At 48.3% G+C, this 72089-nt stretch overlaps 1 protein-coding gene across 1 annotated transcript; it reads left to right on the top strand.

Moving 5' to 3' along the window:
• Positions 1-35283: 35283 nt before the first annotated feature.
• On the top strand, positions 35284-68816 carry LSM12 (LSM12 homolog). The gene is made up of 5 exons (XM_063959903.1): positions 35284-35552; positions 40370-40503; positions 67160-67269; positions 67737-67863; positions 68097-68816. The coding sequence occupies exons 1-5, from the start codon at positions 35432-35434 to the stop codon at positions 68187-68189; spliced, it is 585 nt and encodes a 194-aa protein (XP_063815973.1). The 5' UTR covers positions 35284-35431; the 3' UTR covers positions 68190-68816.
• The last annotated feature ends 3273 nt before the right edge of the window (positions 68817-72089 follow it).

Genomic DNA, 72089 nt, shown 5'->3' with positions numbered 1-72089 from the left:
TCCAATTGTGTCGGTTGCGATGCCTGACCTTCCCAACACTGGACGGGAAGAGCTTGCGCATTCCACCATTTGCACGTCCCCTGCAAGTGCTGGAAGGAGCACCCGCAGTCCAGTTCCTGATAGTCAAATTGAAGATGTCACTGTTGAAGTACACCAGGATGAGGATATGGGTGTTGCTGGCGCTGGGGAGGAAATTGACAAGGAGGATTCTGATGGTGAGGTGGTTTGTTTAAGTCAGGCACCCGGGGAGACACCTGTTGTCCGTGGGAGGAATATGGCTATTGACATGCCTGGTCAAAATACTAAAAAAATCAGCTCTTCGGTGTGGAATTATTTCAACACAAATGCGGACAACAGGTGTCAAGCCGTGTGTTGCCTTTGTCAAGCTGTAATAAGTAGGGGTAAGGACGTTAACCACCTCGGAACATCCTCCCTTATACGTCACCTGCAGCGCATTCATCACAAGTCAGTGACAAGTTCAAAAACTTTGGGTGACAGCGGAAGCAGTCCACTGACCACTAAATCCCTTCCTCTTGTAACCAAGCTCCTGCAAACCACACCACCAACTCCCTCAGTGTCAATTTCCTCCTTACCCAGGAAAGCCAATAGTCCTGCAGGCCATGTCACTGGCAAGTCTGACGAGTCCTCTCCTGCCTGGGATTCCTCCGATGCATCCTTGAGTGTAACGCCTACTGCTGCTGGCGCTGCTGTTGTTGCTGCTGGGAGTCGATCGTCATCCCAGAGGGGAAGTCGGAAGACCACTTGTACTACTTCCAGTAAGCAATTGACTGTCCAACAGTCCTTTGCGAGGAAGATGAAATATCACAGCAGTCATCCTGCTGCAAAGCGGATAACTGAGGCCTTGGCAGCCTGGGTGGTGAGAAACGTGGTTCCGGTATCCATCATTAATTCAGAGCCAACTAGAGACTTGATTGAGGTACTGTGTCCCCGGTACCAAATACCATCTAGGTTCCATTTCTCTAGGCAGGCGATACCGAAAATGTACACAGACCTCAGAAAAAGACTCACCAGTGTCCTAAAAAATGCAGTTGTACCCAATGTCCACTTAACCACGGACATGTGGACAAGTGGAGCAGGGCAGACTCAGGACTATATGACTGTGACAGCCCACTGGGTAGATGTATTGCCTCCCGCAGCAAGAACAGCAGCGGCGGCACCAGTGGCAGCATCTCGCAAACGCCAACTCGTTCCTAGGCAGGCTACGCTTTGTATCACCGCTTTCCAGAATAGGCACACAGCTGAAAACCTCTTACGGCAACTGAGGAAGATCATCGCAGAATGGCTTACCCCAATTGGACTCTCCTGGGGATTTGTGACATCGGACAACGCCAGCAATATTATGCGTGCATTACATTTGGGCAAATTCCATCACATCCCATGTTTTGCACATACCTTGAATTTGGTGGTGCAGAATTATTTAAAAAACGACAGGGGCGTGCAAGAGATGCTGTCGGTGGCCCGAAGAATTGCGGGACACTTTCGGCATTCATGCACCGCGTACAGAAGACTGGAGCACCACCAAACATTCCTGAACCTGCCCTGCCATCATCTGAAGCAAGAGGTGGTAACGAGGTGGAATTCAACCCTCTATATGCTTCAGAGGATGGAGGAGCAGCAAAAGGCCATTCAAGCCTATACATCTGGCCACGATATAGGCAAAGGAGGTGGAATGCACCTGACTCAAGCGCAGTGGAGAATGATTTCAACGTTGTGCAAGGTTCTGCAACCCTTTGAACTTGCCACACGTGAAGTCAGTTCAGACACTGCCAGCCTGAGTCAGGTCATTCCCCTCATCAGGCTTTTGCAGAAGAAGCTGGAGACATTGAAGGAGGAGCTAAAACAGAGCGATTCCGCTAGGCATGTGGGACTTGTGGATGGAGCCCTTCATTCGCTTAACAAGGATTCACGGGTGGTCAATCTGTTGAAATCAGAGCACTACATTTTGGCCACCGTGCTCGATCCTAGATTTAAAACCTACGTTTCCGGCAGACACAAGTCTGCAGAGGTTCAAAGACCTGCTGGTGAGAAAATTGTCAAGTCAAGCGGAACGTGACCCGTCACCATCTCCTCCTTCACATTCTCCCGCAACTGGGGGTGCGAGGAAAAGGCTAAGAATTCCGAGCCCACCCGCTGGCGGTGATGCAGGGCAGTCTGGAGCGAGTGCTGACATCTGGTCCGGACTGAAGGACCTGGCAACGATTACTGACATGTCGTCTACTGTCACTGCATATGATTCTCTCACCATTGAAAGAATGGTGGAGGATTATATGAGTGACCGCATCCAAGTAGGCACGTCAGACAGTCCGTACGTATACTGGCAGGAAAAAGAGGCAATTTGGAGGCCCTTGCAGAAACTGGCTTTATTCTACCTAAGTTGCCCTCCCTCCAGTGTGTACTCCGAAAGAGTGTTTAGTGCAGCCGCTCACCTTGTCAGCAATCGGCGTACGGGGTTACTTCCAGAAAATGTGGAAAAGATGATGTTCATTAAAATGAATTATAATCAATTCCTCTGTGGAGACATTCACCAGCAGCAATTGCCTCCAGAAAGTACACGGGGACCTGAGATGGTGGATTCCAGTGGGGACGAATTAATAATCTGTGAGGAGGGGGATGTACACAGTGAAAAGGGTGAGGAATCGGAGGATGATGATGAGGTGGACATCTTGCCTCTGTAGAGCCAGTTTGTGCAAGGAGAGATTGATTGCTTCTTTTTTGGTGGGGGCCCAAACCAACCAGTCATTTCAGTCACAGTCGTGTGGCAGACCCTGTCGCTGAAATGATGGGTTCGTTAAAGTGTGCATGTCCTGTTTATACAACATAAGGGTGGGTGGGAGGGCCCAAGGACAATTCCATCTTGCACCTCTTTTTTCTTTCATTTTTCTTTGCATCATGTGCTGTTTGGGGACAATTTTTTTGAAGGGCCATCCTGCCTGACACTGCAGTGCCACTCCTAGATGGGCCAGGTGTTTGTGTCGGCCACTTGTGTCGCTTAGCTTAGTCACACAGCGACCTTGGTGCGCCTCTTTTTTTCTTTGCATCATGTGCTGTTTGGGGAGTATTTTTTTGAAGGGCCATCCTGCCTGACACTGCAGTGCCACTCCTAGATGGGCCAGGTGTTTGTGTCGGCCACTTGTGTCGCTTAGCTTAGTCACACAGCCACCTTGGTGCGCCTCTTTTTTTCTTTGCATCATGTGCTGTTTGGGGACTATTTTTTGGAAGTGCCATCCTGTCTGACACTGCAATGCTACTCCTAGATGGGCCAGGTGTTTGTGTAGGCCACTTGGGTCGCTTAGCTTAGTCACACAGCTAAGTCATTGCGCCTCTTTTTTTCTTTGCATCATGTGCTGTTTGGGGACTATTTTTTTGAAGTGCCATCCTGTCTGACACTGCAGTGCACTCCTAGATGGGCCAGGTGTTTGTGTCGGCCACTTGGGTCGCTTAGCTTAGCCATCCAGTGACCTCAGTGCAAATTTTAGGACTAAAAATAATATTGTGAGGTGTTCAGAATAGACTGAAAATGAGTGGAAATTATGGTTATTGAGGTTAATAATACTATGGGATCAAAATGACCCCCAAATTCTATGATTTAAGCTGTTTTTGAGGGTTTTTTGAAAAAAACACCCGAATCCAAAACACACCCGAATCCGTCAAAAAATTTTCGGTAAGGTTTTGCCAAAACACGGCCGCGGAACCGAACCCAAGACCAAAACACAAAACCCGAAAAATTTCCGGTGCACATCACTAGTTATCACCAATAGGAATACATAATTTGCGATAAGCATCCCAACTAAGGGGTATATTTACTAACATTCGTAATTTTCGGAAAAAGGTCAAAGTTCAATCACGAATGACATCGAAAGTGTAAAACTGCAACTTTTTGAATTTATTACGACTAATTTACTAAGCTGTCGTATTCGGATTTTTCATTTGTTCCGATGTCGATGTCATTCGTGGTTTTTTTACCTTTTTTACGGCAGTGATTAGCAAAACACTGCCGACTTTTTCAAAATGAATCTCGGCTGGATCTGTGTGATCCGTGCTGGGGTTCATTTTTTTTTTTTTTAAATAAACACTGTAAAACGGAGAAAAAAAAATGCGTGGGGTCCCCCCTTCTAAGCATAACCAGCCTCGGGCTCTTTGTGCCGACCCTGGTTGCAGAAATATGGGGAAAAAAATTACAGAGGTTCCCCCATATTTAAGCAACCAGCATCGGGCTCTGCGCCTGGTCCTGGTTCCAAAAATACGGGGGACAAAAAGAGTAGGGGTCCCCCGTATTTCTAAAACCAGCACCGGGCTCCACTAGCTGGACAGATAATGCCACAGCCGGGGGTCACTTTTATATAGTGCCCTGCGGCCGTGGCATCAAAAATCCAACTAGTCACCCCTGGCCGGGGTACCCTGGGGGAGTGGGGACCCCTTCAATCAAGGGGTCCCCCCCCCCCAGCCACCCAAGGGCCAGGGGTGAAGCCCGAGGCTGTCCCCCCCATCCAATTGGCTGCGGATGGGGGGCTGATAGCCTTTTGTGAAAATGAAAAGATATTGTTTTTAGTAGCAGTACTACAAGGCCCAGCAAGCCTACCCCGCATGCTGGTACTTGGAGAACCACAAGTACCAGCATGCGGCGGAAAAACGGGCCCGCTGGTACCTGTAGTACTACTACTAAAAAAATACCCAAAAAAAGACAAGACACACACACACCTTGAAAGTAAAGATTTATTACATACATCCACACAAACATACAAACATACTTACCTATGGCCCCACGCAGGTCGGTCCTCTTCTCCAGTAGAATCCAAGGGGTACCTGTTGAATAAATTATACTCACCAGCTCCAGGGTCCCAGGCTCCTCGTAGCATCCATTTGTAATCCACGTACTTGAATAAAATAAAAAAACGGACACCCGAGCCACGCACTGAAAGGGGACCCATGTTTGAACATGGGTCCCCATTCCCCGACTGCCAGAAACCCACTCTGACTTCTGTCTAAGTGGGTTTCTTCAGCCAATCAGGGAGCGCCACGTTGTAGCACCCTCCTGATCGGCTGTGTGCTCCTGTACTGACTGACAGGCGGCACACGGCAGTGTTACAATGTAGCGCCTATGCGCTCCATTGTAACCTATGGTGGGAACTTTCTGCTCAGCGGTGAGGTCACTTTCGGTCAACCGCAGGGCAGAAAGTTCCCACCATTGGTTACAATGGAGCGCATAGGCGCTACATTGTAACACTGCCGTGTGCCGCCTGTCAGTCAGTACAGGAGCACACAGCCGATCAGGAGGGTGCTACAACGTGGCGCTCCCTGATTGGCTGAAGAAACCCACTTAGGCAGAAGTCAGAGTGGGTTTCTGGCATTCGGGGAAAGGGGACCCATGTGAAAACATGGGTCCCCTTTCAGTGCGTGGCTCGGGTCTCCGTTTTATTTTATTTTAATCAAGTACGTGGATTACAAATGGATTCGCCAAGGAGCCTGGTACCCTGGATCTGGTGAGTATAATTTATTCAACAGGTACCCCATGGATTCTACTGGAGAAGAGGACCGACCTGCGTGTGAACATAAGGTAAGTATGTATGTATGTTTGTGTGGATGTATGTAATAAATCTTTACTTTCAAGGTGTGTGTGTCTTGTCTTTTTTTAGGTATTTTTTTAGTATTAGTACTACAGGTACCAGCGGGCCCGTTTTTCCGCCGCATGCTGGTACTTGTGGTTCTCCAAGTACCAGCATGTGGGGGAGGCTTGCTGGGACTTGTAGTACTGCTACTAAAAACAATATCTTTACATTTTCAACAAAGGCTATCAGCCCCCCATCCGCAGCCCATTGGATGGGGGGGACAGCCTCGGGCTTCACCCCTGGCCCTTGGGTGGCTGGGGGGGGGGGACCCCTTGATTGAAGGGGTCCCCACTCCCCCAGGGTACCCCGGCCAGGGGTGACTAGTTGGATATTTGATGCCACGGCCGCAGGGCACTATATAAAAGTGACCCCCGGCTGTGGCATTATCTGTCCAGCTAGTGGAGCCCGGTGCTGGTTTTAAAAATACGGGGGACCCCTACTCTTTTTGTCCCCCGTATTTTTGGAACCAGGACCAGGCGCAGAGCCCGATGCTGGTTGCTTAAATATGGGGGAACCCCTGTCAATTTTTTCCCCATATTTCTGCAACCAGGATCGGCTCAAAGAGCCCGAGGCTGGTTATGCTTGGGACCCCACGCAATTTTTTTTTTAAAAATAACCACTTTCCCACCCCTTCCCACTGATATACATGCACGGATCTCATGGATCCCTGCATGCCTATACAATCACGGATCAAAAAAGCAGGTCTGTTTTTTTTTAGCACTTTTTTACGAGTTGTAATTTTTCACGGCAGTGTTTTATTTTTTTTTGCTTTGCACTTCTTAGTAAATGACCGAGATTCATACTTAAACAGCCGCGTTTTGACCGATGGTGTATTCATTCGTAATTATTTTCTTGGACTTCCCAAAAAATACGAATGCCCTCATCACTGCCGTGATTTGAGTTTAGTAAATTACCGAGATGACACTTTGAAGAAAAAACGGCATCTCAGTCAAAATCGGGACCTTAGTAAATATACCCCTAAGTGAGTCAAATATTTTTAGAACGTGGAGTTGTTGGGGAGATGGCAGAGAGTCAATATACGGTCCCCACTTCTTGTAGAAACGCAGAGCATTACGGTCAAGGTCTGGGAGAGTAGATTGACGCTCAAAATATAACGTAGTAGTAAGAAAGGACTTGAGGTTAGCAATAGAGGGTGAAGTTCTATATATCCAATGGTTTAAAATCAATTTCTTTCCCAAAGTCAGCAAAACATACAGAAACGGGACATAATAAGCTTGAGAGGGGGGTAAACACCAGGCTGTAGTGTTAAGGCCAAGGAGCGCTGCTGGGTCCAGAGGGAGCACAATCTGGAAAGTAGATCTTACATACCATAGTATCTTATTCCAGAACCTTTTAATCTTTGGACAGTGCCAGAAATTGTGCAAAAAAAGGGCATTCGGTGCTTTACACTTGATACAGTGTCCAGAGTCTGTAGAGACCATATATTTATGCTGTCCTGGGGCAATATAAGCCCGATGTAAGAATTTAAAGTGGATTTCCTGAAGCTGAGCAGAGTGCAGGGCTTTCGGGATAGAGGGGAGGGGGTAAAGGAAGCAGTTCACCTCCAGATCCCGGACCACTCACTTAACCTTTTAGATAACATAGGGGGCCAGAGAACATCAGGCTTGCTAGGTAACATATCCTGGTACAACCAGCTGACTTTGTATGAAAGAGTCGGTAACGTAACCAATAAGTGGGACAGAGGGTCCATCCTCCGCTCGTGCACAGGAGGGATGGGGAGAGATTGTAGAAAATGACGAACCTGGAGAAACATAAAGAAATCAGATGAGGGCACCCCGTATCTCTCGGCTAATTCCGCGAATGACAGCAAAAGTTCACCCGGGTCAAATACGTCACGAATAAGGGCAATGCCCCTAGACTTCCACGCAAGGAATTTGGTGTTGTCAAAAGGTGGAGTGAAACAGGGATTTCCGCAGAAAGGAATAAAAGGGGAATATTCTGGGTTTCGGTGTAGAGCTTTGTTGATGGCTCCCCAAGAGCGGTAAGTATCCCAAAAAAGAATATTAGAACGTGCCAGAGATGGGAGGAGGGGTTTTGGGGTGTGTAGCAGCGCTCTGAGATCGTAGGGATACACAAGATCTTGCTCTACATCATAATTAACGTATGAGGAGGTGCCTAATAGCCAATCTGAGATTTATCTAAAATTCACAGCCCGGAAGAATGTTAAGAGGTCAGGGACAGCCAGCCCACCCTTATAGCGCGAGGGAGCTTAAGCTTAGGAAGGGAGATCCGAGATCTCTTATGGTTCCAAAGGAATTTAGAAAACAGTTTATCATATAACAATAAATCTTTGCTAGGGGGCTGGATAGGGATCATCTGGAGGAGATAAGAGATTTTAGGGAACACAATGCTCTTCAGGATGGCTACTCTCCCTAATAAAGAGACAGGCAGAGAGGACCAGGTGGACAGCAACTGTGACACCCTGTTAAAAACCTCTGTATAGTTGGCTGAATATAAATCTGAGATATTCACTGGAAAATAAATGCCCAAATATTTAAGTTTCTAGTATTCATCTGGAATTGAGCAAGGACAGGTGAGGAGGTGCGCATACAAGCAGCCGGAGTGAGGGGGAAGAGTTCAGACTTGGAAGCATTAACACGATACCCTGCAAAGGTACCAAACTCAGTAATGACTTGCATAATTGGTGGGATAGAAGTTTCAGGATTTGAAATAAAGAGGAGCATATCATCCACGAATAAACTCACACGAAGCTCATGGTCACGGACCAGAACTCCAGAGTATCCGGGAAGGTGGCGCAACTTAATAGCCAGGGGTTCTATGGCGATGGCAAATAAGAGTGGGGAGAGGGGGCAGCCCTGTCTGGTGCCCCTGTGAAGGGGAATGGGTGCAGATAAGTAGCCATTACACATAATACGGGAAGAGGAGGGGGAATATAAATTTCGGAGCATGCCGATCAGTTCCAGCGGAAACCCAAACCTCTCCAGCGTGGTATGCAGGTGATCCCAAGTAACTAGGTCAAACGCCTTCTCCGCGTCCAATGAAAGCACGTATTGGGGGTCCGGGTCTCCGCTGGAATGCAACCAGCTAGCCGCTGCAAGAACTTTACGAATATTATTAGTGGAATGCCTACCCGAGATGAAACCGGTTTGATCCGGGTGAATAATTGAGGGAAGCACTCCCTTTAATCTGTCAGCAATAATTTTTGTAAAAAGTTTATAGTCAACATTGAGGAGAGATATATGGCGGTAGGAGCCGGGGAGATGGGGATCTCTCCCGGGCTTGGGAAGAAGACGGATCAGAGCATCATTAAAGTATAAAGGGAGGGAGTGAGAGGTTAGGATTGCATTAAACACCAGAACCAAAATATCCAGCAGTTTAGGCTGGAGCATTTTATAGAATTCGCCAGAGAACCCATCAGGTCCAGGGGCTTTTAAAAAGTTTTAAATGTTTGATAGCAGCCTCCACCTCCCGAGCAGTAATTGAGGAGCAAAAGCCCTCAGCAACCGAAGGCGGGATTTGGGGGAGGGAGACAGAATGCCAGAAAGAAGTTTTAGTGGGGACATCAACAGGAGAATGGGCATAAATGTCCGTGTAAACTTCTGAGAGGAGTTGCCCCATGTCTACAGACTTAGTAGCCAACGAGCCATCACCGCGTTTAAGCGACTGGATCACCGAGGAAGGCACAGATCCCCGCAGAAGATTAGAAAGGAGATGGCCTGTTTTATTGCCAAATCTGTAAAAACTGTGGTTTTTGTGAAAGGTATGGCGATCTCCCATTAGTGCTAATACAGTGTTAAATTGGGATTTACATTCTAGGTATGTTTTCTTTGAGGCAGGGGAGGCGGACTGTTTAAATTGTTGGTAAGCATCCGTTAAGCATCGCTGAGATGTTTTAAATTCAGAAAGAAACTGCTTCTTTCTTGAGGAAACATATTCCACAAGCCTACCACGGAGAACCGCCTTGGCGGTCTGCCAAAACAGTAAAGGATTAGTCTCAAAAGTGCTTGCATTATCCAGTCTGAACTCCTCCCAAAATGCCTCCAACCTATTTCGAAACTGCAATGAGGAGGTGAAGGAAGTCGGGAAACGCCAACACTTAAAAGAGCCGCGATCTAGTGAAGTAGTTAAGCTAACCCAGACCAAGGCATGATCAGAAAGGGATATCGTTTCCATCTGAGCCTCACTACTTTGAGGGATCAGGGAATCCGACAGCAACAAAAAAATCAATTCTGGACAAGGTGCCATGGGCAGCCGAGAGACACGAGTACTCCCTATCAGTAGGGTGAAGGAATCTCCAAGCGTCAGTCAAATGTAATTGCTGAGCAAAGAAGGGGACTCCTAGGGCAGGGGGAGGGCGTGCACGAGCGGAGGAATTCGAGTCCATATAAGCAGAGACCACAACATTGAAGTCTCCGCCCACAATCATTGGGAGAGACATAAATGGGCATAATTTAGCAATGAGACTCTTGAAAAATACCTTCGAATAAGAATTTGGGGCATAAACAGTACATAAAACATATTTGGTGTTATGAAGTAAAATCTCAAGAATAAGGAATCTACCAGCAGGATCACACAAAGAGGTGAGAACCTCTATATGCAGGTTGCGTTTAGCAAGGATAAGTACACCCCTCGCCTTAGAGGAGTAGGGAGCATCAGAAAGCACCTGCCAACCGAGGACACCCAGCTTTTGGGCCTCCGGGGAAAGAAGGTGCGTTTCCTGCAAAAACATGAGATCCATATGCATTTTATTTAAATAAAGCAGTATTTTCTTCCGTTTGATGGGAGAGTGATACCCCCCACGTTCCACGTACCCACTTTAATGGCAGACATAAGACATATGACTGGGGGCAATCACAAATGAAAACATACTACAATCCCACAGGTAATGTTGCGTTTCCAGCTACGCAACATTGCTCGTATCAGGCCATATCTCTCCCAGAGTGCAACTAAACTCATCATCCACTCACTGGTCATCTCACGACTTGATTACTGCAATGTCCTCCTCACTGGCCTCGCTTGCTCCCATCTTGCTCCCCTCCAATCTGTCCTGAACTCCGCAGCTAGGCTTATTTTCCTCTCCCGCCGCACCACATCTGCCACTCCCCTTCAACAAAATCTACACTGGCTCCCATTCCCCTACAGAATCCTCTTCAAACTCCTCACCCTCACATACAAGGCCATCTCTTATTCCATTGCTCCCTACATCTCCAACCTCCTTCCCCTTCATACTCCCTCCCGCCCCCTACGGTCGACTAATGACCGTCGCCTCTCCACCGCCCTGGTCACTGCTTCCCATGCACGAGTTCAGGATTTTGCCCGTGCTGCACCCCTTCAGTGGAACGCACTCCCCCGCTCCATTAGACTCTCCCCAACCTTGCAAAGCTTCAAACGGGCACTAAAAACCCACCTATTCATCAAAGCATACCCTCCCGATGCATAACCCAGTGCTGAAGCCGCGCCTCCACCCCCTGCCTCATGCCGTGAACATCTCGGCTTTGCTTGCATACTGCCATCAGGCTACCTCCCACTTGCCTGCACCTCTTGTCATCTGTCTGTCGCCCCTCCCCAATAGATTGTTAGCTCTTCAGAGCAGGGCCCTCTTTCCTCTTGTTATCTAAGCCCTCGTCTCAACACATTTCACTCACAGCTCTCCCCTACTCAACGACCATCTTTATCCTGCTAGTAAAGGCTCATCTCTATCTATGGCCATCAGCCTCTAGTAGTACGATGAGCACTCCATCAATACTTACATCTTAGCTGTATTATGTCTTGAGAATGTGTGGTGCTCTGTTACCTGTACTCTATTTCTGTTATTTATTTACTGTAATGCAATGTTTTGTCCCCTGTACTGTCCTTTGTACGGCGCTGCGAAACACATGTGGCGCCTTATAAATAAAATGTAATAATAATGGAGAGGAGAGAAAGACACAGGAGGGAGGGAGGGAGGGAGGGAGGGAGGGAAGGGGTAGACAAAAAGACAATATAGACATAGAAACGAGAAAAAGAAACAAGACCCACCGGGGGGTCCCGCAATAACAATGCGAATGTGACTTCACGGTAAGTCCACTGGGGTAGTAACCGTATACAGCGAGGAGGACATTGCTCCTAGCCAATACCACTATATCGAGCAGCATAGGGGAGGGGGGGGGGGAGGGGATGGGAGGAGAAGGGAGGGGGAAATGAGGGCATGGAGGTGAGGGCCCAGATAATATCCAACAGGTGGAGGTTGAACCCAAAACAGGTAGCATGGACATATAACTTCACAAGAACAAACATGTACACCTGGGAGCGTATAACAGAGAATGCACTTATATTACTCCAGAGGTACATATACATCACCTATAGGTGTGATGAGCAAGTCCAAATAAACCAACAGACGATCACATAGGGGGTCATTCCGAGTTGTTCGCTCGCAAGCTGCTTTTAGCAGCTTTGCACACGCTAAGCCGCCGCCTACTGGGAGTGAATCTTAGCTTATCAAAATTGCGAACGAAAGATTAGCAGAATTGCGAATAGACACTTCATAGCAGTTTCTGAGTAGCTCCAGACTTACTCGGCATCTGCGATCAGTTCAGTCAGTTTCGTTCCTGGTTTGACGTCACAAACACACCCAGCGTTCGCCCAGACACTCCTCCGTTTCTCTAGCCACTCCCGCGTTTTTCCCAGAAACGGTAGCGTTTTTACGCACACACCCATAAAACGGCCAGTTTCCGCCCAGAAACACCCACTTCCCGTCAATCACATTACGATCACCAGAACGAAGAAAAAAACCTCGTAATGCTGTGAGTAAAATACCTAACTGCATAGCAAATTTACTTGGCGCAGTCGCACTGCGGACATTGCGCATGCGCATTAGCGACTAATCGCTCCGTTGCGAGAAAAAAATAACGAGCTAACAACTCGGAATGACCCCCATAGTCCACAAGATTAGGGAAAGAAAAAATAAGAATTTACTTACCGATAATTCTATTTCTCGTAGTCCGTAGTGGATGCTGGGGACTCCGTCAGGACCATGGGGATTAGCGGCTCCGCAGGAGACAGGGCACAAAAGTAAAAGCTTTAGGATCAGGTGGTGTGCACTGGCTCCTCCCCCCATGACCCTCCTCCAAGCCTCAGTTAGGATACTGTGCCCGGACGAGCGTACACAATAAGGAAGGATTTTGAATCCCAGGTAAGACTCATACCAGCCACACCAATCACACTGTACAACCTGTGATCTGAACCCAGTTAACAGCATGATAACAGCGGAGCCTCTGAAAAGATGGCTCACAACAATAATAACCCGATTTTTGTAACAATAACTATGTACAAGTATTGCAGACAATCCGCACTTGGGATGGGCGCCCAGCATCCACTACGGACTACGAGAAATAGAATTATCGGTAAGTAAATTCTTATTTTCTCTGACGTCCTAAGTGGATGCTGGGGACTCCGTCAGGACCATGGGGATTATACCAAAGCTCCCAAACGGGCGGGAGAGTGCGGATGACTCTGCAGCACCGAATGAGAGAACTCCAGGTCCTCCTCAGTCAGGGTGTGCCCCTGACCAAGTAGCTGCTCGGCAAAGTTGTAAAGCCGAGACCCCTCGGGCAGCCGCCCAAGATGAGCCCACCTTCCTTGTGGAATGGGCATTTACATATTTTGGCTGTGGCAGGCCTGCCACAGCATGTGCAAGCTGAATTGTACTACACATCCAACTAGCAATCGTCTGCTTAGAAGCAAGAGCACCCAGTTTATTGGGTGCATACAGGATAACAGCAAGTCAGTTTTCCTGACTCCAGCCGTCCTGGAAACTATATTTTCAGGGCCCTGACAACATCTAGCAACTTGGAGTCCTCCAAGTCCCTAGTAGCCGCAGGTACCACAATAAGCTGGTTCAGGTGAAACACTGACACCACCTTAGGGAGAAACTGGGGACGAGTCCGCAGCTCTGCCCTGTCCGAATGGACAATCAGATATGGGCTTTTGTGAGACAAAGCCGCCAATTCTGACACTCGCCTGGCCGAGGCCAGGGCCAACAGCATGGTCACTTTCCATGTGAGATATTTCAAATCCACAGATTTGAGCGGTTTAAACCAATGTGATTTGAAGAATCCCAGAACTACGTTGAGATCCCACAGTGCCACTGGAGGCACAAAAGGGGGTTGTATATGCAGTACTCCCTTGACAAACTTCTGGACTTCAGGAACTGAAGCCAATTCTTTCTGGAAGAAAATCGACAGGGCCGAAATTTGAAACTTAATGGACCCCAATTTGAGGCCCATAGACACTCCTGTTTGCAGGAAATGCAGGAATCGACCGAGTTGAAATTTCTTCGTGGGGCCTTCCTGGCCTCACACCACGCAACATATTTTCGCCACATGTGGTGATAATGTTGTGCGGTCACCTCCTTCCTGGCTTTGACCAGGGTAGGAATGACCTCTTCCGGAATGCCTTTTTCCCTTAGGATCCGGCGTTCAACCGCCATGCCGTCAAACGCAGCCGCGGTAAGTCTTGGAACAGACATGGTACTTGCTGAAGCAAGTCCCTTCTTAGCGGCAGAGGCCATGAGTCCTCTGTGAGCATCTCTTGAAGTTCCAGGTACCAAGTCCTTCTTGGCCAATCCGGAGCCACGAGTATAGTTCTTACTCCTCTACGTCTTATAATTCTCAGTACCTTGGGTATGAGAAGCAGAGGAGGGAACACATACACTGACTGGTACACCCACGGTGTTACCAGAGCGTCCACAGCTATTGCCTGAGGGTCTCTTGACCTGGCGCAATACCTGTCCAGTTTTTTGTTCAGGCGGGACGCCATCATGTCCACCTTTGGTCTTTCCCAATGGTTCACAATCATGTGGAAGACTTCCCGATGAAATCCCCACTCTCCCGGACGTCGGAATGAACACTGCTGACAGTGCTATCACCTGATTTTCCGCCCAGCGAAGAATCCTTGCAGTTTCTGCTATTGCCCTTCTGCTTCTTGTGCCGCCCTGTCTGTTTACGTGGGCGACTGCCGTGATGTTGTCCCACTGGATCAATACCGGCTGACCTTGAAGCAGAGGTCTTGCTAAGCTTAGAGCATTGTAACTTGCCCTTAGCTCCAGTATATTTATGTGGAGAGAATTCTCCAGACTTGATCACACTCCCTGGAAATTTTTTCCCTGTGTGACTGCTCCCCAGCCTCTCAGGCTGGCATCCCTGGTCACCAGGACCCTTCCTGAATGCCGAATCTGCGGCCCATTAGTAGATGAGTACTTTGCAGCCACCGCAGAAGAAACACCCTTGTCCTTGGAGACAGGGTTATCCGCTGATGCATCTGAAGATGCGATCCGGACCATTTTTCCAGCAGATCCCACTGAAAAGTTCTTGCGTGAAAACTGCCGAATGGAATCGCTTCGTAAGAAGCCAACATTTTTCCCAGGACCCTTGTGCAATGATGCACTGACACTTTTCCTGGTTTTAGGAGGTTCCTGACTAGCTCGGATAACTCCCTGGCTTTCTTCTCTGGGAGAAACACCCTTTTCTGGACTGTGTCCAGAATCATCCCTAGGAACAGCCGATGTGTCGTCGGAAACAACTGCGGTTTTGGAATATTTAGAATCCACCCGTGCTGTCGTAGAACTACTTGAGATAGTGCTACTCCGACCTCCAACTGTTCTCTGGACCTTGCCCTTATCAGGAGGTCGTCCATTTTCTTTGAAGAAGAATCATCATTTCGGCCATTACCTTGGTAAAGACCCGGGGTGCCGTGGACAATCCAAACGGCAGCGTCTGAAACTGATAGTGACAGTTCTGTACCACGAACCTGAGGTACCCTTGGTGAGAAGGGCAAATTGGGACATGGAGGTAAGTATCCCTGATGTCCCGGGACACCCTATAGTCCCCTTCTTCCTGGTTCGCTATCACTGCTCTGAGTGACTCCATCTTGATTTGAACCTTTGTAAGTGTTCAAATATTTCAGATTTAGAATAGGTCTCACCGAGCCTTCTGGCTTCAGTACCACAACATAGTGTGGAATAATACCCCTTTCCTTGTTGTAGGAGGGGTACTTTGATTATCACCTGCTGGGAATACAGCTTGTGAATTGTTTCCAATACTGCCTCCCTGTCGGAGGGAGACGTTGGTAAAGCAGACTTCAGGAACCTGCGAGGGGGAAACGTCTCGACTTTCCAATCTGTACCCCTGGGATCCTACTTGTAGGATCCAGGGGTCCTGTACGGCCCCAGCGTCATGCTGAGAAACTTGGCAGAAGCGGTGGAGGCTTCTGTTCCTGGGAATGGGCTGCCTGCTGCAGTCTTCTTCCCTTTCCTCTATCCCTGGGCAGATATGACTCTTATGGGGACGAAAGGACTAAGGCTGAAAAACGGTGTCTTTTTCTGCAGAGATGTGACTTAGGGTAAAAACGGTGGATTTTCCGGCAGTTGCCGTGGCCACCAGGTCCGATGGACCGACCCCAAATAACTCCTCCCCTTTATACGGCAATACTTCTTTGTGCCGTTTGGAATCTGCATCACCTGACCACTGTCGTGTCCATAAACATCTTCTGGCAGATATGGACATCGCACTTACTCTTGATGCCAGAGTGCAAATATCCCTCTGTGCATCTCGTATATATAGAAATGCATCCTTTAAATGCTCTATAGTCAATAAAATACTGTCCCTGTCAAGGGTATCAATATTTTTAGTCAGGGAATCCGACCAAGCCACCCCAGCTCTGCACATCCAGGCTGAGGCGATCGCTGGTCGCAGTATAACACCAGTATGTGTGTATATACTTCTTAGGATATTTTCCAGCCTCCTATCAGTTGGCTCCTTGAGGGCGGCCCTATCTGGAGACGGTACCGCCACTTGTTTTGATAAGCGTGTGAGCGCCTTATCCACCCTAAGGGGTGTTTCCCAACGCGCCCTAACTTCTGGCGGGAAAGGGTATACCGCCAATAATTTTCTATCGGGGGAAACCCACGCATCATCACACACTTCATTTAATTTATCTGATTCAGGAAAAACTACAGGTAGTTTTTTCACACCCCACATAATACCCTTTTTTGTGGTACTTGTAGTATCAGAAATATGTAACACCTCCTTCATTGCCCTTAACAAGTAACGTGTGGCCCTAAAGGAAAATACGTTTGTTTCTTCACCGTCGACACTGAAATCAGTGTCCGTGTCTGTGTCTGTGTCGACCGACTGAGGTAAATGGGCGTTTTAAAGCCCCTGACGGTGTTTGAGACGCCTGGACAGGTACTATTTTGTTTGCCGGCCGTCTCTATTGACATTATCACGTAATTCCTTGAATAAGCCATCCATTCCGGTGTCGACTCCCTAGAGAGTGACATCACCATTACAGGCAATTGCTCCGCCTCCTCACCAACATCGTCCTCATACATGTCGACACACACGTACCGACACACAGCACACACACAGGGAATGCTCTGATAGAGGACAGGACCCCACTAGCCCTTTGGGGAGACAGAGGGAGAGTTTGCCAGCACACACCAAAACGCTATAATTATACAGGGACAACCTTTATATAAGTGTTTTTCCCTTATAGCATTTTAATATATATAGTCATATCGCCAAATAAGTGCCCCCCCCCTCTCTGTTTTAACCCTGTTTCTGTAGTGCAGTGCAGGGGAGAGCTTGGGAGCCTTCCCACCAGCATTTCTGTGAGGGAAAATGGCGCTGTGTGCTGAGGAGAATAGGCCCCGCCCCCTTTTCGGCGGGCTTCTTCTCCCGTTTTTCTGAGACCTGGCAGGGGTTAAATACATCCATATAGCCCCCAGGGGCTATATGTGATGTATTTTTAGCCAGAATAAGGTACTATCATTGCTGCCCAGGGCGCCCCCTCCCAGCGCCCTGCACCCTCAGTGACCGCTGCTATGAAGTGTGCTGACAACAATGGCGCACAGCTGCAGTGCTGTGCGCTACCTTATGAAGACTGAAAAGTCTTCTGCCGCCGGTTTCTGGACCTCTTCCCTTTTCGGCATCTGCAAGGGGGTCGGCGGCGCGGCTCCGGGACGAACCCCAGGGTGAGACCTGTGTTCCGACTCCCTCTGGAGCTAATGGTGTCCAGTAGCCTAAGAAGCCAATCCATTCTGCACGCAGGTGAGTTCACTTCTCTCCCCTAAGTCCCTCGATGCAGTGAGCCTGTTGCCAGCAGGACTCACTGAAAATAAAAAACCTAACAAAACTTTTACTCTAAGCAGCTCTTTAGGAGAGCCACCTAGATTGCACCCTTCTCGGCCGGGCACAAAAATCTAACTGAGGCTTGGAGGAGGGTCATGGGGGGAGGAGCCAGTGCACACCACCTGATCCTAAAGCTTTTACTTTTGTGCCCTGTCTCCTGCGGAGCCGCTAATCCCCATGGTCCTGACGGAGTCCCCAGCATCCACTTAGGACGTCAGAGAAATATGCGGCAACAGAGCAACCAGGGGAGAGGAGAGTTCAAGATCAGATTCAGGAGAGCACAGCTATTTCATCGACGGGTCAGAGGTGGCGGCTTCTGAAAGATAAGCAGCAGCATCCTCCGGGGTATGAAAGTCCTTAAAGGATGTGCCGTCAAAGATCCTCAGGCGCGCAGGGTAGAGCAGTGCGAACTTTCGGCCCTCCTGGACCAATTTAGAGCATACAGGTGAGAATGCCTTGCGTAGTCTGGTGAGCTCCGGAGAAAAATCCTGGAAGAGTAACAATTTGGCATCTTACCAAACAAGATCCCGTACACGACGAGAAGCCGACCAAAGAGCTTCTTTATGGAGAAAGTTGAGACACCGGAACAATACAGCACGCGGTCGTGTTGAAGTGGAGGAGGGGCGGGTGGGGCCCGTTCTATGCGCACGTTCCACCACTAGGTCCGAGCAAACATCTGGTATTCCAAGAAGATCAGGAAGAGTATGTCGGAGGAAATGATAAAGAGCCTGTCCCTTGACCGACTCTGGAAGTCCGATAAGCCGAAGGTTATTGCGACTATTTTCCAGGTCGTCGATCTTTGCCCAAACCAGGTTTTCAGATTTCTGCAGTTTAGCAGAGATATCAGAAAGTTCGGCGATTTGTTGGAAATTCTCAACAGCAGTATGTTCCACTTGTAGGACACGTTTAGACAGCTGTTTGTATTGGCTTTTGATATCCAGGACAGCCTGCTGTAATGCAGCAGCATGCAACTGTGTTTGTTCCTGGAATAAAGGCTGGACTGTTTCTTTTACCGCCCTGACAATATCAGCATAGGATAACGGGTGCCCGGGTACATCTAAGGGCGGTGGGCCCGCAGCCGTGGAGCCCACCAGGGCAGGAGAGCTGGAGGGGGTAGGGCTGCAGGAGCAGCCGCTGAGCGGGCTCCTGCGTCCATGGAGGCGGCCATTTTAGAAGCTGAGCAGCGGACCTCAGACCTGGCGCGGAAGTTCTTTCCCTGCATCACTGGGGCCAGGAAACGGTCCATACAGGGTGGCCGGAGCTGCAGGGGGTGAGCGGGTATGGCAAGCCGCTCAGTGGACGCCCAGAACGGCGGTATGAGGCTGTTAGTGGCGGCAGGCACCGGAGCTACACGAGCTGCGTGTCACTCCATGCAACGCCGGAACCGGAAGTCTATTACCTCTCCTTTTAATGACATTTTAGTGATGCCCTGCATTAATCCACGTGATCATGTCCAAAGCCACTATACATTTGTGATATACTGGGGCAGATGTATTAACCTGGAGAAGGCATAAGGAAGTGATAAACCAGTGAGAAATGCAAGGTGATAACACACCAGCCAATTAGCTCCCGTATGTAAATTAACAGTTAGGAGCTAATTGGCTGGTGCATTATCACCTTGCACTTAACACTGCTTTATCACTGGTTTATCACTTCCTTATGCCTATTCCGGGTTAATACATCTATCCCACTGTCTGTTAGTACTAAAGTCAGTAATCTGCAGATTTATTTGTTAGATGGTTAGTATAAAACCAGCAGTTAATTATTAGTAGTATTCCAATAAAAGAATGTTACTCTCTCCACAAAGTAAAAATCACATTTGACTCATCTGTCAGAGAAATTCACACGGCAAAATCTTACCTTGTTTATAATGGGAAGCAGTCAGGATCCCGGCTGTTGGAAACCCAGTAGTCAGACAACCGGGATACCAAATGAGGAAGCATGGCGGTGCAGCAGAAGTAAGCCGGGGGGGATGGGGGTAGGGTAGGTTTAGGTTGCATCCCAGGGGCTTCGGGTTAGGCTGCATCATGCGGGGGTTAAGGTTAGGCACCCCCCTCAGAGGGTTAGGGTTAGGCTTCGGGGGCCGGTGGGTTAGGTTTAGGCAGCGGGGGTGGGGGGGCTAGGTTTAGGCACCTCCGGGGGGTTGTTAGGGTTAGGGTTACAGTGCATCTGGAAAGTATTCCCTGCGCTTCACTTTTTCCACATTTTGTTATGTTATAGCCTTATTCCAAAATGGAATAAATAAATTTTTTCCCTCAAAATTCTACACACAATACCCATAATGACAACATGAAAAAAAGTTTTTTTGTGATTTTTGAAAATTTATTAAAAATAAGATTTTACTTACCGGTAAATCTATTTCTCGTAGTCCGTAGTGGATGCTGGGGACTCCGTAAGGACCATGGGGAACAGACGGGCTCCGCAGGAGACAGGGCACTTTAAGAAAGAATTAGGAATACTGGTGTGCACTGGCTCCTCCCTCTATGTCCCTCCTCCAGACCTCAGTTAAGGAAACTGTGCCCGGAAGAGCTGACAGTACAAGGAAAGGATTTTGGAATCCAGGGCAAGACTCATACCAGTCACACCAATCACACCGTATAACTTGAGATAAACATACCCAGTCAACAGTATGAACAACAACAGAGCATCAGATAAACCTGATGCAACCATAAAATAACCCTTATTTAAGCAATAACTATATACAAGTATTGCAGAAGAAGTCCGCACTTGGGACGGGCGCCCATCATCCACTACGGACTACGAGAAATAGATTTACCGCTAAGTAAAATCTTATTTTCTCTAACGTCCTAGTGGATGCTGGGGCCTCCATAAGGACCATGGGGATTATACCAAAGCTCCCAAACGGGCGGGAGAGTGCGGATGACTCTGCAGCACCGAATGAGCAAACACAAGGTCCTCCTCAGCCAGGGTAACAAACTTGTAGAACTTTGCAAAAGTGTTTGAACCCGACCAAGTAGCTGCTCGGCAAAGCTGTAATGCCGAGACCCCTCGGGCAGCCGCCCAAGAAGAGCCCACCTTCCTTGTGGAATGGGCTTTCACTGATTTTGGAGGCGGCAATCCAGCCGCAGAATGAGCCTGCTGAATCGTGTTACAGATCCAGCGAGCAATAGTTTGCTTTGAAGCAGGAGCACCCAGCTTGTTGGATGCATACAGGATAAACAGCGACTCAGTTTTCCTGACTCCAGCCGTTCTGGCTACATAAACCTTCAAAGCCCTGACTACATCTAGTAACTTGGAATCCTCCAAGTCACGAGTAGCCGCAGGCACCACAATAGGTTGGTTCAAATGAAAAGAGGACACCACTTTTGGCAGAAATTGCGGACGAGTCCGCAATTCTGCCCTGTCCATATGAAAAACCAGATAGGGGCTTTTATGTGACAAAGCCGCCAATTCTGACACACGCCTAGCCGAAGCTAAGGCCAATAGCATGACCACCTTCCACGTGAGATATTTTAACCCCACGATTTTAAGTGGCTCAAACCAGTGTGATTTCAGGAAACTCAACACCACGTTAAGATCCCAAGGTGCCACTGGTGGCACAAAAGGGGGCTGAATATGCAGCACTCCCTTTACAAAGGTCTGAACTTCAGGAAGAGAAGCCAGTTCCTTTTGAAAGAAAATGGATAGGGCTGAAATCTGGACCTTAATGGACCCCAATTTTAAGCCCAAAGTCACTCCCGACTGTAGGAAGTGCAGGAAACGGCCCAGCTGGAATTCCTCTGTAGGGGCATTCCTGGCCTCACACCAAGCAACATATTTTCTACATATACGGTGATAATGTTTAGCCGTCACGTCCTTCCTAGCCTTTATTAGCGTAGGAATAACCTCATCCGGAATGCCTTTTTCTGCTAGGATCCGGCGTTCAACCGCCATGCCGTCAAACGCAGCCGCGGTAAGTCTTGGAACAGACAGGGCCCCTGTTGCAACAGATCCTGTCTGAGAGGCAGAGGCCATGGGTCCTCTGTGAGCATTTCTTGCAGTTCCGGATACCAAGTCCTTCTTGGCCAATCCGGAACAATGAGTATTGTTCTCACTCCTCTTTTTCTTACGATTCTCAGCACCTTGGGTATGAGAGGAAGAGGAGGAAACACATAAACCGACTGGAACACCCACGGTGTCACCAGTGCGTCCACAGCTATCGCCTGAGGGTCTCTTGACCTGGCGCAATACATTTGTAGCTTTTTGTTGAGGCGGGATGCCATCATGTCCATCTGTGGCAGTTCCCATCGACTTGTAATCTGTGTGAAGACTTCTTGATGAAGTCCCCACTCTCCCGGGTGGAGGTCGTGCCTGCTGAGGAAGTCTGCTTCCCAGTTGTCCACTTCCGGAATGAACACTGCTGACAGTGCTTTTACGTGATTCTACGCCCAGCGAAGAATTCTGGTGGCTTCCGCCATCGCCACCCTGCTCCTTGTGCCGCCTTGGCGGTTTACATGAGCCACTGCGGTGATGTTGTCTGACTGAATCAGCACCGGATGGTTGCGAAGCAGAGGTTCCGCTTGACTTAGGGCGTTGTATATGGCCCTTAGTTCCAGGATATTGATGTGCAGACAAGTCTCCTGACTTGACCACAGACCCTGGAAATATCTTCCCTGTGTGACTGCCCCCCACCCTCGGAGGCTTGCATCCGTGGTCACCAGGACCCAGTCCTGAATGCCGAACCTGCGACCCTCGAGAAGGTGAGCACTCTGCAGCCACCACAGAAGAGACACCCTGGCCCTGGGGGATAGGGTGATCAGCCGATGCATCTGAAGATGCGATCCGGACCACTTGTCCAACAGATCCCACTGAAAGGTCCTCGCATGGAACCTGCCGAAGGGAATGGCCTCGTATGACGCCACCATCTTTCCCAGGACTCGCGTGCAGTGATGCACCGACACCTGTTTTGGTTTTAAGAGGTCTCTGACCAGAGTCACGAGCTCCTGAGCCTTCTCCGTCGGGAGAAAAACCTTCTTCTGGTCTGTGTCCAGAATCATGCCCAGGAAGGGCAGACGCGTCGTAGGAATCAGCTGCGACTTTGGAATATTCAGAATCCAGCCGTTGTTAGGCGCCGTGGTCCGCGATGTCCTCGCGGCCCGGCGCCTAGCAACTAGGGACGCCAAGCGTGCTAGCCGCCAGGTCCCTAGCAACGCTGGGACGCCGTGCGCGCGTAGCCGCCGGCTCCCTAGCAACGCAGGGACGCCGGGCGCGCTGAGCCGCCTGGACTCTAGCAACGGGGACGCCACGGGCGGACCGCGTTCCCCGTTGCAGGGTCAATCTAATACACACACACACACACTGGTCTTCTGGGCGTGCAGCAGCTGCACAGCATTTAGGGTAATCAGACTCTGAACATCTGATTGGAGGACTCCTTGCTAAATACCTTCTCAGTGCTTCACACAGACGCCGGTAATAGCTTCCTGCATGCTGCTTAGGTTTGCTGAACGTCTGTTCCAGTCCTGCTGTGTCCGGTCATTCCTGTCCTCAGAGTTCCTGAATCTTGGAGTTGTCGTCTCATCCCAAGAAGTCTTCTGGTCCCCTATTGTCCGCAACGGTCGCCAGAGAATCTCGTGTGGTGTTCGTGAGTTGCGGCTCTGCCGTGTGCTGCGGCTCAGCCCGCTTTATTTTGTATTCTGTTTCGGAGCATTTGCGGAGGGTTCCGCTTCCACAAGTCCTCTCCGGAACTCGGCGGCGCCGGGTAGGAGAGTGGACAAGTGGGTATTTTGGTTGTCCTTTTCCCTGGCGGATTTTCCGCACATATTCTAGTTTTAAGTTAGCTTAGCCCCTGGCTCTGTTGCTTAGTTAGAGGGCCCCTTGTTATCACCCTGTCTCGGATTTCTCTTTGTCTCCCATTAAGACCTGAGGGGGCATCGGAGTTGGGCAGACGTAATCCGCCCTTCAAACGCGGCTGCCATGGGCTCAAGCAACCATAGTCTCGCAAGGGATTTCTGACAGCACGGGCGAGACAACGGAGTTAGGGCGCCAGGGGCTATTTTCCATTCCCGCTCCCTTTCCCAGCATTACGTTCCAGTGCTCAGGTCCTTGCTATAAGATCTCCTCAGACCAGAGTGCTGGAATCATAACATTATTACCGGCCAAACCAAAACTTAAAATTAAACGGGGTTTAATTTTTTCTCATTCTGTTTTTGTGAGAGTTTATCGGCCTCATGAATCCGACAGGTTTAGGGCCAAATCCCGGTCAGCTCTTAGTCAACTAGATTCAAGAACTTACTCAGATGGTTCAGGATCTTTCGCTTCGGGTGAGATCGCAGGAAGATCTTTTGCGAGCCTCCCCGAAGGTAGTCCCTGAACCAAAGATGCATTTGCCCGACCGTTTTTCCGGTGATAGAAAATAATTTTTTAATTTTAAAGAATCTTGTAAACTTTATTTTCGTTTAAGACCTACATCCTCTGGTAATGAATCTCAGCGGGTTGGGATTATTATTTCTTTACTCCAGGGGGATCCCCAGACCTGGGCATTTGGTTTAAGAGCAGAGGATCCTGCATGGTCATCTGTAGACGCATTTTTTAAGTCTTTAGGGCTCTTGTATGATGACCCAGATAGAGAGGCGTCCGCTGAGAGTCAGCTGCGCGCTCTCAAACAAGGTAGAAATCCTGCGGAGGTTTATTGTACAGAGTTTCGCCGTTGGTCGAACGACTGTGGCTGGAATGACCCGGCCCTGCGCAGTCAGTTTCGCCTCGGTTTATCTGAATTTATTAAAGACAGTCTCCTCCAGTACCCCGCTCCTGAGACTCTCGATAAACTCATGGAGCTTGCTATAAAGATTGATCGTCGTCTCCGAGAGCGGAGGGCTGAAAGAGGAACATCTGTAAGGTCTAGTCCTTGTGTATATTCCTTCCCAGAGGACGTCGAGGAGCCCATGCAGATGGGTCTCTCCCGGCTGTCTCCTGAGGAAAAAACCAGAAGACAAAATTCCGGTCTTTGTTTATACTGTGGTGGTAAGGGACATTTTGCTCGTAACTGCCCGAACAAGTCGGGAAACGCTTTGACCAAGTGAATTGTGAGGGGGTTCACTTAGGTCTGCAGCTTATCTCCTCGAACAACTCTCTTTTAGTCCCTGTTAAGGTTTCCTTTGGCAGCCTCAGTTCTTTGGTTTCGGCTTTTGTCGACAGTGGAGCTGCAGGAAACTTTATGGATTTAACTTGGGCTAAGGCCTTAGGCATTCCGCAGTTACCATTAGATAGATGTATCACCATGCACGGCTTAGATGGGGGTCCGCTTTCTAATGGGGTAATTACTCACCGTACACCTCCAGTAGTACTTACAGTAGGAGCCTTACATTCCGAAGATATTGAATTCTACCTTACACATTGCCCGGCAGTTCCTGTTGTTCTGGGTCACCCTTGGCTTGCCTTTCATAATCCCACCATTGATTGGCGGTCCGGGGAGATTTCTCAATGGGATACATTTTGTGCTAAGGAATGTATTTCGTATCCAGTCAGAGTTGCAGCAATCGTTCCAGAGCTCATTCCTGTGGAATACCAGGAGTTTGCCGATGTCTTCTCCAAAGGCAAGGCGGACATTCTGCCTCCCCATCGGCCTTATGATTGTGCAATTGAGCTAGTTCCAGGTGCCACTTTGCCTAAGGGGAGATTATATGCCTTGTCCGGGCCAGAAGCTACGGCCATGAATAATTATATTCAGGAAAGCCTAAAGAAGGGATTTATTAGACCATCAAAATCTCCTTTAAGTGCAGGTTTTTTCTTTGTGGAGAAAAAAGATGGCTCGCTTAGACCATGCATTGATTTTAGGGCCCTGAATAAGATCTCCGTTAAAAACACCTATCCTTTGCCGTTAATTTCTGTACTTTTTGATCAGTTACGTTCTGCTGTGGTTTTTTCTAAAATTGACCTTAGAGGAGCTTACAACCTCATCCGAATTAAATCTGGGGATGAGTGGAAGACGGCTTTCAGCACTCAGTCGGGTCACTATGAATACCTGGTGATGCCGTTCGGCCTGTATAATGCTCCGGCAGTTTTTCAAGACCTCATTAATGATGTTCTCCGTGACTTCCTAGGGAAATTCGTGGTCGTTTATTTAGACGACATCTTGATTTATTCTGAATCGATGGAACAACATGTTACGCAGGTGCGTCTGGTTCTTCAAAAGTTACGTGAGAATCATTTATATGCCAAGCTGGAGAAGTGTGATTTTCACGTCACAGAAGTATCTTTTTTAGGGTACATAATTTCTCCTCAGGGATTTTCCATGGAAGCAAAGAAGCTCCAGGCCATCCTTAATTGGGCGCAACCCACTAATTTAAAAGCAATTCAGCACTTTTTAGGGTTCGCGAATTATTATAGGAGGTTCATTCATTCTTTTTCTGACCTGGTTGCTCCCATAGTAGCTCTGACAAAAAAAGGAGCGGATCCTACCAACTGGTCGCATGAAGCTGAATTGTCCTTCCAGGCCTTGAAACAAGCCTTTGTCTCGGCTCCAGTCCTCAGACATCCTAATCCGGAATTGCCCTTTGTTGTGGAGGTTGATGCCTCAGAGGTTGGAGTGGGGGCTGTCCTTTCTCAAGAGGATCCAGAGTCTCTGGAGTTACATCCTTGTGCCTTTATGTCCAGGAAATTCTCCTCCGCTGAATCCAACTATGACGTTGGTAATCGGGAGTTACTGGCGGTGAAGTGGGCTTTCGAGGAGTGGAGGCATTGGCTGGAGGGAGCTAAACATACTATTTTGGTTTTGACTGACCATAAGAACCTGCAATATATTGAATCAGCTAAACGGCTAAATGCTCGGCAGGCACGTTGGGCATTATTTTTTACTCGTTTCAGGTTTATAATCACTTTCAGGCCTGGTTCCAAGAATACAAAAGCTGATGCCCTGTCACGTAGCTTTCTTCCGGTTCATAATAGCAATCCTGTTGTTACCCCCATAGTTCCATCTTCGGTCATCCGGGCAGGCCTCACACAGGATTTATTTACCCAGTTAAACCAGCTTCAACACCAAGCTCCTAGACTTACTCCTGCTGGTCGTCTTTATGTCCCTGAATTTTTGAGAGCCACTGTTTTAACTGAATTTCATGACAACAAAGTCTCAGGGCATCCGGGAATCACTAAGACATTGGAGTTAGTCTCTCGCTCAGTGTGGTGGCCTAATCTTTCTAAAGACGTTAAGGAATTTGTCCATTCATGTCAGGTTTGTGCACAGCATAAGGTTCCTCGTTCGTTGCCTATCGGGCAACTCATGCCTTTAGCTGTTCCTCTCAGGCCATGGTCTCATATTTCCATGGATTTTGTGGTTGACCTTCCCCTTTCAGCCAGATTCCGAGTCATTTGGGTGGTAGTGGACCGTTTTAGTAAAATGGCTCATTTTATTGCTCTTCCCCGATTGCCTTCTGCTCAAGGGTTGGCAGTTTTGTTCCTCCGCCATGTGTTCAGGCTTCATGGGCTGCCCACTGATATTGTTTCTGATCGGGGTCCACAATTCATCGCACAATTCTGGAAATGTTTTTGTGCCTCATTGAAGATGAAACTGTCTTTAACATCTGGTTAGCACCCACAGTCTAACGGGCAAACCGAACGAGTCAACCAGTCATTAAAACAATATTTGCGTTTGTATTCAGCCAAACTTCAGAATGATTGGTCCGAGTTTCTCCCTTTGGCTGAATTTGCTTACAATAACTCTTGTCATTCCTCCACCAAAGAGTCTCCATTCTTTTCAGTTTTTGGTTTTCACCCCAGAGCCAATTCTTTTTTTTCATCATACTCCAGTCTCCTCGCTAACCTTGACCTCCCATCTCAGAGCAATTTGGAAAAAAGTGCACCTTGCTCTCAGAAAAGCGGCCTTCTGAGAGAAGAAATTTTCTGACAGGCTCCGATGTCCTTGCACTTTTAAGGTGGGAGATAAGGTGTGGTTATCAACTCGCAACATCAGGCTTCGACAATTCTCGGCTAGACTGGAACCCAAATTTATTGGACCATTTCTTATTATTAAGAAGGTCAACCCAGTTGCCTTTCGGCTACGTTTACCAAGATCTCTCAAGATTGGAAATACTTTTCACTGTTCCCTGTTGAAACAATACGTTTCTTCCAGTAGATTTCCTCGGAGGATCTCTCAGGGTAGATCTCCAGTGGATGTACAGGGATAACAGGAGTTCTTGGTAGAGAAAGTTCTTGATTCTAAATTGTCCCGGGGTCGGCTTTATTTTTTAGTTCACTGGAAAGGCTATGGTCTGGAGGAAAGGTCTTGGGTCCTGGATAAGGATCTTCATGCACCTAGGCTCAAGAGGGCATTTTTTCGGGAATTTCCTCAGAAACCTGGCTTTAGGGGTTCCTTGACCCCTCCTCAAAGGGGGGGGGTACTGTTAGGCGCCGTGGTCCGCGATGTCCTTGCGGCCCGGCGCCTAGCAACTAGGGACGCCAAGCATGCTAGCCGCCAGGTCCCTAGCAACGCTGGGACGCCGTGCGCGCGTAGCCACCGGCTCCCTAGCAACGCAGGGACGCCAGGCGCGCTGAGCTGCCTGGACCCTAGCAACGGGGACGCCACGGGCAGACCGCGTTCCCCGTTGCAGGGTCAATCTAACACACACACACACTGGTCTTCTGGGCGTGCAGCAGGGCAGCTGCACAGCATTTAGGGTAATCAGACTCTGAACATCTGATTGGAGGACTCCTTGCTAAATACCTTCTCAGTGCTTCACACAGATGCCGGTAGTAGATTCCTGCATGCTGCTTAGGTTTGCTGAACGTCTGTTCCAGTCCTGCTGTGTCCGGTCATTCCTACCCTCAGAGTTCCTGAATCTTGGAGTTGTCGTCTCATCCCAAGAAGTCTTCTGGTCCCCTATTGTCCGCAACGGTCGCCAGAGAATCTCGTGTGGTGTTCGTGAGTTGCGGCTCTGCCGTGTGCTGCGGCTCAGCCCGCTTTATTTTGTATTCTGTTTCGGAGCATTTGCGGAGGGTTCCGCTTCCACAAGTCCTCTCCGGAACTCGGCGGTGCCGGGTAGGAGAGTGGACAAGTGGGTATTTTGGTTGTCCTTTTCCCTGGCGGTTTTTCCGCACATATTCTAGTTTTAAGTTAGCTTAGCCCCTGGCTCTGTTGCTTAGTTAGAGGGCCCCTTGTTATCACCCTGTCTCGGATTTCTCTTTGTCTCCCATTAAGACCTGAGGGGGCATCGGAGTTGGGCAGACGTAATCCGCCCTTCAAACACGGCTGCCATGGGCTCAAGCAACCATAGTCTCGCAAGGGATTTCTGACAGCACGGGCGAGACAACGGAGTTAGGGCGCCAGGGGCTATTTTCCATTCCCGCTCCCTTTCCCAGCATTACGTTCCAGTGCTCAGGTCCTTGCTATAAGATCTCCTCAGACCAGAGTGCTGGAATCATAACAGCCGTGCTGTTGCAACACTTCCCGAGAGTGTGCTACGCTGATCAGCAACTGCTCTCTGGACCTCGCCTTTATGAGGAGATCGTCCAAGTATGGGATAATTGTGACTCCTTGCTTTCGCAGAAGCACCATCATTTCTGCCATTACCTTGGTAAATATTCTCGGTGCCGTGGACAGACCAAACGGCAACGTCTGGAATTGGTAATGACAGTCCTGTACCACAAATCTGAGGTACTCCTGATGAGGTGGATAAATGGGGACATGCAGGTAAGCATCCTTTATGTCCAGAGACACCATAAAATCCCCCTCTTCCAGGCTTGCAATGACCGCTCTGAGCGATTCCATCTTGAACTTGAACCTTTTCAGGTAACTGTTCAGGGATTATAAATTCAATATGGGTCTGACCGAACCGTCCGGTTTCGGTACCACAAACATTGTCGAATAGTAACCCCTTCCCTGTTGAAGGAGGGGAACCTTTACCACCACCTGCTGGAGATATAATTTGTGAATTGCCGCTAACACTATTTCCCTCTCTATGGGGGAAGCTGGCAGGGTCGATTTGAGGTAACGGTGAGGGGGCATCACTTCGAATTCCAGCTTGTATCCCTGAGATACAATCTGTATAGCCCAGGGATCCACCCGTGAGCGAACCCACTGGTGGCTGAAATTTCGGAGACGCGCCCCTACCGATCCTGGCTCCACCTGTGGAGCCCCAGCGTCATGCGGTGGATTTAGTGGAAGCCGGGGAGGACTTCTGTTCCTGGGAACTAGCTGTATTGTGCAGCTTCTTTCTTCTATCCCTGCCTCTGGCAAGAAAGGACGCACCTCGGACTCTCTTGTCTCTTTGTGATCGAAAGGACTGCATTTGGTAATATGGTGCTTTCTTAGGTTGTGAGGGAATATATGGCAAAAAATTTGACTTCCCAGCCGTAGCTGTGGAAACTAGGTCCGAGAGACCGTCCCCAAACAATTCCTCACCCTTGTAAGGTAAAACCGCCATGTGCCTTTTTGAGTCGGCATCACCTGTCCATTGCCGAGTCCACAGGACCCTTCTGGCAGAAATTGACATTGCATTTATTCTAGAGCCCAGTAGACTAATGTCTCTCTGGGCATCTCTCATATATAGGACAGTGTCTTTTATATGCCCCAGGGTCAGTAATATAGTATCCTTGTCCAAGGTATCAAGTTCCTCAGATAAAGTATTTGTCCATGCTGCTACAGCACTACACATCCAGGCCGACGCAATTGCCGGCCTTAGTAGGGTACCTGAATGTGTATAAATGGACTTCAGGATACCTTCCTGCTTTCTATCCGCAGGATCTTTTAGGGTGGCCGTATCCTGTGACGGCAGGGCTACCTTCTTAGATAAGCGTGTCAAAGCTTTGTCTACCCTAGGGGAGGATTGCCAGCGTAACCTGTCCGTTGGCGGGAAAGGATACGCCATAAGCAACCGTTTGGAAATCTGCATTTTTCTATCTGGAGATTCCCAAGCTCTTTCACATAACTCATTTAACTCATGTGAAGGGGGAAAGGTAACCTCATGCCTTTTTTCCCCAAACATATAAACCCTCTTGTCAGGGACTGGGTTTTCCTCTGAGATGTGCAATGCATCCTTCATTGCTATAATCATGTAGCGGATGGCTTTAGCCATTTTAGGCTGCAACTTTGCATCATCGCCATCGACACTGGAGTCAGAATCCGTGTCGATATCTGTGTCAACAATTTGGGATAGTGGGCGCTTCTGAGACCCTGACGGCCTCTGCGCTGTAGGAGCAGGCATGGGTTGAGACCCTGACTGTCCCAAGGCTTCAGCTTTATCCAACCTTTTATGCAAGGAATTAACATTATCATTTAAAACCTTCCACATATCCATCCAATCGGGCATCTGCGCCGTCGGCGGCGATCCCACATTCATTTGTACCTGCTCTGCTTCCACATAGCCTTCCTCGTCAAACATGCCGACACAAGCGTACCGACACACCACACACACAGGGGATGCTCTATTTGAGGACAGAACCCCCACAAGGCCTTTTGGAGAGACAGAGAGAGAGTATGCCAGCACACACCCCAGCGCTATATGACCCAGGAATTACACAGTAACTTAGTGTTTACCCAGTAGCTGCTGTATATACTGATTTTGCGCTAAATTTATGTGCCCCCCCTCTCTTTTTACCCTCTTTCTACCGTGAATCTGCAGGGGAGAGCCTGGGGAGCTTCCTCTCAGCGGAGCTGTGGAGAGAAAATGGCGCTCGTGAGTGCTGAGGAAGAAGCCCCGCCCCCTCAGCGGCAGGCTTCTGTCCCGCGATTATGTGTAAAATAATGGCGGGGGCTCATGCATATATACAGTGCCCAACTGTATATATGCCCACTTTGCCAAGAGGTCTCTAATTGCTGCCCAGGGCGCCCCCCCCCCCCCCCCTGCGCCCTGCACCCTACAGTGACCGGAGTGTGTGGGTTTAATGTGGGAGCAATGGCGCACAGCTGCAGTGCTGTGCGCTACCTCATATGAAGACTGGAGTCTTCTGCCGCCGCTTTTGAAGTCTTCTTGCTTCTCACGCCGGGTTCTGGCTTCTGGCTCTGCGAGGGGGGCGGCGGCGCGGCTCTGGGATCGGACGACCAAGGGTGCGTTCCTGTGTACGATCCCTCTGGAGCTAATGGTGTCCAGTAGCCTAAGAAGCATGACCTATCCACAGTGAGTAGGGCTGCTTCTCTCCCCTCAGTCCCACGTAGCAGAGAGTCTGTTGCCAGCAGATCTCTCTGAAAATAAAAAAAATCCTAACAAAATACTTTCTATTTAGCAAGCTCAGGAGAGCTCACTAAAGTGCACCCAGCTCGTCCGGGCACAGATTCAAACTGAGGTCTGGAGGAGGGACATAGAGGGAGGAGCCAGTGCACACCAGTATTCCTAATTCTTTCTAAAAGTGCCCTGTATCCTGCGGAGCCCGTCTATTCCCCATGGTCCTTGCGGAGTCCCCAGCATCCACTAGGACGTTAGAGAAAATAAAAAACTAAGAAATCACATGTACATAAGTATGCACAGCCTTTACCATGAAGCTCAAAATTCAGCTCAGGTGCATCTTGTTTCCACTGATCATCCTTCAGATGTTCCTATAACTTAATTGGAGTCCACCTGTGGTAAATTCAGTTGCTTGGACATGATTTGGAAAGGTGCACACCTGTCTATATAAGGTCCCATACTTGACAGTTCATGTCTGAGCACAAACCAAGCATGAAGTCAAAGGAATTGTCTGTAGACCTCCGAGACAGGATTGTCTCGAGGCATAAATATGGGAAAGGGTACAGAAAAATATCTGCTGCTTTGAAGGTCCCAGTGAGCACAGTGGCCTCCATCATCTGTAAATGGAAGAAGTTTGGAACCACCAGGACTCTTCCTAGAGCTGGCCAGCCTTCTAAACTGAGCGATCGGGGGAGAAGAGCCCTAGTCAGGGAGGTGATCAAGAACCCGATGATCACTCTGTCAAAGCATTCCTCCACCAATCAGGCCTGTATGGTATGGTGGCCAAATGAAAGCCACTCCTTAGTAAAAAGCACATGGCAGACCATCTGGAGTTCGCCAAAATGTACCTGACGGACTCTCTGACCATGAGAAACAAAATACTCTGGTCTGATGAGACAAAGATTGAACTCTTTGGCGTGAATGCCAGGCGTCATGTTTGGAGGAAACTAGGCACCGCTCATCACCAGGCCAATACCATCCCTACAGTGAAGCATGGTGGTGGCAGCATCAAGCTGTGGGGATGTTTTTCAGCGACAGGAACTGTGAGACTAGTCAGGATAGAGGGAAAGATGAATGCAGCCATGTACAGAGACATTTTGGATGAAAACCAGCTCCAGAGCGCTCTTGACATCAGACTGGGGTGACGGTTCATTTTTCAGCAGGACAACGACCCTTAGCACACAGCCAAGATATCAAAGGAGTGGCTTGAAGACAACTCTGTGAATGTCCTTGAGTGGCCCAGCCAGAGCCCAGACTTGAATCTGATTGAACATCTCTGGAGAGATGTGAAAATGGCTGTGCACCGACGCTTCCCATCCAACCTGATGGAGCTTAAGAGGTGCTGCAAAGATAGGTGTGCCAAGCTTGTGGCATCATATTCAAAAAGACTTGAAGCTGTAATTGCTGCCAAAGGTGCATCAACAAAGTATTGAGCAAAGGCTGTGAATACTTATGTACATGTCATATCTTAGTTTTTTATTTTTAATAGATTTGCAAAAATCTCAAAAACACTTTTTCCACGTTGTCATTATGGGGTATTGTGTGTAGAATTTTGAGGGAAAAAATTAATTTATTCCATTTTGGAATAAGGCTGTAACATAATAAAATGTGGAAAAAGTGAAGCGCTGTGAATACTTTCCGGATGCACTGTAGGCTGCGAGTAGGGAGGGTTAGGGTTAGGGGGATGGGAAGAGAGTAGAACACCCTTCACTCACCCCTGTCGGTATTTTAAACTATGGGATCCCGGCATCGGTATTTCGCACGCATGAGCCTCCGATCTAGTCAGTATCGGCCCTGCAGCAGGGCCGGTTCGGGCCCTTTTTGCGCCCCGGGCAGGACATTGGGATGTGGCTTCATACAGGGTGCATGGTCAGTTACGCCCCATGTACAGTAGTAGCGCCGCTGAAATGCTGAGCGGTGCACGATGACGTCATCGCGCACCGCACAGTAAAGGTCCTCTCCACGAAGGGAAACTAGACACTACGCGTCTAGTTCCCTGACGCCCTTCACAGCGGGACGCAGCGGGGGGCACAGCACTGCAGTAGCGGATCTTGCCATGGTGCGGCGCCCTCCGGAAGGCGGCGCCCCGGGCAAAAGTCCTGCTTGCCCGTGGCAAGATCCGCTACTGCCCTGCAGGCGGCCACTATATTTTCTTTCGATGCTGATCCCGTGGGACCGTACATCGGCATTGCAAGGTGCATACACATGGTGCAATATGCACTATGTTTTCTTCCCATATGGACTATACAGTCCATATCGGAAGATATAGCGCCCCTTTACTTTCTGGCCCATGGTGTAAAGTGGCATACCCTCCTACATTTTACACATTTTGGGGCAGATGTATTAACCTGGAGAAGCCATAAGGAAGTGATAAACCAGTGATAAGTGCAAGGTGATAAACCCACCAGCCAATCAGCTTCAATGTGCAAATTGACAGTAAGGAGCTGATTGGCTGGTGCGTTTATCACCTTGCACTCATCACTGGTTTATCACTTCCTTATGCCGTCTCCAAGTTAATACATCTGCCCCATTTAATCAGTACGAATTTGAAAAGGAGGCGTGGCTATGGGTAAAGGGGGCGTGACTTTCAGTGGAAGTTTGGAGAGCCAAAAATCGGCACAGACCATAAAAAATAGGTACTGTACCTGCCAAAAAAGTACAGTTGGAGGGTATGAAGTGGTCCAGATTGGGACTGTAGGATAGACTCCTCATATCAATCTTTGGGTAACTGTAACTACTGTTTTTGTTTCTGACGGTACTGAATGGTTCGGAGTATTGGCACCTTTTTTTAGGTGTCTTTCTAATTAATTTCAAAAAAAGGAATAAATCAGGGAGATCATTTCAGAAATGATCAGAGTAAGCATCTGCAGACTCCTCCACTGAGTGTGCAAACTGCTATTACTCTTATATCAGCTTGTAACTTTAGATGAGTGCTGATTTTTTTGACAGAGAAAAAGTCAGTTTTTACGCTGCCATAAATCCACTAATAGAAACAGGTACGTTTCTTGACCACCATCAATTATCACCTTGCCGTCTGGGTCAAGGACTGCCAGTGCCTGTCACCTGCAACTGGCTCCATTTACAATAAATATGTCAATTTACATACCATACATTTAATTAATTTATCCTCTATAGAAATAAGCCTAGACGAATAGAAATGTATGAAACAAACCGGCACTTATACAAGGATAATATGGCTGAACATTCCTTCATTGTATAGGAATGTCATCTGTAGAACCGTCACTCTTTTCAATAAAGCTTGTCGAAATGAATCCCTTTTTCAAAATGGCGAAGTCAGGCGCAACCACGGAAGTGTGGGCCAAGTACAACCCAGTCCATTACAATGTGGCAGGCAGGTCCCGTATGAAGATGGCGGCTGCAGTCTCGGACAATGTAATATGAGCGCCACCTCCAATATGGCAGAGCCAGTCAGTGTACCGCGGGACGAGGTGTGGTGACAGGGCGTCACTAATGTGGTTTCCCAGCAACACCCGCGGTGACGCCAACTTTAAGGTTGCGCGCTGAGGTCGGGACAGTGAAGCACGTCACGCAGGCCGGCTGGAAGATGGCGGCTCCGGGGGAATATTTCAGCGTTGGCTCCCAGGTCTCATGCCTGACCTGCCAGGAGACGCGGCTGCAAGGGGAGGTGGTGGCCTTCGACTACCAGAGCAAGATGCTGGCGCTCAGTATCCTTACACGCAAGTGTGACCCTGGGGTTGGGGGGATACCACCCAGCAAGGTGCTGCCAGCGTGCAGCCAGCAGGTGGGGAAGGCTGGGGCACCGGTCTGCCGCAGTAGTCCTCCATCCATTCCGCTTGTGTTGTACGACTGCTTACACCGGTAATGGGTGCTGTGAGGGCGTGAGCGGAGACCCTGGCTGCTGGCAGAGCTGTTGATGGCATTGGGACCGCAGGCTCACCGTGGTGGGTTTAGGTGGCTATGTCTTTGGCCATTGAGCACCTTTTTTCTATCCATTCTGTTTTGAAGGAGATGGTTGATCGAAAAAGCATATGTGGCACTAAGAAGAATTGTATGTATGTGTGTGTGTATATATGTGTATATATATATGTATATATATATATGTATATATATATATATATATATATATATATATATATATATATATATATATATATATATAATTCTCCATTGTTTTACGGCAATGGTAAAAAAAAATTTGCTCTTATGCGCTCCTGTTTTGGTTAATGTTTCCCAGTCTCAGAAATCACTGTTTGTCTTGTTCTAGCTGCTGAGTTTATAATTCTTCTAACCTGACAGATTATTAATGATGTATTTGCCTGTAAAGCCTCCCTCTTGTAGTTGTTAGTCTGGGGGAATTCAATTTTGCACAGCATGCCGCACCTGCCTGTGCACATATCCGTTATTTATGGTAGTGCCGGCATGGAACGTTTTCTCTCGCACCACTATGGGATGAAGGGGGAAACTTGCTATAGCAGCAGATGTAATGTCCTGTTTAGGAATGGCACATCGCATCAATGCCAGGAAATTGACTGGAATAGATGTAAAGCTAACCATACTTTGATAATTGTTCAGCTATGGCTACTGCACAACAATTCTGATTATCATACAATGCATGAACATGAATGATAATTATTCAATGCTTTAAATTGGCAGGAAAAATTTCCATGGTATGAACTGTATACTGTGCCCGTACATTGTTCAGTGTATGGTGGCACAGCTGTTATAGAAAATGTGGCAGTGGTATATGTGACATTCATAAAATTTTGAACATAACCTGTAGCCTACATGGGTATATTGTATATGTTATGCGGATTGGTCTGTTTATGGCATCTATTCATATTTTGGTCATTGCATATGCTTAGATGTAGATTTTGAGTCAGTTGACTAGATCAGAAGTGGTGGAACATTTACAGTACTTTGAAGCCTTTATAGTCTAACAGTATGGCTCATATTTCAAATGATCATTTATTCTTAAGGGCAGATGTACTAAAGGCGCATACACACTTGCCGATAAAATGAACATCCTCGCTCATTTTTACCCTTCCTGAGCGACATTGTTCAGTTTCTCAACAAGTGTGCATGCTGGCGATGACAACCGATGTGCGGCACCGCGGGTCGTTAACAATAGTCGGTGGTACATCCATGCTCAGTTTGGACCGTCGTCCCAAGAGCTGTATGCCCAGCCGCTGCGTGACGTCACTGAGCAATATGATCGTCATATCACTGTGTGTACGGCCGACCGCCCAGCCAGGGAGGGGAAACACTAGATGACGTTGCTCATAGATGTGTATGCACTTTAAGACTTGGGGGTCTATTCATGAAGCTGTGAAAAGTGTGGAGAAGTTGCCCGTGGCAACCAATCAGCTGCTCTGTATAATTTTATAATATGCAAATTATAAATGTTACATCAAAGCTGATTGGTCACCATGGGCAACTTCACCGTCTCACTTCTCCTCCACACTTTTCACTGCTTCATGAATAGACCCCTTGGAGAGAGAGAGAAACTACCAACCAACAGCTCCCAACTGTCACTTTGTCAAGCACAGCCTGTAACATGACAGGAGCTGATTGGCTGGTACTGAAATTCCTCTCCACTGTATCGCGCTCCAAGGCTTAAGGTGCATACACATGGTACGATGTAACTTTTTACGATTTTTACTATATAGTCGCGATCGTAAGGAAAGTTGGTGCAAATTGCACCGTGTACACAGCTTGCGATACCAATGGGCGCTCCCGTGGGGTCTGTATCGCAAGAAATGATAGACTGTGCTGGCAAGTCAATCCTGACTATATTGTGTATAATCTAATACATAGTATATTAGTCAATATCGGTGGTTCAGGACAAATCCCAAAATCAAAATTGGAGATAGTCAATATCTCACCGTGTGTATGCACCTTTAGGGCATCTCCCCATAAGGGGGATATTCAATTAGCCTTAAAAGCTGCCAGTCTTCAGGTATTTTTTTCATCTGCCCCAGGCAGGAGAAAAAAACTACCTGATAAAGGACCGGAAACGGATCATTGTTGAGCGTCAGGATGCTCAGACGCTGCCCTTCTTCCGGCTCCCAAGCGTGACGTGCAGCGAGAGGTCACGTTGCACCGTCAGCAGCCGCTGGGGGAGAGAATGTGAAGTTTACTGCCCACCCGCAGTATACGGTTAGTAATGTGTGCAGGGCGAGGGGGCGGCCACATAGATAAAAGCCAATCCCGGGATTGACCATTTTTCAATCCTGATATCCGGGATTGGCCTCCCTAGTTTCCGCGATCTTTTCTGTGAAAACACATGGTTCTGGGAACTTTTCCTGTCCTGTGTTTTTTTCACAAAAACGGGTCCTTTTTTCAGATGAAGAAAACAGGCTACAATTGGATTGGCCGATAATGATCATCGTGCAAAAATCACAGTAAAATCCCTTTCTTTTCTTTTTTTCTTTCCCGTGGGTCAATGGGCACGATTCAGTTTGACAGTTGAATAGCGCCGGGAATTAGCTTCCGGGGCTATTCAATACAGAGCCATGTGACACCCAACGACGGGATGCCTTCTCACACCTCCGGAGGGGTGCAAGCAGAAATCCGACAAGTGCCGGCACAATGCTAATTTCTGCCCTTAGTGCAGCAGAAACAGCGTTGCGCCGGGCACTTAAGTTGGAGAATGCCTGTTCTCCCGATAAAACACCCTGTTTAGTCCGGGAGAATGGGTGTTCTCCAATTTACCACTGCGCTGTATTGAATAGCATCAGGAGTTAATTCCCGGCGCTGTTCAACTGTCATCAAATTAAATCGAGCCCATTGAATATCCCCCTTAATCTGATAATTTAAGATGGGGCATATACGATCAGCTAAAATACCTATCAGACTGACAGACCTTTTATCTGACAGCCTGATACCCAGCAGGGAATACATACTTTCTACCGACAATGGGATCCCGCCGCCGGTATGCCGGCAGCGGGGCAAGCACTAGAAAGCCTCTTACAGGCTCACCATGCTGCGGGCATGGCGGCTCGCTGTGCTTGCCACAGGTTAAATTCTCCCTCTATGGGTGTTGTGGTTTTAGTTCTTGAATTTGGTTCCTCAAAATTGATCTACAAATCAGAATAGAGACCTAAGGAATTTGTAGTAACTACGAAAATCACTTCTCTATTCATTTTATTCACTTCGGTAAATGTGTAGGGCTCATCACTCCCATACATTACCAGACTTTTATTCCAACTAGCCAGATTGTATAGTGTGTACCTAAGTTTTAAGCCACATATACACTAAAAGAGAAAGTAAAAGAGATATATATATATATATATATATATATATATATATATATATATATATATATATATATATATATATATATATATATATATATATCTCTATATCTCTATCTAGCTCAGAAGGGCCATTTAGAGCCATAATGTTTACTATCTCGTCTAGTGTGTACACCCAACATCGTTAACGATGCTTGCTACCGCGCATCGTTAATGACCCCTCTCCCTTGTCGTTAACGAGATTCAGCATGGCCCCCGCTCTCCCCGCCGTCACTCCCTCCCCGCCAGCATCGGCAAGTGTGTATGCACTTGCCGATGCCGGGTCCCTGCCGCAGCCAATATCTCTGGGTACACACATCGGCTAATGTGTACCCAGCTTTAGTTTGCAGTCCCAATGTTCAATTCAAAATACTAGGTCAGTGACTAGTTTTCTAGCTCCGATGTCATCTGATGGTAATATATTACAGGTAGCCGAGTTTTATGTAGGATAGGTGATTAAGTTTAGGCTATGTACATTGGAGTTCATTCTGACCTGATCGCACGATGCTGTTCATCGCAGCGATCAGGTCACAAGTGCGCATGCACCGGGGCATACCAGACAGCCGACGGCTGTCGTAGCCCAGCGATCTCCTCTGCCCGATTGACGGGCAGAGGCGGTCGCTGGCGGGAGGGGGTGGCACGGTGGCGTTTGGCCACCGTTTTGTGGACGTGGTCCAGCTAACGCAGATGTGGGGGGTAGGCCGCAGCGGTTACGTGGCGTCACACGCAGCTGCTGCGACCATAACGACTAGTAACTCCCGGCCAGCACGCAGGAGCTGCGCTGGCTGGGAGTTACTGTTCAAGTACAAAAGCATCACCGATGTGCGATGCTTTTGTACTTGTGTGGTGGGGTCGGGCCTGACACGCGGGGCGGACTAGACCTGTGCTGGGCGTCCTCCCGCATGTCAGTGTGGATGATCGTAGCTGTGCTAAATTTAGCACAGCTACGATCAGGTCTGAATCACCCCGATTTATTATCGCTGGTGTGCATGAATGTGTTTTTGTTTGGCCTACCACTATATAATATAGCATTTAGTCAGAAGCGACTTGAACAAGCAGCATTCGTTGATCTGTGAGAAAATTGTATTTGGAAACACAAGTATTATGCTCATTGCTACATTTAGTGGCTTGGAAAAATGTTTTTGTAGAACAGTACTTATGTATGAATATTGAGCTTCTCTGTTATGTGTACAGTCACTGTATACTTTCCTGAACCTCATCACGCACAGAGTGCCCCGCTTCTAGTGGAAAACCCAACCATGCTGATATTCTCCTGCTCAACCTGCAGTATGTGTCAGATGTTAAGGTTTTGAATAATCGTACACAGACACCACCTCCTCTAGCTTCCCTTAACATCAACAAGGTAGGTGGTATTTCACATATAAAGTGACGTTTATTTACATTCAATGTTCTGTTTCATTATTGGCTATAATATTAACACCAAAGGTCACATTATGTAGCTTTATAATAAGGTTCCAAAAAGAATTCCTGATCTCGAAGTTGTAATTGTTTTACAAATCCCTGCTCTAGAAGTTGTCATCGTTTTACAAACCCGGAGTACAGGGTGCAATGCGAAATAGTCTCCACACATTGCACACACTCCATTGCAGTCCAAAAAGGCCTTACAGATTTCTTAAAGGGTCCATAACCACATAATACTGCTCTATAGCCCCTGCTATGTATTGCTATAGCCAAATCTTGTTAATCCCCCTCACTACAAAGGACAAGTGAGAATCATCCTATGTAATGCAGGGGTTCAAATGTAAAGAGGGTATTTAACAAAGTCATCCCCCTGTTATAGTTGCTGTTGCGTGGACCTGTAGGGTCATGGCTTGATTATGCCTTTTTCGCGCTAAGGACATAGGGGGAATTTAGTTGTTTTGCGTGCCTGATTTAAAGTGATTGGAGACTGCAGGGCGCAATTGAATCGTGGGTGGTTTTTTTTTTTTCTTTTTTCGTGCTGATGATTTCCAGGGAGGTCGGGTTTAACCATGTAAAACGGTCAAACCCACCCAAACTAATGGACACCACGTGAAAAGTCCAGTTTAAGTGCATTTTAGTTCACCACCCCCTACTGGCTGCCGGCAAAAAAAAAAAAAAATCACCACCCCAAAATCCTAATGAGGCCATTAAGTTCTATTCCTTCCAGGCGAAACGCTGCATAAATCTGTAAGAGACAGGAAATTAGTGAATAGCTCTCTTCCCCTTCCAGTCCTCAATTAATGCACACCCTTTTTTTAAATTGAGTGGTCCCCTATTTCAAATAGTGTGGAAGTGGATTGCCCTCTTTCAATGTGCCCATTTAGTAGTTACTGTCTGAGGGTTCACCAGACACTAATGGGCCCTACACATATGGCGATGTGCCGCCGAGGTATTGACCGGCGGGTGACCCGGTGGGGGTGGGAGTGAGGTTTCTTCACTCTTCCACCCCCCCCCCCCCATCACCCAGCTCCATAGCAGTGCATGCTAATATGGACGAGATTGTCCATATTGGCCTGCATGCATAAGCGACGGGCACCAACGATGAACGAGCTCGGGGCCGCGCATCGTTCATCGTTGGTGCCTACACACTGAACAATATGAATAAGTTCTCGTTCATTGATGAACGAGAACGTTCATATCGTTAAGTGAAATCTGCCAGTGTGTAGGGCCCGTAACGTCCTGTAATACATAGATGTCCAGACATGGCATTAATAAAAACAGGAATCCCCCTCATTTGATGCAGCAATAGGTTCTCTATTTTTAGAACGGTATGCCTTGTTGGTCAACCATGTTATTCTTAAACATTTTATACTTTTACATTCAACACAAAAAACCTTTCTTTTCCTTTTTTTTTTTTTTTTTTTTTTCTTTTCTAAAAGCCTACATGTAAAATGCGAGCCCGCAAGGGGCTTACTAGCGCATTCCACTCTGCCGGCGTCCTGGTGGCTGGGATGCTGGCGTTAGTATAATGACGGCCAGCATTATGGCCATCGATAAATCATACCGATCCCGTAAAATACGTGGTGGGACATAAGGAGGCTGAATCCGCAACACTGCTGAGTGAAGGTATGAACATTAGGGAGGGCAGCAATCTTTCTCTGAAACCAAACTGACAAGGCAGAAATATGAACCTTGAGGGAGGCCAGACGGAGGCCTAAGTTCAGGCCCTGTTGTAGGAAGGCCAACAGTTTGGCCGTACTAAACTTGAAAACGTCATGGTTATGAGACGCGCACCAAGTAAAGTAAGCATTCCAGACCCTATGGTAAATCCAAGCAAAAGACTGCTTACGGGCCTTCAACATAGTTTGAACGACCGCCTCAGAAAAACCCTTGGCCCTCAAGACGGAAGCTTCAAGAGCCATGCCGTCAAAGCCCTGGTAAACACAAGGGCCCTGAACGAGGAGGTGTGGTCGTTGCGGAAGTAGAAGGGGACGATCTAGCGAGAGGCCCTGTAGATCGGAGAACCAGTGCCGTCTGGACCACACCGGAGCGATCAGAAGTAGGTTTCCTCCTTCTTGCTTGAGCTTCCGTATTACTCTGGGCAGGAGTGACACCGGAGGGAACACGTACAGCAGCCGAAAGTTCCATGGAATTGCCAGAGCGTCCGCGAACGCAGCTTGAGGATCCCTTGTCCTTGCTCCGAAGACTGGAACCTTGTGATTGTGTCGAGATGCCATCAGGTCCACATCTGGAAGGCCCCACATGTCCACGAGAAGTTGAAACACCTCTGGATGGAGGCTCCTCTCTTCGGCGTGTACGTCCCGACGACTGAGAAAGTCCGCTTCCCAGTTTAGGACCCCCGGAATGAACACTGCAGATATTGCCGGCAGATGGCGTTCTGCCCACTGAAGAATCCGTGATACTTCCCTCATTGCCATGCGGCTCCGAGTGCCGCCTTGATGATTGATGTACGCCAACGTGCTGGTGTTGTCCGATTGAACTTGAACAGGTCTGTTTTGTATCAAATGCTGGGCCAGGTTCAGTGCATTGAACGCCGCCCGCAGTTCCAGAATGTTTATTGGGAGTAGAGACTCATCCTCGGTCCACCGACCCTGAAGGGAGTGTTGTTCCAACACCGCGCCCCAACCTCTCAGACTGGCATCCGTCGTCAGCAGGACCCAGTTGGATATCCAGAGGGGACGACCCCTGCTCAATCGCTGGTCCTGAAGCCACCAGCTCAGTGACAGATGGACCTCCGGAGACAAGGAGATCATTTGAGATCTGAGTCGGTGAGGCAGGCCGTCCCACTTGGCAAGAATTAACTTCTGCAGAGGGCAAGAATGGAATTGAGCATACTCCACCATGTTGAAAGCCGACACCATGAGACCTAGCATATGCAATGCCGAATGTATCGACACTTGCGGATGAGATAGGAAGCATCGAATCCTGTCCTGAAGCTTCAGGACTTTCTCCTGAGACCAGAACAACCGCTGGTTGTGAGTGTCCAACAACGCTCCCAGGTGCACCATGCTCCGAGCAGGAACCAGGGAAGATTTCTTCCAGTTGACTAGCCATCTGTGGGCTTTCATGAACTGGACAGTCAGATCTAGATGACGCAGGAGAATTTCTGGGGAATTTGCCAGGATCAACAAATCGTCCAGGTACGGTAGGATCCTGACCCCTTGACGGCGGAGTACAGCCATCATTACCGCCATTACTTTGGTGAAAACTCGCGGAGCCGTTGTCGAACCAAAGGGTAACACCCGAAATTGGTAATAAAGGTTGCCTACTGCAAACCTCAGGTACTGCTGATGGGACACTGCAATAGGAATATGCAGGTAGGCATCCTGTATGTCCAGGGAGACCATATAGTCCCCAGGCTCCAAGGCCAGAACAATGGAGCCTAGAGTTTCCATACGAAACTTGGAGACCCTCACATACTTGTTCAAGGACTTGAGATTGAGAATGGGCCGCGAGGACCCGTTCGGTTTCGGGACTAGTAACAGCGGTGAATAGAACCCCTTGCCTCTCTGAGCCAGAGGCACCTGTACTATCACTTCTGTGGTCAGGAGGAAATGTACCACCGAATAAAGAGTGTTTGCCTTCACCGGGTCCAAAGGGACATCTGTCAGGCAAAGTCGATGAGGGGGGGCGGTTCTTGAAGGGTACGGCGTAACCTTGAGTGACGACTTCCCTTACCCAGGCATCGGAAGTGGTCTTCAACCATTCCTGTGCAAAACCTAGAAACGGCCACCCACCCTGTGATCCCCCAGAGGGAGGTCTGCACTGTCATGTGGCAGGCTTGTCCGTTTTGGAAGCAGGCTGACGGGCAGCCCAGGCTCGCTGTGGTCTGGGCTTGGCAGGTTTGGAAGTACGAGCTTGCTTTGGGTACGCCTGACCTTTTGCTTTACTTGAAGAACGAAAGGGCCGAGGGAAAGTACTTTTAGCCTTCTGTGTGGAAGGAGCCGTACTAGGTAGGCAAGCTGTTTTAGCAGAAGCCAGGTCAGCCACAATCTTATTGAGGTCTTCACCAAAAAGAATGTCTCCCTTAAAAGGAAGCACCTCCAGGGTTTTCTTAGAACCCATATCCACTGACCAGGATCTCAACTAAAGGATACCTCGAGCCAAGATGGACGTATTAGCAGCCTTGGCCGCCAGCACCCCAGCATCGGAAGCCGCCTCCTTAAGGTAAAGAGAAGCCATGGCAATATACGAGAGCCATTGTCTGGCATGATCAGAAGTGTTGGAAGCCCATGCTTCAGCAGCCCATGTTGCTGCAATGGTTGGTCTATGCACAGCCCCCGTTAGGGTGTAAATCGCTTTCAAACAACCCTCCACACGTCTATGCGTTGGTTCCTTCAGAGAGGTGACGGTAGTTACTGGCAGAGCTGAGGAAACTACCATGCGGGCCACATGAGAATCTACAGGCGGAGGAGTTTCCCAATTTTTACATGGCTCGCTATTCTCTCTCTGCGGCGCTGTCTCTTATGAGGTGTGAATTTCGTTCCCGGATTTTCCCGGAATAGGGGTCTTTCAGGATTTGCAGTAAAATCACAGTTTTTCGTGCAAAAAATGGGTTATCGCAGGTGTGTACTCCCCAACTTTTATTTAGAAATCTGTGTATATATATATATATATATATATATATATATATATATATATATATATATATATATATATATATATATATATATATATATATATATATATATATATATATATAATATACAAATGAAAGAACTCTTCTTATTGGCAAAATTATACTTCATGGTAATTTTCGTTTTTAACGAGAGCATTATAATTGAACAGTAAAATACTCATACATGCAATCAAAATCCCATTATTTTTTTCCATAGCCTTTTAAAGTATACTTTAAGGTTCAATTAAAAAAAAAAAAAGGGGACCTGACAACTCATCTGCCTTAGGTTGATAATGTTAATTGAATCCACTTATTGATTTTTTTTGGTGCATAAAAAAAAAAAAAAAAAGTATGCAGTAAAAGAATTTTATAATGAACTCTCGGAGTCAGTTAAGATTGATAAAACATTTTCTACTGGAATCTCCATATTTCGATTGACAAAGGGTCAAAATTACAAAGTGATACACGGACTAGGCACTGAGATGTGAGTTGTTTTTCCAGATATACCTCAGAAAAAAACATCCGGAATGGCATTTCACAGCAATTTTTTTTTTTTTAAACTTTGACCCCCTATATCTCAAACTGTGAGGACTAGAAAAGAAAAATTTGGCGTGGGTTAGTAGCTATGTGGTAGTATCAAGTGTACAAAGTATCATGAAAATCTGAGTCGGTGGGTGTCATGCCTGGGTGAACTGACATGGAATGACCCATAACACATTGACCATACATAATTTGGCCCTTGTGCACCACCCCATGGAACCAGTTCGGAAACCACTGCCTTAGAGAAATGGAAAATGGAGAAGCACCTTGGTCTCTGTCATGAGGGAGGGGAATGATGCAACTTTAATGGTGTTCTCCACTCTCTGCTTGCATTATTAAATGATAGCAACTATTTTGAGTGAGAAAGACACCTGGAGTTGCCCAAGCTCACAGAGAGGTCTGTTTTGCACAACTAGAGCACCACCAGTGTATGAGAACCTATCTAGAGCAAACCTCTAAAGGCCAGTACACATGGGAAGATGTGGAACAGATGTGCACTGAGCGATCTATCACAGACCGCTCGGCGCACATCTCTCCCTGCTCAGTACACCGCACAATCTAGCATCGGCAATAGCGATGCACATGGCTGTCACTGTGGGGCATACACAAGGAGAGATCTGTGCTTAAGTTCAAAGCAATCTAGTCAGATTGCTTAGAATTTAAGCACGGATCTCAGTGTGTACTCCCCATAAATCTGCTCAGTGAAAAAACGTTCACATGTAGGTAGGAGCAGTCTTTTTGTCCCTTACCCCTGTAAATACATATTAAAATGAGCATAAGCCCTCTCCTAATTTCTTTGCTGTTCTGAAATAAAAATTCTGTATAATTGGCAACTGAGCAGATAACACTAAGATTTCATGAAACAACTGCTGGGAGTACTACCAAAGCAAGCCATACCAATAGCCAATCCAGCCGTAAGACTAGAAAGAAGTAGCTGGAGACAGGTGTCTGAGAAAACAGACATTTCTTGCTTTCCTCTTCTCCAGTTTTGTGCAAACCCTTTTAATAGATCAATGACACATAAACCCCCTTGCTGTAACCTTGTGGCCTCATGTGGCGTTGTCAGTTGTTTGGGTACTATGCCATGTAGCAATACCTAGACATTACTTCCTTTCTCTGACGTCCTAGTGGATGCTGGGACTCCGTCAGGACCATGGGGAATAGCGGCTCCGCAGGAGACAGGGCACAAAATTTAAAAGTTTGACCACTAGGTGGTGTGTACTGGCTCCTCCCCCCGTCCGAGCAGGGTGCAATCTAGGTGGCTCTCCTAAAGAGCTGCTTAGAAAAAGTTTGTTAGGTTTTTTATTTTCAGTGAGTCCTGCTGGCAACAGGCTCACTGCAACGAGGGACTTAGGGGAGAAGAAGTGAACTCGCCTGCGTGCAGGATGGATTTGCTTCTTAGGCTACTGGACACTAGCTCCAGAGGGACGATCACAGTTACAGCCTGGATGGGTCACCGGAGCTGCGCCGCCGACCCCCTTGCAGATGCCGAATAGAGAAGAGGTCCAGAAACCGGCGGCAGAAGACGTCTCAGTCTTCATGAGGTAGCGCACAGCACTGCAGCTGTGCGCCATTGCTCTCCGCACACTTCACACCAGCGGTCACTGAGGGTGCAGGGCGCTGGGGGGGGCGCCCTGGGCAGCAATGTAATATACCTATTCTGGCTAAAATATATCACATATAGCCCCTGGGGCTATATGGATGTATTTAACCCCTGCCAGGTTCCAAAAAAACCGGGAGAAGAAGCCCGCCGAAAAGGGGGCGGGGCCTATTCTCCTCAGCACACAGCGCCATTTTCCTGCCCAGCTCCGCTGCGAGGAAGGCTCCCAGGACTCTCCCCTGCACTGCACTACAGAAACAGGGTAAAAACAGAGAGGGGGGGCACTTATTGGCGATATTTATAATATTTGAGCTGCTATAAAGGGAACACACTTATTAAGGTTGTCCCTATATATATTTATAGCGCTTGGGTGTGTGCTGGCAAACTCTCCCTCTGTCTCCCCAAAGGGCTAGTGGGGTCCTGTCTTCTATCAGAGCATTCCCTGTGTCTCTGCTGTGTGTCGGTACGTGTGTGTCGACATGTATGAGGACGATGTTGGCGTGGAGGCGGAGCAATTGCCTGTAATGGTGATGTCACCCCCTAGGGAGTCGACACCGGAATGGATGGCTTTGTTTATGGAATTACGTGATAATGTCAGCACATTACAAAAATCAGTTGACTACATGAGACGGCCGGCAAACCAGTTAGTACCTGCCCAGGCGTCTCAGACACCGTCAGGGGCTGTAAAGCGCCCTTTACCTCAGTCGGTCGACACAGACCCAGACACTGACACTGAATCCAGTGTCGACGGTGAAGAAACAAACGTATTTTCAAGTAGGGCCACACGTTATATGATCACGGCAATGAAGGAGGCTTTGCATATCTCTGATACTGCAAGTACCACAAAAAGGGGTCTTATGTGGGGGGTGAAAAAACTACCTGTAGTTTTTCCTGAATCAGAGGAATTCAATGATGTATGTGATGAAGCGTGGGTTAACCCAGATAGAAAAATGCTAATTTCAAAAAAGTTATTAGCATTATACCCTTTCCCGCCAGAGGTTAGGGCGCGCTGGGAAACACCCCCTAGGGTGGATAAGGCGCTCACACGCTTATCGAAACAAGTGGCGTTACCGTCTCCTGATACGGCCGCCCTCAAGGATCCAGCTGATAGGAGGCTGGAAACTACCCTGAAAAGTATATACACTCATACTGGTGTTATACTGCGACCAGCCATCGCCTCAGCCTGGATGTGCAGTGCTGGGGTCGTCTGGTTGGATTCCCTGACTGAAAATATTGATACCCTGGATAGGGACAGTATTTTATTGACTATAGAGCAATTAAAGGATGCTTTCCTTTATATGCGAGATGCGCAGAGAGATGTTTGCACTCTGGCATCGAGAGTAAATGCGATGTCCATATCTGCCAGAAGGAGTTTATGGACGCGACAGTGGTCAGGTGATGCGGATTCCAAACGACATATGGAAGTATTGCCGTATAAAGGGGAGGAATTATTTGGCGTCGGTCTATCGGATCTGGTGGCTACGGCAACTGCCGGAAAATCCACTTTTTTTACCTCAGACCCCCTCCCAACAGAAAAAGACACCGTCTTTTCAGCCGCAGTCCTTTCGTTCCTATAAGAACAAGCGGACAAAAGGACAGTCATATCTGCCTCGGGGCAGAGGAAGGGGTAAGAGAGGGCAGCAAGCAGCCCCTGCCCAGGAACAGAAGCCCTCCCAGGGTTCTGCAAAGCCCTCAGCATGACGCTGGGGCCTTACAAGCGGACTCAGGAACGGTGGGGGGTCGACTCAAGAATTTCAGCGCACAGTGGGCTTGCTCACAGGTGGACCCCTGGATTCTACAGGTAGTATCTCAGGGTTACAGGTTGGAATTCGAGAAGTCTCCCCCTCGCCGGTTCCTAAAGTCTGCTTTGCCAACGTCTCCCTCGGACAGGGCGACGGTATTGGAAGCCATTCACAAGCTGTTTGCTCAGCAGGTGATAGTCAAGGCACCCCTCCTACAACAGGGAAAGGGGTATTACTCCACGCTATTTGTGGTACCGAAGCCGGACGGCTCGGTAAGACCTATTCTAAATCTCAAATCTTTGAACCTGTACATACAAAAATTCAAGTTCAAGATGGAGTCACTCAGAGCAGTGATAGCGAATCTGGAAGAAGGGGACTTTATGGTGTCCCTGGACATAAAGGACGCTTACCTGCATGTCCCAATTTGCCCTTCACATCAAGGGTACCTCAGGTTCGTGGTGCAAAACTGTCATTATCCGTTTCAGACGCTGCCGTTTGGATTGTCCACGGCACCTCGGGTCTTTACCAAGGTAATGGCCGAAATGATGATCCTTCTACGAAGAAGAGGCGTATTAATTATCCCTTACTTGGACGATCTCCTGATAAGGGCAAGATCCAGAGAACAGCTGGAAGACGGAGTAGCACTAACCCAACTAGTGCTGCAACAACACGGGTGGATTCTGAATTTTCCAAAATCTCAGTTGACCCCGACGACACGTCTGCTGTTCCTGGGAATGATTCTGGACACGGTTCAGAAAAAGGTGTTTCTTCCGGAGGAGAAAGCCAGGGAGTTATCCGAACTTGTCAGGAACCTCCTAAAACCAGGGACAGTGTCTGTGCATCAATGCACAAGAGTCCTGGGAAAGATGGTGGCTTCTTACGAAGCGATTCCATTCGGCAGATTCCACGCACGAACTTTTCAGTGGGATCTGCTGGACAAATGGTCCGGATCGCATCTGCAGATGCATCAGCGGATAACCTTATCGCCACGGACAAGGGTGTCTCTTCTGTGGTGGTTGCAGAGTGCTCATCTGTTAGAGGGCCGCAGATTCGGCATACAGGACTGGGTCCTGGTGACCACGGATGCCAGTCTGAGAGGCTGGGGAGCGGTCACACAAGAAGAAACTTCCAGGGAGTATGGTCAAGCCTGGAGATTTCTCTTCACATAAATATACTGGAGCTAAGAGCGATTTACAATGCTCTAAGTCTGGCAAAACCCCTGCTTCAGGGTCAGCCGGTGTTGATCCAGTCGGACAACATCACGGCAGTCGCCCACGTAAACAGACAGGGCGGCACAAGAAGCAGGACAGCAATGGCAGAAGCTGCAAGGATTCTTCGCTGGGCGGAAGATCATGTGATAGCACTGTCGGCAGTATTCATTCCGGGAGTGGACAACTGGGAAGCAGACTTCCTCAGCAGACACGATCTACACCCGGGAGAGTGGGGACTTCATCCAGAAGTCTTCCACATGATTGTGAACCGTTGGGAAAAACCAATGGTGGATATGATGGCGTCCCGCCTCAACAAAAAACTGGACAGGTATTGCGCCAGGTCAAGAGATCCTCAGGCAATAGCTGTGGACGCTCTGGTAACACCGTGGGTGTTCCAGTCAGTGTATGTGTTCCCTCCTCTGCCTCTCATACCAAAAGTACTGAGAATTATACGGCAAAAGGGAGTAAGAACGATACTAGTGGCTCCGGATTGGCCAAGAAGAACTTGGTACCCGGAACTTCAGGAGATGCTCACGGAAGATCCGTGGCCTCTACCTCTAAGACGGGACCTGCTTCAGCAGGGACCGTGTCTATTCCAAGACTTACCGCGGCTGCGTTTGACGGCATGGCGGTTGAACGCCGAATTCTAAAGGAAAAAGGCATTCCGGAAGAGGTCATTCCTACACTGGTAAAGGCCAGGAAGGAGGTGACTGCACAACATTATCACCGCATTTGGAGAAAATATGTTGCGTGGTGTGAGGCCAGGAAGGCCCCCACGGAGGAATTTCAACTGGGTCGATTCCTACATTTCCTGCAAACAGGATTGTCTATGGGCCTCAAATTGGGGTCCATTAAGGTTCAAATTTCGGCCCTGTCGATTTTCTTCCAGAAAGAATTGGCTTCAGTTCCTGAAGTCCAGACTTTTGTAAAAGGAGTACTACATATACAGCCCCCGGTTGTGCCCCCAGTGGCACCGTGGGATCTTAATGTAGTTTTGGATTTTCTCAAATCCCATTGGTTTGAGCCACTCAAATCGGTGGATTTGAAATATCTTACATGGAAAGTAACCATGCTACTGGCCCTGGCTTCAGCCAGGAGAGTGTCAGAATTGGCGGCTTTATCGTATAAAAGCCCATATCTGATTTTCCATTCGGACAGGGCAGAACTGCGGACGCGTCCTCACTTTCTGCCTAAGGTGGTTTCAGCGTTTCACCTGAACCAGCCTATTGTGGTGCCTGCGGCTACTAGCGATTTGGAGGATTCCAAGTTGCTGGACGTTGTCAGAGCATTGAAAATATATATTTCAAGGACGGCTGGAGTCAGAAAATCTGACTCGCTGTTTATACTGTATGCACCCAACAAGCTGGGTGCTCCTGCTTCTAAGCAGACGATTGCTCGTTGGATTTGTAGCACAATTCAACTTGCACATTCTGTGGCAGGCCTGCCACAGCCTAAATCTGTCAAGGCCCATTCCACAAGGAAGGTGGGCTCATCTTGGGCGGCTGCCCGAGGGGTCTCGGCATTACAACTCTGCCGAGCAGCTACGTGGTCAGGGGAGAACACGTTTGTAAAATTCTACAAATTTGATACCCTGGCTAAGGAGGACCTGGAGTTCTCTCATTCGGTGCTGCAGAGTCATCCGCACTCTCCCGCCCGTTTGGGAGCTTTGGTATAATCCCCATGGTCCTGACGGAGTCCCAGCATCCACTAGGACGTCAGAGAAAATAAGATTTTACTTACCGATAAATCTATTTCTCGTAGTCAGTAGTGGATGCTGGGCGCCCATCCCAAGTGCGGATTGTCTGCAATACTTGTACATAGTTATTGTTACAAAAAAATCGGGTTGTTATTGTTGTGAGCCGTCTGTTCAGAGGCTCCTACGTTTGTCATACTGTTAACTGGGTTCAGATCACAAGTTGTACAGTGTGATTGGTGTGGCTGGTATGAGTCTTACCCGGGATTCAAAATCCTTCCTTATTGTGTACGCTCGTCCGGGCACAGTATCCTAACTGAGGCTTGGAGGAGGGTCATAGGGGGAGGAGCCAGTACACACCACCTAGTGGTCAAACTTTTAAATTTTGTGCCCTGTCTCCTGCGGAGCCGCTATTCCCCATGGTCCTGACGGAGTCCCAGCATCCACTACGGACTACGAGAAATAGATTTATCGGTAAGTAAAATCTTATTTTTACATTTTTAAATATCTCAACAAGTTTTTATTTACTTTTTTATTACTGTATTATATATACATGTGTTTGTAATATACACACAATTTGGTCAGCAAGCATGTAGATGCTACTCACATTTTTGGTGGAGCTCTATATGTATACATTGTCTACTAGTTTTGCAGAGACTGCTACCACATAACTAAAAGGTATATGCATACTATTTCTCTTACGTCCTAGTGGATACTGGGGTCTTGTACTTTAGTACCATGGGGTATAGATTGGATCCACTGGAACCTGGACTTTAAAACTTTTAGTGTGTGTATGTGTGTGCTGGCTCCTCCCCTCTATGCCCCTCCTACCAGACTCTGTTTAGAATAATGTGCCCAAGGAGCCGGGTGCATTTCTCTGGAGCTCCAGAGATTTTTCTATAAATTTAATTTCTCTAACGTCCTAGAGGATGCTGGGGACTCCGTAAGGACCATGGGGAGAGACTGGCTCCGCAGGAGACATGGGCACTTTAAGAAAGAATTTAGTTCCTGGTGTGCACTGGCTCCTCCCTCTCTGCCCCTCCTCCAGACCTCAGTTTGATTCTGTGCCCAGAGGAGCTGGGTGCTTTTCAGTGAGCTCTCCTGAGTTTGCTGATAGAAAGTTTTGTTAGGTTTTTTATTTTCAGGGAGCTCTGCTGGCAACAGACTCCCTGCATCGTGGGACTGAGGGGAGAGAAGCAGCCCTACTCTCTGAAGCTAGGTCCTGCTTCTTAGGCTACTGGACACCATTAGCTCCAGAGGGATCAGTACGCAGGATCTCACCCTCGCCGTTCGTCCCAGAGCCGCGCCGCCGTCCCCCTCGCAGAGCCGGAAGACTGAAGCCGGGTGAGTATGAGAAGCAAGAAGACTTCACAGGCGGCAGAAGACTTCGTGATCTTCACTGGAGGTAACGCACAGCACTGCAGCTGTGCGCCATTGCTCCACACACCTACACATACTCCGGTCACTGTTAGGGTGCAGGGCGCGGGGGGGGGGGGGGGCGCGCCCTGGGCAGCATTTGGGACCTCATTCTGGCAAATAAACACATATGTACAGCTGGGCACTGTATATATGTAGGAGCCCCCGCCAAAGAAATACATTTTAAGCGGGACCGAGGGGGCGGGGCTTCTCCCTCAGCACTCACCAGCGCCATTTTTTCTCCACAGCACGCTGAGAGGAAGCTCCCCAGGCTCTCCCCTGCTGATACACGGTGGAAGAGGGTTGAAAAGAGAGGGGGGGGGCACATAATTAGGCGCAAAAAAGTATATTAACAGCAGCTACTGGGTTAACATTAAGTTACTGTGTTATTCCTGGGTTATATAGCGCTGGGGTGTGTGCTGGCATACTCTCTCTGTCTCTCCAAAGGGCCTCGTGGGGGAACTGTCTTCAGAAAGGACATTCGCTGTGTGTGTGGTGTCGGTACGCTTGTCGACATGTCTGATGTGGTAGGCTATGTGGGAGAGGAGCGGGAGCAAATGAATGTGGTGTTTCCGCCGACGGCGCCAAAACCTGATTGGATGGATATGTGGAAGGTTTTAAATGATAATGTTAATTCTTTGCATAAAAGATTAGACAAGGCTGATGCATTGGGACAGTCAGGGTCTCAACCCGTGCCTGATCCTATGTCGCAGGGACTGTCATGGTCTCATAAGCGCCCACTATCCCAAATTGTTGACACAGATACCGTCATGGATTCTGACTCCAGTGTCGATTACGATGATGCAAAGTTACAGCCAAAGTTGGCTAAATCACTCCGATATATGATTATAGCAATTAAGGAGGTTTTGCACATCACAGAGGAAACCCAGTCCCTGACACAAGGGTTTATATGTATAAGGGAAAGAAACCTGAGGTAACTTTTCCACCCTCACACGAGCTAAATGAGTTGTGTGAAAAGGCTTGGGAATCTCCAGATAAATAACTGCAGATTTCCAAACGGATTCTTATGGCGTATCCTTTCCCGCCAACGGACAGGGTACGATGGGAATCCTCCCCTAGGGTGGACAAAGCTTTAACTCGCTTATCCAAAAAGGTAGCCCTGCCGTCCCAGGATACGGCTACCCTCAAGGATGCTGCTGATCGCAAACAGGAGGGTACCCTGAAGTCCATTTATACACATTCAGGTACCTTGCTCAGACCGGCAATCGCGTCGGCCTGGGTCTGTAGTGCAGTAGCGGCATAGACTGATACCTTATCAGAGGAGTTTGATACCCTAGATAGGGATACTGTTTTATTGAACCTGGGGCATATTAAAGACGCTGTCCTTTATATGAGAGATGCTCAAAGAGACATTAGTCTGCTGGGTTCTAGAATAAACGCTATGTCGATTTCTGCCAGAAGGGTCCTGTGGACTCGGCAATGGACAGGTGATGCCGACTCAAAACGGCATATGGAGGTTTTACCTTACAGGGGTGAGGAATTGTTCGGTGAAGGTCTATTGGACCTGGTCTCCACAGCTACTGCTGGAAAGTAAAAATTTTTGCCTTATATTCCCTCACAGCCTAATAGAGCACCGCATTATCAAATGCAGTCCTTTCGTTCACAAAGAAACAAGAAAGTCCGAGGTGCGTCCTTTCTTGCCAGATGGAGGGGCAGAGGAAAGAAGTTGCACAATACAGCTAGTTCCCAGGAACAGAAGTCCTCCCCGGCCTCTGCAAAATCCACCGCATGACGCTGGGGCTCCACTGGCGGAGTCGGGGCCAGTGGGGGCGTGTCTTCGGAATTTCAGCCACATGTGGGTTCACTCCCAGGTGGATCCCTGGGCAATAGAAATTGTGTCTCAGGGTTACAAGCTGGAATTCGAAGAGGTGCCTCCTCGCCGGTTTTTCAAATCTGCCCTACTGTCTTCCCCCCTAGAGAGGGAGATAGTGTTAAATGCAATACAAAAATTGTATCTTCAGCAGGTGGTGGTCGAGGTTCCCCTCCTTCAACAGGGAAGGGGGTATTATTCGAACATGTTTGTGGTTCTGAAACCGGACGGTTCGGTCAGACCCATATTGAATTTAAAATCTCTGAACCTATACTTGAAGAGAGGTTCAAGATGGAATCGCTAAGAGCGGTCATCGCCAGCCTGGAAGGGGGGGATTTTATGGTGTCACTGGACATAAAGATGCGTACCTTCATGTCCCCATTTATCAACCTCATCAGGCGTACCTAAGATTTGCGGTACAGGACTGTCATTACCAATTTCAGACGTTGCCGTTTGGTCTCTCAACGGCTCCGAGGATTTTCACCAAGGTAATGGCGGAAATGATGGTGCTCCTGCGCAAGCAGGGTGTCACAATTATCCTGTACTTGGACGATCTCCTCATAAAAGCGAGATCAAGAGAGTAGTTGCTGAACAGCGTATCACTTTCACTGAAAGTGTTACAACAACACGGCTGGATTCTCAATATCCCAAAGTTGCAGTTGGTTCCTACGACTCGTCTGCCCTTCTTGGGCATGATTCTGGACACGACCCAGAAAAGGGTTTATCTTCCGATAGAAAAAGCCCAGGAACTTATGACTCTGGTCAGGAACCTTTTGAAATCAAGACAGGTGTCCGTGCATCATTGCACTCGAGTCCTGGGAAAGATGGTGGCCTCATACGAGGCCATTCCTTTTGGCAGGTTCCATGCGAGGACTTTCCAATGGGATTTGTTGGACAAGTGGTCCGGATCACATCTACAGATGCATCGGTTAATCACCCTGTCCCGCAGGGCCAGGGTGTCACTCCTGTGGTGGCTGCAGAGTGCTCACCTTCTTGAGGGCCGCAGATTCGGCATTCAGGATTGGATCCTGGTGACCACGGACGCAAGCCTCCGCGGTTGGGGAGCAGTCACACAGGGAAGAAATTTCCAGGGTCTTTGGTCAAGTCAAGAGACTTAGCCAAGAAAATAGATGGATATGTGCAAAAAGGCGCCTTGATAACAAAGATGAATAATATGTTTATAAATAAAAACATATAACTTTATTTACTCACAATTGTGACAAAATTACATAAAAAATACCATATAAAAACATATATAATATTGCACTTAATCCCAAAAGATTCTCACCCTCGTTTGGATTTGCGGTGGGCCGAGAGCTTTTTAGCAGTTTGGACGACATGGGTATTATTTCCTGAATTCACTTTATTGGATTCCCTACTCGGCCTCCAGAGGAAAAAAGCTTTTTGCGGTGGTGCTTCTACCAAATCCATCAGGTCCGGAACGCTTTTTTCGCTAAAAAGCTCTCGGCCCACCGCAAATCCAAACGAGGGTGAGAATCTTTTGGGATTAAGTGCAATATTATATATGTTTTTATATGGTATTTTTTGTCATTTTGTCACAATTGTGAGTAAATAAAGTTATATGTTTTTATCTATAAACATATTATTCATCTTTGTTATCAAGGCGCCTTTTTGCACAGATCCATCTATTTTCTTGGCTGCTTCTATATCTAGGGATAAGGTGTTCCCTTTTGGGATGTGTGACGGCTGCCTTCCTAACATTTATAGCGCACTTTAAACAAATATATCTTTTTTTCAAGTCAAGAGACTTGTCTGCACATCAACATCCTGGAACTAAGGGCCATATACAACGCCCTACGTCAAGCGGAGGCCTTACTTCGCGACCAACCGGTTCTGATCCACCGCAACAACATCACCGCAGTGGCTCATGTAAACCGCCAAGGCGGCACAAGGAGCAGAGCTGCAATGGCGGAAGCCACCAGGATTCTTCGCTGGGCGGAGAATCATGTAAGTGCACTGTCAGCAGTGTTCATTCCGGGAGTGGACAACTGGGAAGCAGACTTCTTCAGCAGACACGACCTACACCCGGGAGAGTGGGGACTTCATCCAGAAGTCATTGTGAGTCGGTGGGAACTGCCACAGATAGACATGATGGCATCCCGCCTCAACAAAAAGCTGCAGAGGTATTGCGCCAGGTCAAGAGACCCTCAGGCAGTAGCGGTAGACGCCCTCGTGACACCGTGGGTGTTCCGGTCCGTGTATGTATTTCCTCCTCTTCCGCTCATACCAAAGGTTTTGAGAATAGTAAGAAGAAAAGGAGTGAGAACAATCCTCGTTGTTCCAGATTGGCCACGACGGACCTGGTATCCAGATCTGCAGGAAATGCTCACGGAATATCCGTGGCCTCTTCCTCTAAGGCAGGACCTGTTGCAACAGGGTCCCTGTCTGTTCCAAGACTTACCGCGGCTGCGTTTGACGGCATGGCGGTTGAACGCCAGATCCTAGCGGAAAAAGGTATTCCGGTGGAGGTTATCCCTACGCTGATAAAGGCTAGGAAGGAAGTAACAGCAAAACATTATCACCGTATATGGCGAAGATGTTTCTTGGTGTGAGGCCAGGAATGCTCCTACGGAAGAATTCCATCTGGGCCGTTTCCTTCACTTCCTACAAACTGGAGTGGATTTGGGCCTTAAATTAGGCTCCATTAAGGTCCAGATTTCGGCCCTATCCATTTTCTTTCAAAAAGAATTGGCTTCTCTGCCAGAAATTCAGACTTTTGTTAAGGGAGTATTGCATATTCAGCCTCTGTTTGTGCCTCCGGTGGCACCTTGGGACCTTAATGTGGTCTTGGGCTTCCTAAAGTCACACTGGTTTGAACCACTGAAAACGGTGGAGTTGAAATATCTCACTTGGAAGGTGGTCATGTTATTAGCCCTGGCTTCGGCTAGGCGAGTGTCGGAATTAGCGGCTTTATCACATAAAAGCCCCTATCTGGTTTTCCATATGGATAGAGCGGAATTGCGGACACGTCCTCAGTTACTGCCAAAAGTGGTTTCATCCTTTCATATGAACCAACCTATTGTGGTGCCTGTGGCTACACTGGATTTAGAGGATTCCGAGTCCCTTGATGTGGTCAGGGCTTTGAAAATTTATGTCGCCAGGACGGCTAGAGTCCGAAAAACAGAAGCACTGTTTGTTCTGTATGCAGCCAACAAGCTTGGCGGCCCTGCTTCAAAGCAGACTCTTGCTCGCTGGATCTGTAACACTATTCAGCAGGCGCATTCTACGGCAGGATTGCCGTTACCTAAATCGATCAAGGCCCATTCCACTAGGAAAGTGGGCTCTTCTTGGGCGGCTGCCCGAGGGGTCTCGGCACTACAGCTGTGTCGAGCTGCTACTTGGTCGGGTACAAACACCTTTGCAAAATTCTATAAGTTTGATACCCTGGCTGAGGAGGACCTCATGTTTGCTCAATCGGTGCTGCAGAGTTATCCGCACTCTCCCGCCCATTTGGGAGCTTTGGTATAATCCCCATGGACCTTACGGAGTCCCCAACATCCTCTAGGACGTTAGAGAAAATAAGATTTTACTTACTCTTTCTCGTAGTCCGTAGAGGATGCTGGGTGCCCGTCCCAAGTGCGGACTTTTTATGCAATACTTGTATATAGTTATTGCTTCAATAAGGGTTACGTTATTGTTGCATCGGGTGTGAAATGATGCTGTTATTGTCATACTGTTTACTGGATTGTTATCACAAGTTATACGGTGTGATTGGTGTGGCTGGTATGAATCTTGCCCTTGGATTAACAAAAATCCTTTCCTCGTACTGTCCATCTCCTCTGGGCACAGTTCTCTAACTGAGGTCTGGAGGAGGGGCAGAGAGGGAGGAGCCAGTGCACACCAGGAACTAAATTCTTTCTTAAAGTGCCCATGTCTCCTGCGGAGCCCGTCTCTCCCCATGGTCCTTACGGAGTCCCCAGCATCCTCTACGGACTACGAGAAATAGATTTACCGGTAAGTAAAATCTTATTTTAGTTTATTATTTTCAGGTAACTTTGCTTGGCAACCAGTCTACCTGCTTCGTGGGACTTAGAGGGGGGACCGAACCAACCTCCTGAGGGTTAATGGTTCGTAATCCCAGCTGACAGGACACTGAGCTCCAGCTAGCCGCCACCCTCTAACAGATGCCGAAGACCCAGGTGCGGTGAGTATTACATCGGAGTCCCGGTTAGCAGGTCCCTGGTGCAGTTTGGCGGCAGGTCACGGGCCCGAAGCTGCGGTGTCCGCCGCGGACAATCTGGCTCTAGGCTATTGCCCCACAGTGCTCCCTGTCTCCAGACTTTGTGTGCACTGTTAAAGATACATCTGCTTGTGTTTCTTGTTAAACGTGACCAGTATAAACTGTAAGGACCGCGCACCATTACAAGGGGCGGGACCAGCGGCGGGAAGGCGCCATTTTCTTGCTGCTGCGGTCTGACAAGCTGCATGCTCCTCCAGGACCCACGCTGTCACAGGCTGTACAACTGGTATCAGGGGGTCATAGAAAGGGGGGGCGCACACCAGCGGTAGTGCTGCTGCTTGGTTATCAGGTCATACACATACTTTAACACATTGTGCTGCTGTGTTCTGTGTGCTGGTGTCCGCTCCTCGGTGACTCCAGGGGCTCTCTAGGGTCTGTGTGGAGGTGTTGGGTCAGTGAGCTGCGCTGTATTACCGTTGTGAAGGATGTCTGTGGACATGGGGGGTAATTCAGACCTGATCGTAGCAACAAATTTGTTAGCAGTTGAGCAAAACCATGTGCACTGCAGGGGGTGGGGGAGGGGCAGATATAACATGTGCAGGTCATTACTCTGCTGCAGCATATACAAGATGCTGAAAATTTTTATAAGCGAGGCTATTAAAAAGTTATGTAAGATAAATGGCCGCACTTCTGCTATGGCTGTTTCGGTGCACAGAGCTCTGTGGTTACGTCAGTGGTCGGCTGATTCCAAAAAGGGTGTGGAAAATCTTGCCTGTACAGGTGATGCTTTGTTTGGAGACAAATTAAATAAATGGATCTCCCAAGCAACGGCGGGTAAGTCTACCTATCTGCCGTCGGCTGCTCCACCTGCTAGATGTTCTTTCACCGGACCCCCTTTGAAGGCCTTTCGTGTGGCAAGGTTCAGAGGCAGGTGCTGAATGGTCTCCACCACTTCAAGAAGATCTCGTAAGTCCAGTTTTCCTGGACCAGACCACCGGATCCACTGCCGCTAAGCCTTCCGCGTGATGGTTTGCCCCAGCAGCAAGGTGACTTTCGGGTAGGGGCTCGCCTTCAACACTTCGCCCACGTGTGGGCGGAGTCCTGCCGGGATCCTTGGGTGAGGGACCACATTTCCCAAGGATACCGGCTGGAATTTCAAACACTACCTCCTCCACAGGTTTTTCAAGTCGGGCTTACCAGCTTTACACGCAGCAAAAGTTACATTGCAAGAGGCTATTCTAAAACATTTGCAGACAGGGGTGGTAGTTCCTGTACCTCCTTCGTTACGCAACGGGTTTTTATTCCGGTCTTTGTCATTCCCAAACCAGACGGTTCGGTGCGCCCCATCTTGAACCTGAAGTCTCTAAACCCATATCTGCGGGTGTTCAAATTAAAGATGGGAGTCTGTGCGGGCAGTGGTGTCCGCTCTGGAGGAGGGGGAGTTCCTGATGTCTCTGGATGTCAAGGATGCTTATCTACACATTCCCATGTGACCCCCTCCAGTGTTCACTCTAGGATTTTTTTAGGGCAGGGTGCTGATCACTGGTAGGGCACATTTTTCATTCGGGAGGGCACATTTTTCAGTTAGAAGGGCAAAATTAGGTACATACTATAATGCTTGGTCCTCCCATTCCCACATGATAAAGAATGGGCAGTGCGCGCCAAAGGCGCGCAGCAAAAATTTAGGGGCGTTGTTTTTCGTGGGGAAGGGGCATGGCCACATAATAGTGGCAATTCACATTACACCACACAGTAGTGCAGCTAATACACACTGCACCAGGTAGAACCTCCTATACACACTACGACAGGTAGAGCACGTTCTACACTTTGCGCCAGGCAGAGCACGTTATACACATTGCACCAAGTAGAGAGCACCGAGAAACATTGCACCAGGTAGAGAGCACCGAGAAACATTGCACCAGGTAGAGAGCACCGAGAAACATTGCACCAGGTAGAGAGCACCGAGAAACATTGCACCAGGTAGAGAGCACCGAGACACATTGCACCAGGTAGAGAGCACTGAGACACATTGCACCAGGTAGAGAGCACTGAGACACATTGCACCAGGTAGAGAGCACTGAGACACATTGCACCAGGTAGAGAGCACTGAGACACATTGCACCAGGTAGAGAGCACTGAGACACATTGCACCAGGTAGAGAGCACTGAGACACATTGCACCAGGTAGAGAGCACATTTTTGATCTCCGCTTTTTTTGTGCCAATCTTACATACTGGGGGCTGATGCTGCGGGTCCCCCCTCGCACACCGCGGAGCTGGTTGAAAATGGCCACCACACTGATCCATGTACACAGAGGAGGGAGGGCTGGGTTTGTCTCGGCGGGAGAGGCAAACCCAGCCCTCCTGTCTCATCAGATCATGAGCAGACCTATAGTCTGCTCACAGAGGAGGGGAGCTGCGACGGCTGACAGCTAAGGACGGGCAGGACGCGGAGGTCTCTCTCATGCAGGGAGACACAGTGATTGCGCTGAGCCGAAAAAAAAGTGGGTCCCAGGGACCCCTCAGTTTTAAAAATTTGGGTCCTACTTCAGTTTCTAGGTCCCATAGCAACGTATGCTTTTGAGCTCCCCTTATGCCTCCCCACATAGCATTAGACCACCCCACATGGTAGATAGCAGTTATGGCAGTATTGGGGGGCAAATAGAGGGTTAGGTGCAGGTAGTGCTGTAGGCAATGTTAGGGGTAGGGAGGCATCAGTACCCAGGATTCGGTGCTTCCTGCTCCCCGTCAACTTTTAAGATCAGCTTCTCTGTGTACTTATTGAAGCCCTACCGCTATAACACGAGGTGTGCGCGTATGCTGGGCACTGCTTTGGTTTGGGGATTGTTTGTGTGTATGCTAAGCACTGTGTGGGTGTGGCAGTTGTGTCTATGCTGAGCACTGTGTGTGGATATGGGAGTTTATGTATGCTGGTCACTGTGTATAGGGGGATGTATCCTGGGCACTGTGGGTATGGAGTACCCATATGCTAGGCGCTTTGGGAAGGGGAGGGGGGATGAGCAATGTGTGGGTATAGGTTGTGCGTATGATGGCCACTGTGCGGGTGTGTGGGTATAGAGGGTGCTATGAGCATTGTAAGTGTGTATAATGAGTACTGTGTGGGTATAGAGCATTATGAGAGCTCTGGGGGGTGTATAATGGGCACTGTGTGGTATAGGGGTGTGCATATGATGGGCGCTGTGTGGTATAGGGGTGTGCATATGATGGGCGCTGTGTGGTATGGGTGTGCGTATGATGGTCACTATGGGAGTGTGCATACTGGACATTGTGTGGGTTTAGAGGGTTTTATGAGCTTTGGCGGGTGTATAATGAGCACTGTGGGCATGGGGTGTGTGTATGATGGGCACTGTGGGGGTGTGAATACTGAGCACTGTGTGGGTATGGGGGTGTTTATAATGGGCACTGTGTGGGTATGTGAGGTATAATGGGTGCAGTAGTGGTGGTAGCAGGGGACAGGACAGGTGCAGTAGTGGTGGTATCAGGGGGCAGGATGGGTGTAGTAGTGGTAGGGGGTAGGATAGGTGCAGTAGTGGTAGCAGGGGGTAAGATAGGTGCAGCAGTGGTAGGAGGCAGGATGGGTGCAGTAGTGGTAGGGGATAGGATAGGTGCAGTAGTGGTAGCAGGGGGTAAGATAGGTGCAGCAGTGGTAGGAGGCAGGATGGGTGCAGTAGTGGTAGGGGGTAGGATAGGTGCAGTAGTGGTAGCAGGGGGTAAGATAGGTGCAGCAGTGGTAGGAGGCAGGATGGGTGCAGTAGTGGTAGGGGGTAGGATAGGTGCAGTAGTGGTAGCAGGGGGTAAGATAGGTGCAGCAGTGGTAGGAGGCAGGATGGGTGCAGTAGTGGTGGTAGCAGGGAGTAGGATAGGTGCAGTAGTGGTAGCAGGGGGTAAGATAGGTGCAGCAGTGGTAGGAGGCAGGATGGGTGCAGTAGTGGTGGTTGCAGGGGGTAGGATAGGTGCAGTAGTGGTAGCAGGGGGTAAGATAGGTGCAGCAGTGGTAGGAGGCAGGATGGGTGCAGTAGTGGTGGTAGCAGGGGGTAGGATAGGTGCAGTAGTGGTAGGGGGTAAGATAGGTGCAGCAGTGGTAGCAGGGGGTAGGATAGGTGCAGTAGTGGTAGGGGGTAAGATAGGTTGCGCAGTGGTAGAAGGCAGGATGGGTGCAGTAGTGGTAGGGGGTAGGATAGGTGCAGTAGTGGTAGCAGGGGGTAAGATAGGTGCAGCAGTGGTAGGAGGCAGGATGGGTGCAGTAGTGGTAGTAGCAGAGGGCAGGATGTGTGCACTAGTAGTTGGGACGCTGGGGGAATAAGATGCAGCGTAACAGGAAGCGCCCTCACAGGTATAATGTGCAGGCATTGGCCATGTTATTTAATAAATATAGGAAAGGCCCGCCTGCACGTTTGTGAAACTAAAGATTTATCACCATTTCCCCAGGTCACAGCGCTCTGACCTCTTGGTACTTTGCGGTCGTGGTGCCCGACCGCCCTGACATGTCCCGCTCGGCCCAAGCTCATGTTCTCTGCAGCAGACCCACCGGGCTGCCCGTGGTGAAGGCGCTCCTCTCCTTCTCCTCGGCTCCCTCCTGCATCTTCCATTCTCCTGTCATTGTGATGCCCGCGCCCGGTTGCCACCAGCACATTCAATGGGTTGGAGATTAGCGCAGGGAGGAGGGACCGACGTCTCAGGTGGCGCTTGGATTGGGAGACGCTGCCGGCAGCGATTGGATGTTGAGAAGCTGCCGGCGGCTATTGGCTGGTGAGGCAGGGCTTGGGGATTTCTATTGGCTGTGAGGCGGCGGTCAGCAAAAAACAGCGCGTCCTGCGGGACCCGCTCACTTTTAAAATCCGAGTCCCTCTTTGCGATCACTGCAGTGTGGTTAATGTGTCCGGCGGGCAGCAAAGTGCGGGGCGGGAGGGCGCACACAAACGGGAAGGGCGGCAAGGGGCAGGGCGCAGCGCCCTGTGAAAGACACCTAGAGTGAACACTACCCTCCTCAGGCTTACCTCAGGTTCGCCACATTGGACGACCATTTCCAGTTTCAGGCCCTACCCTTTGGATTATCCACCGCTCCGAGGGTATTCACCAAAGTCATGGCAGAGATGATGCTGCAACTGCGCATGATGGGAGTGAACATAGTCCCGTATTTGGACGATCTCCTAATAAAGGCTGTATCCAGGGAGTGTCTACTGCACATCATCGATCTGACTACTCGCCTACTTATGGCTCATGGATGGATCCTAAATTTTCAGAAATCTCACCTGGAACCGACCCAACATCTTCAGTTCCTGGTAATGATTCTGGATACGGTATCTCAAAAGGTGTTTCTCCCTATGGACAAGGTCTTGACTATCCAGGCTATGGTCCGTTCGGTACTCGGTCCTCGCAGGGTGTCCATACATCTTTGCATCCAATTACTGGGCAAGATGGTGGCTGCGTACGAGGCAATCCAATACGGCAGGTTTCATGCCCGACCGTTTCAACTGGATCTGCTAGACAAATGGTCGGGGTCTCGCCTTCATATGCATCAGGAAGTGTCCCTATCTTCAAAAGCCTGGATTTCTCTATTATGGTGGCTTCAAATTCCTCACCTGATAGGGGGCAGAAGTGTCAATATCCACTCGTGGATTCTACGAACAACTGATGCCAGTCTGCAGAGTTGGGGAGCGGTAACCCAAAGGGGCCCAGTTCCAGGAGGTTATGGTCCGTTCAGGAATCTGCTTTGCAGATAAACATCCTGGAACTCGGGGCAATTTACAGTGCTCTTCTGCAAGCTGCTCATCTCCTGAAGGATCAGGCGTACCAGGTTCAATCTGAGAACGCCACGGCGGTGGCATACATAAACCGACAAGGGGGAACAAGAAGCAGAGCGGCAATGCGAGAAGTGTCAACTATTCTCGTCTGGGCAGAGGCCAACGCAAGGGCCATCTCAGCCATATTCATTCCTGGAGTGGACAACTGGGAAGCAGACTTCCTCAGCAGGCACCACCTCCATCCGTGGGAGTGGGGCCTCCATCCCCAGGTGTTTCAAAAGTGAATTCACCGGTGGGACTGTCCGCCTGTGTTCCAGAATGAGGGATCCACAGGCTGTAGCAGTGGATACGCTAACATCACCGTGGATGTACCAGTTTGTGTACCTGTTCCCTCCTCAACCGCCGATCCGCAGAGTGCTAAAAAGGCTAAGAAGAAGGGAAAGCGTTCAGGCAATTATAATTGCCCCGGTTTGGCCTCTACAGGCGTGGTACTTGGACCTCCTCACCATGACTGTGGAGGATACATGGCCTCTACCGCTCCAAGACTGTCTTCTTCAGCAAGGTCGTTCGTCTATCCAGACTTACAGCGGTTACGTTTGATGGCTTGGAAGTTGAGAGGGAGATTCTAGCAAGAAAGGTACTTCCCTCTCTGGTTATTTCCACCATGGTCCAGGCCAGGAAGATTGTTACGTCAAAACATTATAATCGTGTCTGGAAAAAGTATGTTTCCTGGTGTGAAAGTAGAAAGGTTTCTCCTGTGTAGCTTAGAATTGGTCGTTTTTTACTTTTCCAGAAAGTCCAGATTTCGTCGCTTTCTATTTTCTTCCAGAAACAGCTTGCCATGTTGCCGGAAGAACAGATTTTCCTAAAGGGAGTTCTTCATATGCAACCGCCCTTTGTACCTCCCACGGAGCCGTGGGACCTCCAATGTGGTTCTTTCCTTTCTCCAATCGGATTGGTTTGAACCCTTACAGAGGGTGGAGTTTAAATTCCTCACCTGGAAGACAGTGATGTTATTTGCATTGGCGTCTGAGTCCTTGGATGTGGTCAGAGCTCTGAAGATTTCTATCAAAAGAACAGCCTGACATCGGAAATTTGACTCGCTGTTTGTCCTTTATGGTGCTTCCGAGATTGGTTGGCCAGCTTTCAAGCAATCTATTGCTCGTTGGCTCAGGTTGACCATTCAACAGACCTATACTTCGGCGGCTCTGCCTTTACCAAAGTCTATTCAGGCCCACTCAACGAGGCCAGTAAGTTCTTCATGGGCGGCTGCCCTGGGTGTATCGACCCTACAATTGTGCCGAGCTGCTACTTGGTCTGGTTCGAACACATTTGATAACTTGGCCAAGGATGACCTTCTTCAGTTTGGTCAGGTGTTTATTCAGGGGTCTCCGCACTCTCCCACCCGTTTGGGAGCTTTGGTACTTCCCCATGGTACTAAAGTACAAGTCACCAATATCCACTAGGACGTAACAGAAAATAGGAATTTAATACCTACCGGTAATTCCTTTTCTCCTAATCCGTAGTGGATACAGGGCGCCCGCCTCAGTGCTTCGTTCCTGCTTACCTGTGTAAGTATTGGGTTGGACCGACGTTGCGGTCCCATTTTGTTGTTGGGATAGCCGTGCTATCCGGGTTAGGTTGGTGGTAGTATCCTCTGTTCTGGTTAGCGCCCTCCTTTCGTTTATGGTTGTGTGTTGGCTTGTTGCCTCACCGCTGTTGTATTGTTCTTCTCTCATATCCGTCTCCTCGGGCACAGTTTTCCTAGACTGAATCTGGTAGGAGGGGCATAGCGGGGAGGAGCCAGCACACACATACACACACTAAAAGTTTTAAAGTGCCAGGCTCCAGTGGACCCGATCTATACCCCATGATACTAAAGTACAAGACCCCAGTATCTACTACGGACTAGGAGAAGAGGAATTACCGGTAGGTATTAAATTTCTATTTTCTTTCTGTAGCTGGCAAGCCGAGCTCGATTGGAGAAGGAGGAGAAAATGAGCCAGGCTTATGCCATTAGTGCTGGAGTTTCTGTGGATGGACAACTGTTATTTCAGACCATACATAAAACGTAAGTCTTACTCTTGCATCTTGTTCTGTTCTACATAAGTCTTTGAACTTTTAAAAAGAAAAGTTATTAAAAAAAATTAAATTATAGGTCTATAATATATGTGTGTGTTCATACTGGTTTAATTGTAAGAACACTGTACTCCACCCGTCTCCAGATCTCAATCCAATAGAACACCTTTGAGATGTAGTTTAATGGGAGAATAACAGCATGAATGTGCAGCTGACAAATCTGCATCCACTATATTCAATCATGTCAGCATGGCCCTGAACCTCTAAGGAAAGTTTTCAGCGCCCTATTGATTTCACGGCAAGGGGTCCTAACCAGTACTAGAAAGGTGTAACTAATAAAGTAGCCACTAATACGGTGTGTATTAGTGATGCCAACTGTCCGTAGTGTGCGTGCGTATTTCTATGGTCTGTGTTGATTTGGACACAAGTGGTCAATGTCACTATGTATTCTCTCCTCAGGATAAAAGACTGTAAATGGCAAGAGAAAAACATAATAGTTATGGAGGAAGTAGTTATCTTGCCCCCGTACCAGGTTGAAAATTGCAAAGGAAAGGAGGGCAGTGCACTAAGCCATGTTCGGAAAATAGTGAGTACTGCATTTTATTCTCTCTAATTCCCTTTAAATTTTTATTGTTGCCTTTTTTTTTTCTACTATTACTAATGTCTGTTTTAATCACTAGTCTCCTCTTCATCCCCTCTCCTTTAGCAAGAAGTTGATATCGCACAGTAAATTAGCTTGTGTGCGCATTTTAGAAAAGGTTGTAGATGATTTTAGCATTTTGCAAACCTTTTGTATTTAATTTGTTTAACTCTTTCTAGGTTGAGAAACACTTTAGAGATATCGAAAGTCAGAAGGGGGTGCAGAGAAACCCAATCCAGCCATCACAGAAAGAGACCAGCACGTCCTCCTGAGCCCTCTGATACGTCAGCCGAGCTGTCCCCAAGCTGTGCTCTTCTCCCCACTGTGGTGGGATTCCCGTGAAGAGCTAGAGAGGAGGGGGTAGATGACGACATAGGGAAGGGGCAAGCAGGGGGGTCAATTTGGGGTGGGAATTGGGTAGCTTTTATTTCCGGACTAATCTCTCTCAACCCCTTCTTACAATGGCCACTCTCCATTCCTGGTTGTTTACTGAAGGGATTGAGGAGATACTGAACAATAGAAGACCCCATGGGCTCCATATTCATATAATTTTCTTTTTCTTTTTTTTTTTTTTTTTATTTCCTACAAATTCCCAATTCAGAATTTTTCCTGGCATTGCATTTCTTCCTCAACGAGGTTTTTTTCTAAAAAAAATTTTTTTTAATCTTTTTTTTTTTTTTTTTCCGCATTCTTTTTGTGTGAAAGTTATGTTTCTCATTTGTTGTTGCTGGAGGAAATATTCAACCATTTCTCAGCCAGTGGGCCAAGGCAGTGCTTGGCACTTCTCCCTCTGGCCGTGAAGGGGTTATAAAATTGCCTGTAAAAAGGAGAACAAAACAAACTGTAAAAAACAAAAAAACAAAAAACACAAAAAATAAAACTGAAAAAACAAAAGTAAATGTTGTCTGTGAGACTCTTACTTGTATTTGAGTTCTATGCAGTGTGAATCTGTAATATAAGATACCATGTTTCTGACTGGAATAACTTTCATAAATTCTGAATAGGGTCACTATTCAGAGTTATTATGTATAACATTGATTGGAATATTCTCATTTAATTTTTAGCAGTGCTCTTCATTGATGGTACTAGAAGGTACTAATTATGGGGGTTATTCAGGTTTGTAGCAAAACAAAAAAGTAAGCTATTGGCAAAACCATGTGCACTGCCAGTGGGGCAGATGTAACATGTGCAGAGAGATTAGGGTGGGGTGTGTTCAAACTGAAATCTAAATTGCACCGTAAAAATAAAGCAGCTAGTATTTACCACGCACAGAAACAATATAAGCCACGCAAATCTAAATCTCTCTGCACATGTTACATCTGCCCCACCTGGAGTGCACATGGTTTTTCCCAATTGCTACTTTTTTTTGTTTCCTAACAAACCTGAATAAGACCCCATGTCTGATACAGGATATATTGTTAAATAAGAGTTGCAGCTATTATCTACGGAGTCTCTGTGTTGTATGTGCATGTGTGATGATAAACAAATATACTGATTTGGTTGTCTTGTTCAAAAACACATTTATATGAAAATACTATAAATGAAGACACAAACTTAATGTCACAATATTATTCACACCTGCTGGCCACCAAGATGATTGCCTCACCTTTTACCATGCTCCTGAACATCTCCGTAAAACAGCTTAAATTCAATGCAACTGATTTCCGAATCATGTTAAATATCAAAGGATTTAGCTTTTAACCTGTACTACCCTACGTGGATATCTCTCCAAAATCTGATTGCATTCCTGCTCTGAGAATACACATTGGATTGAAACCTCTGCATCTATCCACTGAGGACTCCTTCAGATTGGTATCTACTCTGCATTGGATATCCCAGAGCAAGGTAGTGTGGGAAAACAAACTCAGTCCCTCCCTGAGACATCACTCACGGCTGTTCTTTGAGCAACAAATAACTAATTTCTTGCATTCCGCATTAATAAAGTAATATACAGTATATTCAGTCTCTGAATTGCTGAAGTTACACCGTTCAGATAAAAATGCACGACCATAGCTGTTACCAGGATATATTTTAGCTCTACCCCTACAAGGAATGTTCACTTCAAAGGCGTCTCACACTGGGATTTTCACACCTAGACTATAGGAATGACTTTTAATACTTTTCTGTTGCTTATTTAGGGGGTAATACAGACCTGATCGCTGGGCTGCTAATTTGCTGTCCTGCGATCAGATAGTCACCGCCTCCAGGGGGAGTGTAAATTCGCTGTGTAAGTGTGTGATCGCATGTGTATGTTGAGCTGCGAAAATCCAGTGTGTGCAGTCTGTGCGCAGCCCAGGACTTACTCCTCCAGTGCCATGAGAACAGGCTAATCGGGGCCAGAGCTGACGTCAGACACCCTCCCTGAAAACACTTGGGCACGCACTATCCCGTCGCTGCCCATTGTTGTCCGACGCGTGTGCACACTGCGGTGCATGCACAGTTAGGACCTGATCACACGCTGTGTGAAAACGCATAGCAGTGATCCGATCTGAACTACCCCCTTTGTTACACCCATTTCTCTGACGTCCTAGTGGATGCTGGGTACTCTGTAAGGACCATGGGGTATAGACGGGCTCCGCAGGAGACTGGGCACTCTTAAAAGAAAGATTAGGTACTATATCTGGTGTGCACTGGCTCTTCCCTCTATGCCCCTCCTCCAGACCTCAGTTAGTATCTGTGCCCGGCCAGAGCTGGATGCACCCTAGGGGCTCTCCTGAGCATCCTAGAAAAGAAAGTATTTGTTAGGTTTTTTTTATTTTCAGTGTGATCTGCTGGCAACAGACTCACTGCTACGAGGGACTGAGGGGAGAGGAGCGAACCTACCTGCTTGCAGCTAGCTTGGGCTTCTAAGGCTACTGGACACCATTAGCTCCAGAGGGATCGAACACGGGCCCAGTCCTCGGTCGTCCGGTCCCGGAGCCGCGCCGCCGTCCCCCTTGCAGAGCCAGAAGAACGAAGAGAAGTTGAAAATCGGTGGCTGAAGACTCCGGTCTTCATTAAGGTAGCGCACAGCACTGCAGCTGTGCACCATTGCTCCCTTAGCACACCACACACTCCGGTCACTGATGGGTGCAGGGCGCTGGGGGGGGGGGGGGGCGCCCTGGGCAGCAATTAGATTACCTTAGTTGGCGAAAAGCACATAATAGAGTTTGATAAACTGTATATGTGCATTAACACCCGCCATTAAAGTACATAAAAGGACAGAAGCACGCCGCTGAGGGGGCCGGGCCTTCTTCCTCAGCACACCGGCGCCATTTTCTCTTCACAGCTCAGCTGGAAGGAAGCTCCCCAGGCTCTCCCCTGCAGTATCCTGGTACACAAAGGGTAAAAAAGAGAGGGGGGGGGCACATAAATTTAGGCGCAAAACTGTGTATATAAGCTGCTATAGGGGAAAAAATCACTCAGTATAGTGTACATCCCTGTATTATATAGCGCTGTGGTGTGTGCTGGCATACTCTCTCTCTGTCTCTCCAAAGGGCCTGGTGGGGGAACGGTCTTCAAATAGAGCATCCCCTGTGTGTGTGGTGTGTCGGTACGTGTGTGTCGACATGTCTGAGGTAAAAGGCTCCTCTAAGGAGGTGATAGAGCGGATAAGTGTGTGGGAGGGTGTCTCCGTCAACAACGCCGACACCTGTTTGGATATGTGTAAGTGCTGAAATTATTGCACAAAAGGTTAGGGAACAGAAAGGAAATCTACCCTGGTCTGTCCCTATGTCACAGAGTCCTTCAGAGTCTCTCTATGTTCACTATCCAAAATAACAAAGTATCGACACGGAGTTTAACTCCACTGTCGACTACGATAATGCAAAGTTATTACCAAGAGGGCTAAAAGATATTCAATATATGATTATTGGAATAAAAGATGATTTGCATATCACTGATGACTCATCTGTCCCTGACACGAGAGTACACATGTTAAGGGGAAGAATGCTGAGGTAAATTTCCCTCCTCTCATGAGGAAAAAGAGCGGGAATCTCCAGACAGACGGCAGCTTCCCACAAGAGAATTCTCAGGCTGTATCCTTTCCCCACTAGGGCCAGGATGTGTTGAGAATCTTCCCCTTGGGTGTCCTGTTTGCACTAGCTATTCTCAGGGATCCTGCAGATAGCGTGCACATTCTAGTATACTACCCAGACCGGCGATTGTGTCGGCATGGGTTTATAGCGCTGTGG

The sequence above is a fragment of the Pseudophryne corroboree genome, chromosome 3, assembly GCF_028390025.1.
Source record: "Pseudophryne corroboree isolate aPseCor3 chromosome 3, aPseCor3.hap2, whole genome shotgun sequence".
Lineage (NCBI taxonomy): Eukaryota > Metazoa > Chordata > Amphibia > Anura > Myobatrachidae > Pseudophryne > Pseudophryne corroboree.
This window is presented reverse-complemented; position numbering and strand designations above follow the sequence as displayed.

What these genes read in the sequence shown, in the direction of transcription:
- LSM12 (XM_063959903.1), top strand. Translation starts at nt 35,432, where the DNA reads ATGGCGGCTCCGGGGGAATATTTCAGCGTTGGCTCCCAGGTCTCATGC. An exon ending in CTTCCCTTAACATCAACAAG is followed by an intron (nt 40,504 to 67,159) that starts GTAGGTGGTATT and finishes TTCTTTCTGTAG; the next exon opens with CTGGCAAGCCGAGCTCGATT. An exon ending in TTTCAGACCATACATAAAAC is followed by an intron (nt 67,270 to 67,736) that starts GTAAGTCTTACT and finishes TTCTCTCCTCAG; the next exon opens with GATAAAAGACTGTAAATGGC.